General features: G+C 36.4%; 1 pseudogene; it reads right to left on the minus strand.

Moving 5' to 3' along the window:
• Positions 1-24,627: 24,627 nt before the first annotated feature.
• Positions 24,628-32,476, minus strand: LOC114033135 (annotated as a pseudogene).
• Positions 32,477-72,089: the final 39,613 nt, after the last annotated feature.

Raw genomic sequence — 72,089 nt, forward strand, 5'->3', positions numbered from 1 at the left:
GCCTAGGGCCTCAGGGAAGTAGATACTAATATTATTCACATTTTACAGATAAGGAAACTGAGGCAGACAGAGATTTTTTTTTTTGTGACTTGTTTAGGGTCCAAAATCTAATAAGTATGAGGCAGTATTAACACTCAGCTTTTCTTGAGTTCAAGTCCAACATTCTATCTATTGGGCTACCTAAAGCAGAAGACTGGATTAGTTCCTCTATCTAGTTTATCTGAGGCTGAAGTACTACTGAATATTTCTGGAGGAAGTTGCACAACTCTACTGATTGAGTCACTTGAACATATACGTTATCTAATCTTATCTGAGTCCTCTTTTGCTCCATGCTAATCCTTTGACTCTTCCTGGATCAATTTTCTTTCTTACTCATGAAAACTGCCATTTGAATCCCTGTTTCTTTTGTTCGTCTCATCAACTCCCATAGATTCAAATATCATTTCTATGCATTTGACTACCTAATTTAAATATCCAGACAGCTTTCCCCTGAACTCTAGTTTCACACTAATAATTGTTTGCTTAACATCTCTACCTGCATATTTTGAAGGCCTCTGAGGATCAGCATACCACAAAAATAACATCATTATTCTTCTAAATCTGCCTCTCCTTATAACTTTCTTATTTCTGAGAAGGGATACTATCATTCTTTTAGCCACCTTGGCTTGTAACCAAGGATTCTACACTCTTACTAATTGTCAGTATCCAATCACTTGCTGATCTTGTTGATTTCATCTCATCAATAATTATTATATCACTTCTCTGATCATTTCTATGGTCAGGGGTGGGGAACCTGTGGCCTCAAGGGGACCTGTGCTTCTCTACGTCATCAAATTGGCCTTTTGACTGAATCCAAACTTCACAGGACAAATCCTTCTATTAAGGAGATTTTTTTCTATGAAGTTTGGATTCAGTCAAAGGGCCACACTTGAGGACCCAGAGGGCCACATGTGGCCTTAAAGCCATAGGTTCACCACCCCTGATCCAGACACTCTCCTTACTTCATGCCTAAATTATTGCAATCACTTCCTAATCAGTCATTTTGTATCTGGTCTCTCTGAATTTCAATCTATCTTCCCCATAGCTGTCAAATTGATATTATTTTCAGATTTCTCCTTTTTATCTCCCTTTCTTAAGAAGTTTCAGATGTTCCTCATTGCTCTTTGAATGAAACCCAAACTTCTCTGTTTGGCATTTAAAGTTCTTCATTAGACACAAAGAAAGTCCTTTGACAAAATATAGTACTCATGTGGTCTAGTTGTGGCTCCTACTCTCTGGACTGGCTTGTGCCACTATTATCCTCATCTTGCAAGTGAACAAACTGAAGATGGGAGTTTTAGTGATTTGCCCAAGGTGAAATAGCTGATCAATGTCGACACAGAATAGTAGGAGTAATATTCTAACTCCTTCCTCTAAGCAAATTAAACTCATTTTGTTTTTTTTTTTTTTAACCTTATAAGCTACTGAGACTTTTCTTGGGGATTGGTTGTTTGAGGACTTTTGACATCACTTCCTCAACACCTGAGTACAAAGCAGCCATGAGGAGCTGGAGCAGACCTCTGATCCTTGACTGGATAATTACTATAAATAACTCAGACAAGGAAGCTATTCTTAGTTGAATTAACTTGAGGTGTCCTCAATGCCTACACTTGTTGAGTAGCCTTTTCCTACTATGGCTAAGAAAATTTATTTTGGGTTAATTGCTAAATAACTTTTCAAATACTTCATTGTTTTCCAATATTGAACCAGACTATTAGAAAATTAGTTCAAGTCAAGTTCAGGCAGGATTTGAACTCTGGTATTCTTGACTCCAAGGCCAGTGCTCTAGACACTATGCTACCTGTATTCATTTCTGTACATCAATAATAAACTCCAAGAGGAAATAATGGAAAGAGAAATGTCATTCAAAGTAAACACAAAATGTATAAAGTATCTGGGCGTCAATCTACCAAAGTATTATTAATGCCTATAGGAGTTAGGAATTATCTCTTTTAATTTCTGGCTATTTCAGATGAAAAAATTCCCTCTTCCAATATGAGTTGGCACTTCTTTAGTCTTAGAAACTTGCCTAGGACAGTGAGAGATTAAATAAATTGTCCAGGATGACAAAACTGGTGTGTGTTAGAGGTGGGACTTGTACAGATACAATTGTGAAATACTCCTTGATAAAATAAAGATTACCTAAAATAATTAGAGGGATGCTCAGTGTGTTATTCTTAGAGGATGAAGTAGCTTTTGTTCATCAGAACTAACCCCATACACTTCTGTCCTTGATCCTATCCCCTCCCGTCTCATCTTGGACCTTACTCCATCAAATATTCCTTCTTCCTGTCTCATCTTCAAACTTTCTTTCTTTTTAACAGCTCATGCCCTTTGCCTACATATATATTCAGTTCTATTTGTCCTAAAAAAAAATTCTCTTAATCCTGCTGTCCTTTAGCATTATCATTTCATGTGTCTCCTCCTCTTCATTACTAACCATTTAGGAAGAATAGTATTCTTATTGTGTCATTTTCTTCTCAACCCCTATACTTCAACCCTTTGTGAACTGGCACTGATTGCCATTACTTTTCTGATATTCTCTGTATTACTTTTTATTGCCAAACTCAATTGCCTTTTCTGGTTGCTAATCCTCTCTGATCTCTCTGCATCATTTGACACTGTTAATCACCTATTTTGTTTTGTTTTGTTTTCCAAACACTATCATCTTATGTAACAACAATTTCCCTGTTTCACCATTCCCACTAAATATGGGTGTCCTTAAAGGCTCCATACTTATATATTTGTTGGGGTCTTTTTACATCCATATCTTCCTTTACTTCTACATTTAATATTTTCATATATACATATGTATATACACATATAGACAAAGACATATACAGACATACAAAGATACATGTATATATATAGATATACATGAACATGTGCTTGCATGTACATATAAGTAAAGATACTCCTAATCTCTCTCAATAGTATGTTTCCAATTTATTGCATGTATCATCATCCAGAAGTTCTACTAGTACTTCAAATTTGTGTGCCCAAATATAACTTATTTCCTCTGCCCTTCACAAGCCTGTCTTTTCTTAAGAATTCTAGTTTCTCATGATAATAAGCCAGTTCTTTCAGTCAACTAGGATCAAAGCATTAGAGTAGTATTTGTGTCTTCCTTATCCCTTTTGTGCAATGAAGTCAGTTGCCAAATCTTTGAATTTCAACATCATGCCATTTCTTTCATCTTTTCCCTTTGTACCAATTCCATTGTCACTACCAAAGTTCAGAAGGAGGAAAAGGAGGAGAAAGGAAAAAAAGAAGAGGAGGAGGAAGAAGGAAAAAAAAAAGAACAGGAAGGAGGAGAAGGACTTCACACAACAATCCAACCTGTCGTGTTTCCCTGCTTAATCACATAACAACATTTAGGAAATATTCATGCTGTTTGGCAAAAAAATGACTTGCTATAATGCAATTATGGAAATTTGCATTTTTATAAGGACTTTTATTACATAAGAAAGCATGGGAAGTACTGTATAAACCATTTGCAGTTCACAGCCAACACAGAATTACTGAGCATAGCAGCTCCCTCATGAGCAAGAAGAAGATATGTCCCACATAATAAAAAAGAAATTACTTTTTCATAAAGTGATGATCTTATGTTTAAGCTTATATGAACCTTAGTTATTGAAAACATTCTTGGTAAAGCAAGAACCCCAGGACCACTTAAGAAGTGTTCTTGGGGTTTTGTTTTTTCAACTGGTGTACACAATTTTAGCTTTGCAGGTGTGAGCAAAGCACACATCCATTATACATCGTAACATAGGAGGTAAGGGAGAGCATTCATAAAAAGGACAGATTTATCTATATTGGGGTAGGAAACCTGTGGCCTTGAGGCCTCAAGTGGCTTTCCAGGTCCTTGTATGCAGGCCTTTGGACTGAGTCCAAACTTCACAGAACAAAGTCTCATATTAAAGGGATTTGTTCTGTGAAGTTTGGATTCAGTCTAAAGGCCTACACTTGAGGACTTAGAGGGCCACATGTAGCCTTGGGGCTGCAGGTTCCCCACCCCTAATCTATGTCATATTACTAAGCCAAATATTTATTCCTAAAACCTCTGCTTAAGATAGTAATAAGATGATTAACAAATAACTAGAAGTAGTTGGATGATAATCAAGAGAATTAAAGATAAAGAGATAATAATCCAAAATGCTCATTGGTGACTTTTATTGAGTCAAAATTGATTCAGGGCTCAGAAATTATTTTCATATCAAAATATTTTAAGACAAGAATAAAGTTGATCAGCATAGCAAAAATTTATAATATTTTGAAATTTTTTGAAAATATCTTTTGAATAAAATATTTTGGAAAATATTTTAAATATTTATTAGTGAAAAAAGTTCAAAACTATTTTGTATACAAAAATCATTTCTGAATAGTAGGATTTTTTTTTAAATATCATGGTTATCTATTTCCAGGGCCAGACTTTAAAAAAAAATGTTAATTAGGCCAAATTTATATTTGACTCTCACTTTTTCTTTCAATTCTTGTTCCTAATATCCTTGATTGCCTTTGTCCCAGTTGCCTTTCCTGTATCCCTTTCCCTAAAATTTTTTTTTTCTCACCTTGGGGAAACACTTTTATTTCTCTAGACCTTAGTTTCCTCATCTGTCAAATGAGCCAGGTAGATCAGGTAATCTTTAAAATTCCTTCCACCTTTATACCTATATGATCCTAAGATCTAGCTATCAACAAAGTCCCACTAAGATTGGAAATACCTTAAGGTTTAAAGCATTATCTTCAATTTTATTTGTATTTTGGGAGAATATAGTGCTCAGCTCCAAAACTCTCAAAAAACAAAATTAACCCATTTCAAAAATAAAATTTGATGTGTTTAAAAAAAAAACATTTTTCCTAAGTATTCCTTCCCTTCCTCCTCTCCCTGCTGACCAACACAGTTTAAAAAAAAATCTGAAAATATATGCAGCATCTAACCTTATAGACCTCTTACCTCTGACAAAGGCTTTGATAGAAGTATCTTCTGATATCACTTCTTTTTATCCATACTTGTTCTTTATACTTTCTTCTATATCCACATTTGATTGAGTGTGTGTGTGTGTGTGGATGGGTTGTTTTCTGTTTACACTGTTGTAGTCATTGTGTATATCATTTTCTTGTTTCTTCTTACTTCACTTTTGCCTCAATTCATGTAGAGCTTTCCATGCTTCTTTATATTCATTATATTTGTAATTTCTTAGAACACAATAATATTTCATTACATACATGCATCACAATTTGTTTAGCCAGTCCCCAATTGGTAGGCATCTATTTTGTTTTCATTTCTTTGTTATCAAAAAAAGTGCTTCTATAAATATTTTGGTGTATATGGGGACTTTCTTCTTATCAATGACTTCTTTAGGATTTAAGTCCATTAGCAGAATCTCTAAGTCAAAGGGTATGGATGTTTTAGCCTTTTTTTCTTTTTTTCTTTTTGCATAATTTCAAATTGCTTTCCAAAATGGTTGTACTAATCCACAGTTCCCCAATGGTGCATTAATGTACCTATCTTCCCACAAAACCTCCAACATTATCAATTGTCATCTTTCATAATGTTTTCCAATCTGCAGGATTTGAGGTAAAACCTCAGGATATTTTTTATTTGACTTTCTCTTATTATCAGTAATTTGAAACGTTTTCTTGTGGTTGTCAATATTTTATAATTCTTCTTTTGAGAATTGTTTTTCTTTTGATCACTTACTGTATTGGGGAATAGATTTTGGTTTCCTTTATATACGTGGTTATTGTTTATGTATCTTGGATATCAAATTCTTGTTGGAGCACTTTGTTACATATATAGCTTTCTTTCTGAAATTGTTTTATCTCTTGTTCATAATTCCTCTTTTGGAGAAGTTCAGGAGGTTAGGAGAATCGGAGAAAATGTCTAGTCCTCTGTCTTGTTGGTTATCAGACACAAAGTACATTTCTAATGGTATCATTTCTTAAAAAAAAAATAAGGAGGGTAAAAACTTCAAAGAGCAGGTCCTGCATTGTACACCTCAAAGTATAATACATAGTTCCATATCTTAGAAAGTGAGGACTACCTATTTTCTTATTTCACTGGATTTGAGAGTGCTGCTTTTACCATTTTCCTCTGATAAAAGAAGGGAAAAATTGTGGGCTGGCATAGTGTCTCAACAAAGTAATGGAAGTGTAAGAAAGAACATCCACATGAGCCTCATTTCAACATAGAGAAGTATAGAGATATAAAATATAGGAGAGATGGTGAGGAATTTATTAAAATTCCAATAAAAACAATGTAAAATTGAAATTAGATGGTTTGGGGAAGAAATTCCCCCTTAATTTTCTACCATGCTACTGTCATTATATATCTTGATCATGATCCCTGCTTCCTGGTGCTGACTGGGCAAGGGACAGGGTTATCAAATATTGTGATTTGTGAGAATTAAGCATTACTGGTTTATCTTGAGGTTTGTTGGGAATTTCAGGAAAATTAACTGTTTCTTGGAAACATGGATTTAATGGAAAAAAAGAAGGAAGGGGAAATATTTAACACTATTCTATATTCCTCACAACACATATCACAGGGCTAGAGATAGATATTCATTATTTTTATAGATTTTATATTTTGGTGAAGTTCAAAATAATTTCCAGAGGAAATAATATTTAGATCTTGCAAATAATCATTTCATTATATTCTGCATGAGTGAGACCATAACTGACAGATTGTGTTCAGTTCTGGGTGTTTCATTTTAAAGATGCTGACAGATTAGGGACAAATTAGGTCGCTAGAACAAGGCAAGCAGAATCATTAAGAGATTGGAAACTATGTCATATTTTTGAAGAAAATAGGAGTTTTCAGTCCAAAGAAGATAAACAAGGAATAATGGGCATGATTTTCAAACATTTGAAGATACATACACAAATATTTAAAGATAACAATTATGTTTCCTTTATTATTTTCTCTTTTCCAAATACCTTTATCATCTCAAACATTCCTGGTTTGTTCCAGAAGACAGAGCCAGTGACATAGGCCAAAAATTATAGGAAGAGGGATTACAGTTCAGTTAAAGAAAGAAATTTCTAACAATTAAGAAAGCATAATAGTGGAATTGGCTGCCTCATTGAATAGGGAATTTTCTGTTACTTGGAGATATGCAAGAAGAGGTTGAAAGGCTAGAAGCAAAATGTTTTAAGAAAGACTACTGGACCACAGACTGACACCTGGATTATAATCTGTCTCTATCACTAACTAAATGTAAAATTTTAGGCAGTCTTTAAATACTTTAGGTCAACATGTCTTTATCTGTAAAATTAGAGGATTGGATTAATGTCAAATTCTTCCTATATTCTATTCATCTAAAGAAGATTCCAAAATTCCTAGAGTTTTTTTTTTTAATTATTCATTTCTTGCCCATACTTTTATTACTTCTATCCCTTCCTAAAATCTGGATTTCCATAGATCAAGTTCTTCCCTTCCTGCTTACTTTTCTAAAGGAAGTTCCTTTTTCACCGTGGCATCTTTCCCTGTGTATTCTCTATTCCTGTTTTCTACTGCCTGTCTATGTACTTGCAGCCATTTACTTGCCTATCCACGTGTAAATGAAAATGGAAGGTAGTCAGACTAATGTTTATGTATTCCTGCCTTCTCATAAAAAGTTTCTATCATCATATACCTCTGCTCCTTTTTCTAGCTAAACTCCTTGAAAAGGTCATCTAAAATTCTTGTATCTACTTCATCTATTCTCCCTCTTCTAAATCCTTTAGGCTTCTGACATCAATCAATTGAAATTCCTCCCTCCAAATCTATCTTTGACACTGTTGATCATTATCTTTTCCTCGACCTTCTCTTCTTTCTTGGTTTTCTTCCTATCTGACAAAAGCTTCTTAATTTCCTCTGTTGGATCTTCATCCAGGAAGTACTGGGGATAAAAAGAAAGGTAAAAAAAAAAGTCCTATTCTCAAGGGGCTCACTTTCTAAGTGAGGAGGCAACATGTAATAAACTACATGTAAACAGGATAAATTAGAGATCATTTTGGAGGGGAGGCACTCTTATTAAGGGGGATCAGTGAAGACTTCTAGCAGATGATGAGATTTTGAGGTGATATTTGAATGAAGCCAGGGAAACCAGGAGGCAGAGATGAAGAGGAAGAAAATTCTGGGCTTGAGAGACAGGCAGTCCTCCAAGGTCCTGGGCCCCTCTTCTCTTCTTCCTTTATACTATTTTGCTTAGTGATTTTTAGTAATTCCCACTGATTCAATTATCACCTCTATGCAGATGATTTTCAGATTTATTTACTGAGTCCTAACCTTTCTCTTGACCACCAATCTCATATCTCCAACTGCCTAGTGGACATCTCAACATGAATGGCTCCTAGACATCATAAACACATCTTGTCAAAACTGACCTTATTATCTTCATCCTCTCCCCAATGTTTGCCTCTTCCTAACTTTCTTATTACTATTAAGTTATCCATCACCCTCCCAGTTACCCAGGTTCGCAAAATACTTGGCATACTTGACTCCACTCTCACATTCCTGTATCTATATAGTTGCCAAGTCCTGTTGATTCTATCTTGGTAACACCTCTCATGTATGTTACCTTCTTTCCTCTGACATTGACATTAACCTGGTACAGACCTCATTACCTGGGTATTATCACCTGAGTCACCCTGGACTATTGCAATAGCCTTCTAATTGATTTCCCGATTTCATATCAGTCCACTGAAGTCCCTCTATGCAGCTATTAAAATGATCTTACTACAATGCAGATCTGTCCATGTCAGCTCCCATTCAACCAACTCCTGTGTCTTACTGTTACCCCCAGGATAAAATATGAAATACGCCATTAAGCTTTCAAAATCCTTTATAACCTGGCCCTTTCCTACTTCACCAATGTTCTTACACCTTATTCCCCTTCATGTACTCTACAATATAATGATGCTGCCCACTTTGCTGTTTGTAAAACAGTGACAGTGACACTTCAGTTATCAGATGTTGTCTTTTTTTTTCATTTTTTTTGTTTGTTTTTTTTGTTTTTAGGCAATTGGGGTTAAGTGACTTGCCCAGGGTCACACGGCTAGCGAGTGTCAAGTGTTTGGTCTGAGGCTGGATTTGAACCCAGGTCCTCCTGACTTCAGGTCCTCCTGACTTCAGGGACAGTGCTCTATCCACTGTGCCACCTAGCTGCCCCAGATATTGTCTTCTTGAAGTCCATGCCAACAGGGTGTAAATTCTGGATGAAACAATCTAGCTCTAAAAACATGGATTATTGGCCCTGTGACAATTAAAAAGGTTTGAGAGACTTCATTTCTGAACAATTTAATCATTTTATTAATAAGGCAAGTTTGCCATTAATAAAAGAATGGTCATTTGGCCTTCTCTCTTAGACCAAAGGCAATTGTGACTACTGGCTCAGAGCTAATATCTTCTTTAGGAAGAGGAGTAGCAATCAACTCTGACTGGTTAACACAATAGGAGGTGGGCATCAAGTCACCCTCAAGGAGAAACTAGCTGGATACACACCCTCAGTGTTTGGCTATTTATTCAAAAAATGTATGCTCCACCCAAGCCTGAGCAGACACTCTAGCTGCCTCACTCACTAGGGTGGGGTTCTGTTCCAAGCTCATTATCAGCAATGTACTTCAAGAGACTGAGCTTTTAAAATCAGGACTTTAGAAAAAAGTGGAGAACTCTGGAACTCCCCAAATCATTGGTTAGTAATAATCCTTTCAGCCCAATGACAGACCCTATATTTGAGTTTAGTGGAAAATGAGTTAATACTAAGTTAGCTACAAGCTGAGGAATTTTTCACCCACAGCTATTGTACAAGAATCATCCACTGAATGAGTGGACCTCCTAACAGCGAAAATCTATCTCTTGAATTTTCTTCTTCCTCATCTCTGCCTCCTGGTTTGTCTGACTTCATTCAAGTCTCACCTAACATTTCATCATCTGCTAGAAGCCTTTCCTGATCCCCTTTAATGTGAGTGTCTTCCCTTCAAGATAATCTCCAATTTTCCTTCTTTGCATATAATTTATTATGTGTTGTCTCTCCAATTAGATGAGTTTCTTGAAAATGGGCCTTTTTTTCCATATTTGCCTTTCTTTATATCTCAGAATTGAGTACAGTTCCTGGGATATAGTAACTACTTAATAAAATACTGTTTGACATGTTGACTTTGGTGATGTTAGTTTCTTTTATAAAACCAAAAGTCACAGTATCTTTTTTTTCATTCATTTTTACTTGTCTTAAATCTTATATTTACAGTTATCAGTCCTCAAAGTAGTCTAGTTTGCTCTCTCACTTCAACAGTTCAAGATTCTGTGATTCCATTGGTAAGTGTATGTCATTCACCCATGAAGGTTACAACTCCTCTGTGACTCAGTGGATGATTCTTGTAGAATAGTTATGTGTGAAAAATTCCTCACCTTGTAGCCAACCTAATATTGACCCATTTTGTACTTCTCTTAGTGTAGAATCTGTCACTGGGTCAACACTCAATGATTTCTAGTTTGATTGGGCCATCAAGAATTTATAGCTTCTTTCCTGGTCACTCAAGAATGAAATGTGCATCATGTTCCAAATATGTCACTCTTCTAAGCAACATGGCAACATGAAATGTTTTCCTTTGGAAATTAATCTACTTTACTAACTGGAGTTGAGGCATGGTTCATAATACTAATTCTAGTTTCTCTTTGACTTCAATTTAAAATTCAGACTCTTTGGGGACCCTTAAATTAAAATTTATAAGGAAAGTATTAAGAAATGAAGTACATTCCAAGAATGATTTTTAGATGAAAAAACAACAACAGAATAGAATCAAGCTTGTTCCTGCCCACTGAAATCCCCAGTGACAGCCTGGCTACTCTTCTCCAAAAAGAAAGATTGATGGGGCAGCTAGGTGGCACAGTGGATAGAGCATTGGCCCTGGATTCAGGAGGATCTGAGTTCAAATCTGACTTCAGATACATAACACTTACTCGCTGGGTGACCCCGGGCAAGTCACTTAACCCCATTGTCTAACTCTGCCCCCCCCAAAAAAAGATTGGTTTTCAGTTAATTGTCCTAACTATCAGTGAGATCATTATCATTTGAGTTGGTCAAATACCAGTCTTTTGGATTATATCTGTATATAAACTCAAAACAATCACCATCATAGGTTCCTCTTCAAATACAAAAGACCTTGATAGGTGCGTCACAAGATCCAGGGTCAGTTTTCAGCCTGTGGTAGACTGAGTTGAATTACATTCTATTTAAATTGTGAGGTTTTATTTTCTCAATAGGCTCTGTAATAGCATGGCATAAGTATGGAATAAGTGGTCACTCTATAGGCATTCTTGTTTCTGCTAAATTTCTGCAAGAAGTAGCACTTCTGTTCATAATTCTCCTGAGAGCCTCTTCTTGAAGGCAGTGTCTTAACAGCTGCAAGTGTGCTTATAAAACAACAGACTAGAATCATAAAATCACATGGGGGAATGAGAGTCATTGGGGGCAATTGAAAGGAGTACCAGACTCACTTAAAAAAAAATCTTGGTTCCATTGATTACTATATAATTTCCTTTCACTTCTTGAAATTCCAACAATTAAAGGTAAAGTTGAATGCTTAAAAAAATCATTTTCCAAAGGAATAGTCCACTGGGAGAGTTATGGAGATAATATTCACTCACAATTGAGTGTGAATTAGTTTAGTTGAATTTTTCCCTCTCTTATAACACCTGGGTTCATGAGATCTTCTATTCTAGAGGATTGAGAGTTATCAGTAAAAGAGATAAAACTAAGTCTTCCAACTTCTCTCCTAGTCTATGAAATGAAGATAATGATTAGTCAACCAGTAAACAATTGATTATTACAGGCTTACTATGTGCCAAATGCTATGCTAGGTACTGGGCATAGACATTTTAAAAAATGAGACAGTCACTGACCTTAAGGAGCTTACATTCTACTAGCTGGATAAAAAAAAAAATGTTCACAGCTAGATAAATAAAGAAAATATGCAAAATACACAGTCATGGGAGGGAGAGTAAAAATTGGGACTTTTTCTGCTTAATGGTACCCAAATAATGTTTGATGTCATTTTAAAATTATTATTCATAATATGTCTTTCTCAGAATGTAAATGAACTCTTTTTTGTTGCTATGCTTTATTAAAATTGGTTTTAAAGGGAGTCTACTTAAAATCACATCCTACCTGAATGAGTTATGAGAAATTTAAAATAGTTTTCAAAATGGAAACTTTTCCAGAGTAAGCTGATCAGTGTGAGTGCAATGGGAAAACCAGTGATCTCCCTATTGATTAGAGGAGAAATTTTATTACAGCAAAGAGGCAGTTCACCTGGCAAGGGCACTGTGATAGATGTGCTGGTGTTTCTTATCTGATCTTTGTAGGTAGTGATGCTTTGTATCGGAAGACTAGGGCAAATAACCATACTATTTTCAATCATTTACCTTGGATAAAGTGAAAGCAGAATTTATATTGGTATGGGCCCGCAGAAATGTATTTAGTATTATTTCAAAATGGTTTTCCAAATCTAAATGTCCACTGGGGTCAATGTTATTTTGTGCCTTTTCAGAAATATTTGTGACAATTAAATTTCATATATTCATTTATTTGCTCATTCACTTAATAAACATTTGTTAAATACCTTATATGTGCAAGGCACTGTGCCAGGAAGTAAAGAGATGAAAAAGATACAGTGTCTACCCTCAAGGAATTTAGTCTAATAGAGAAAGATAAAACCTTTACACAGACAAGTCTTATGCAAATTAGAATTTGATAAGTGCATAATAACAGGAATTTATAAATTAATATATTGTCTTATTTGAGTGTCAAAAAACTCTGTGAGGTAGGTACTATAAGTGTTATCTGCCTTTTACAAATGAGGAAAGTGAGATGCAGCAAAGTTAAATGTCTTAACCATGATTCTATAGTGAATAAGCTTCAGAGGCAGGATCTGAACCCAGATCTTCAATTCAATTCCAGAATTTTAACTACTATGTTAAACAGCTCCCAGAAGAGAAGTATAGATTGTAGCGGTATAATATGGGGAATAATCATTTCTAGCTTAGGACTATGGGAGAGATGGGGCTTGAGGTCAAGCAAAAGCTTCATAATTATAGACATATACATGTGTATTTGTATGTATGAATGGATGTGAGCACATGAATTTAGGAAATCTCTGAAGGATAATTGATACCTTATATAAAAGGTCAATAAGCAATTCCTCCTTACCGTGGATGACTTTTAGCACCCCTACTGACTTCATATGCATAAATTAAGAAAGTAAGATTCCCTGAGAAATCTGATCAGGGAAAAAGAATTTGAAGCAGGTTTGCTTACCAGTCAACAAATGTTGAGTGGCAACTGAGTACAGACTGAAAGATATAGAAGATTTGAGCCCTACTCTCAAGGTACTTGGAATATAATTGATGGTGAGAAGGCAGAGAATGTGTAAAAGTGAAAGGTATAGCATGTACACAGAAAATAATTTAAAAGTGCAAATTGATTTCATGGAAAACTATTCAATTGTAATCCAGTGTTGAACTTATAGATAAAGTAGTCTATGGCCCATATGATGTGATTTCAAAGGCCTTAAAGGGAACATATGACAATCCTTTGATTTGTTTTCCATAATGCCTGACCTTCTTTGCTTCTCTTTTTGAAATATCAATGATTAAAGGTAAGTTTAAATTCATAAGGGTTATTTTGTCAAAGAAATGTTCCATTGGGAGAGTTATGGAAATATAATTCACCCACAGATTAGTGTGAATTAGTTTTATCAGATTTTTTTTCTTCTCACAATACTGAACCTCATGAGATCACTGATCCTAGGAGACTCAGCATTATTAGTGAAAAAAGTATGGGTAATTTGGGGTCATGGGGCATGTCAGAGGGAGTGCAGGTCTCATAGGGGACCTACTGTGAAATAGAGCTGACTATTATGTAATAGTTGCAGGCAGCCTCAAAGTGGAAGTGGTTCATGCTTCAGAGGTATTGACTGAATCTGCTGCATTCTTGTCTTCACGGTTCAGTTACCTTGTCTTCCTATCTGGGCTGACAGAGATAAGAGTATAGACTGGGACATTAGAAGGCACCAAAGACCCACTTTGTCTACTAGGGAATTGTGCTTAAGAGCAATGATTAGGGATCAACAAGTAACAGAGGGGTCAGAGCCAGTCCTATTTTTCACAACAATGAGGTTAGGTTTAGGGCCCAAGTATGATGTCTGCTTCTATTTTCTTTCAGCAGTCTTCTCTCCCTTAGAGAGTTGCTCATTAAGTATTTCTTCTCCTGACTATCTTGAAATAAGTACTGACACGCAGATTTATCACTCTAATCCTCGCAACAGTCTCCTTCTGGGAGTCATGCTCTTTGGCCACTGAAATATTTTTGTTAATTGAGTGCAGTAACTCCTCACCTCTAACAGACTGTCATTTTGAATTCTATTACTTCTCTATCATTTGGGGTTTAACTCAAGAAAGGTTCTTTGGTTTTCTAAGTCTTCTTTCTTTGGAGAAGCATGTGTGTTTAAGAATTAAACCGTTGAAGAAGTCAGCTTGCACCAGCTGAACTGTCTTCACTAGTGTGGAATTCAGTAGTGCCACACCTCTCAATTGTCACCATCCTAGTTTCATATGATTTCTACTATACATGTTACTGCATCATCACATTCAATTTAGACAAGCTCCTGAATTTCAATGATCACCTATCTCTTTGGCTGTTTGCTAAAAGCAAACACTCAGCAGATTGAAGTCTTGCCATTTTCAAATTTTTTCTTTCTGACTAGACACCCTAGAGATAAACAATAGACCTGTGGTTTGGTGTCTTTTTGCTATTAAAAACTACATATAACACCCAATCTCCTGCTAAGGAGGAGCAGTGCACACTTGGAGACCTTAGAGAATTGTTCTATTTAAATGCAGATTACAGTTTTGCTCAGACTTACATGCAGGCCATTAATCCTTAAACTATGGTGAAACGAGGACAGAAAGTTAGGCCTGGAAGGATTTACATGTAGTACTTTTTGTTGTTACTGTTTCCAACAGAACTATTTCTCTAGGACATACTAGCAATCGAAAGGTATAATCTTTGAGTGGTGGCTACCTGCTTGGTGCAGACCAGGGTGGGAACCATGTCTTGCAAGGAATGGAAAAGAAGTTGTAAACAAGGAACTGAGTCAGCATGCACCCAAGATGGATGATGACCTTGCCTCAATCAGGTATATTTAAAGACACTGCTAGTTCCAGGTATGTAGCAAAATAAATAGGCTACTTTTACCTACATGATAGGTCAAAACCTTATGTGTTCTCCCAGAGGTAGGACCCTGACATATCCCAAGCAAGTGCCTCTATGTCAGGTGATCTGGGCATGTGCCGAAGCATCATTACACAAGAAAAGAAAAATTAGGCCGAACAGTTTCACAGGTGTCTAAAGCAGTTAAGCTTTTATCAGTTTAATTCAGTGTGGTAAAATAGATGTTGGAATTTCTTTTGGAGGGAAGAGGGATATTGCAGCCTTTTGTAAATGACATTGGTTGTTCTACTTCCTTTTACTCTTCTACCCAAGTTCCACATAATATCTAGAAGCCAACTAGCAACTGAAGGGCTCAGTAAGCACGGTTTCTGCCTTGACCCCAGGATATAACTAGTTTCTACCAGAAGCTGAATGCCACCTCCAGGGAATGTTGCTCTCCCTGATCCTTACCCCAACTTGAAGCAACCTGTGTCTCTGCTCTACTAGAACTTTTGGGCCTACTATCATCTTACCAGTAGGGATTGGCCTTTTGCTCCCCAAAGTCCACTTGGTCTTACTGCCTGCCCTGACAATTTGCCTGAGACTGCTGGGCATTTCAAACTTCCCTGAACCTGACCTTCCTAAATGTATTCTCTCCCCTAAATAGAATATGATTGTCTTGAGAACAGGGACTGTCTGGATTTTCTAGCACACTCAGAGCTGAACCAGACCTTAGTGTGACAGCAGAGGTTGGTGTAAGGCAGAGGTGGGGAACCTGAGGCCTCGATGCCATATGCTGCCTTCTGACTGAATCCAAGTTTTACAGAACAAATCCTTTTATTAAAGGGATTTGTTCTGTGAAGTTTGGATTCAGTCAAAAGGTCATACCCAAGGACCTAGAGGGCCACATGTGGCATCGAGGTTGCAGGTTCCCAAAACTGGTATAAGGTAAGGAAGTTCCTGCCTAGTTGAGCTAATGATAGGCCAACATAGAGAGCCAGAAGGCAGTACAGGGTCAAAATGTCTGCAGCCAATCAGCTTCCAGTTGTTGATAACTATAGTAAGTGTCACAATTATCCTTACGTGTTCCTGGCAGAAGTCCTAAGGTTTATGTTAAGCACATTAATTTTATGTCTCATTTATTATGCAGCATGAGAAAGGGAGAACTAGATTCTGACCTGAGGATGGTACTGCTTTTGAGATACATATATCTATTACTTACATTTTAACTTTCCTTTAACTAAGTAATTAAACAGCTTACTAAAGTGTTGACACTTTGCTCAGAGGCTTCATTGACTTAGCACATAGGAAGGAAAAGGATGCATGATTCAGATATTGAAAGAGTCATTCCTAAGTAAAATAGTGATGAAGGAGTAGGGTCCAAGTGCTGGTTGACTGACAAGCACATGTCTCAGTGTCTTCACCACTAATAAGATCCAACTACTAATCTTTGTACTCCTTGATACATATTACACAGTCATATTTATTCATTGGATGCCTCTTATTTATATACTTTACATGCAGGAGACATCTCATATGTTTGTGTAACACTTTATAATACATTCCTATATGCCTTATTTAATTCAATCATCACAACCATTCCCTGATGCACTCAGTAAAGATATTAAGAAAGGCAAGGGTTTTAATAACTCACTAAAATTCAGAATTCTAGGTAATGATAGAACAAGGGCTTGGACACAGGTTTTTGTCTCCAAACCTAAGGACCATTCTTTTTATTTCATTAGGCTTCCTATTGAAGTGAATGGCTCTTCATTAGCTGTGAGTTTAGGGGAGAGTTTATGCCTCCATTAATACTGTAGACTACTTTTGAGAGAATCAAATGTCCTTTTTGTTTAAGGTGCACACTGATTTATGCCAGGTCAATAAGGACTCTGGTATCCCACTCTACTATCAGTGTAGATAAAATGGTTTAATAATACACACTTTATGCAAGGTATAAAATGACTGTTTGGTCATTTAAAAATTATACCTCTCTGACCAAGCACCCTTAGAGATCTACCCTAGAGGTGAGTCAGCTCCTAATCAGTACTTAAGGGATTCCTGCTGTGCAGTGTCTTTGTTAACTATTTGTGATGGATATGTGTTAGGTTCTGTGTTCATAAGAATGTGCATTAATTCAGAAACTTTAAAAGCTCTAAGCCTGAGGCAGGAGCAGAAGGTGGGGGCAGCCGAAAGAATGTTTGGTGAGAAGAGAAAAATACATAAAAACTTCTAAATTATATCTCTAATAGACTATCAACAAGTATTTGATAGCACCTTCATCATCATCATCATCACCACCCCCATTGTTAACACTAAGCATTTTTTGATTGCCTAGTCATTCCTGAGTCATTGAGATGGGTGTTAGGGATCAAAAGAAGTATACTACAAGGTCTCTGCCTTCATGGGGCTTACATTTACATTTTCAACATTGTTCACAAATAAAATAGGTTCTTATGTGCATAATTGTGCTGAGATAAACATAATTATTATCCAAAGGAGCTGTCAAATTCATGGCCTAGGACCTAGGCATAGCAAAACTCTCCAATGTGACTAGAACCAGATTAAATGTTAACAGAGTAAATAAATATGTAACATGGCTAATGTTAATTTGTGCTTTTTGTTTGTTTGTTTGTTTGTTTTTAGGCAATTGGGATTAAGTGACATGCCCAGGGTCACACAGCTAGTAAGTGTCAAGCGTTTGGTCTGAGGCTAGATTTGAACTCAGGTCCTCCTGACTTCTGGGCCAGTGCTCTATACACTGTGCTACCTACCTGTCCCTAATTTGTGCTTTTCTAAATTAATATATGGCCCGTGAGGATCTATTTCATTTGTGTTTGATACCACTGATGTAACACATAAGGTGGCATCATAGAATTTTAAAGTTGAAAAGAACATTTCCAAACATTTAGTTTTATTCTCTCCTTACACCAATGAGAAAAGTGAGGTACACAGAATTGTTACTGGTTCAAATTCATATGGACAATTAATTAATGGCAAAGTCACACACTAGAATTGAGGTTTTTTTTTTTTTTTTTTAACTCCAACATTCCTTATAGTACTGCCTTGTTATGGCTGTCTTTGGAAATGAAACTGTATGGCAGGAAGGTGGGGGCAGCCTCTCTTATAAGGCTTTGCATTCATGTGGATGGTATTCTGTTTCTATGGGGGAGCCTGAACTCCAAATAGAAAAGTAAGCCTTTTTTTTTCCCCTATTTGGCCCTGTTTCATTATATCCCCACATTAAAGCCTCAAAGAATCTTTGAAGATTAGTTTTGAATGATGTGTAGGGTCTCTTCCATTGGGGTTATCTGGGTCCATTTTAGAAAAGTATTCAACATGCAAAGTAGATTGAGTATATGAAAGAGTAATGCATAATTCCTGTTATATTCTCTTGGAAAGTTGGTATTAAAATAAAAAAAAGAAACAATTTGTGGGTTTTCTGATTAGTCATTTTACCTTATCCTCAGCTCTGAACTGTCCAGGCAAATCCCTCAAAGTCCAAATCTTTTCAAAAGCCAGAGTGACTTGGACTCATTTTACTATTAGTGATAATTTTCTTTGAGAAATATTGTAGTAGTTACAGGGAATATTTCCTCTTGCACACCACCCAGACCTTTAAGTGACTACAGACATGTCTAGTGCATAGTTAAGCTTCCTAGGTCAAAAAAGCCCATCTCAGGATAATGGTTTTGTCACTTGTGCTTAAGGAAAGAAATACAGAACATAAAAAAAAAAAAAAGATCTTGAGATTCAGTTTTAGAGGCTCAACTAGGTGAACACCTGCTCTCATTGCCATATGCAAGCATCTACCATAGCTTGGGGGTGGGATATGGAAGAAAGAAATAAGAAACTTCTTCATACCAGGGTAGATCTGTCTGAACCCCAAGCTACATGTTCAGAAGATAGGAAGAAGAGAATAAGAATGGAAGTTGTTCATTTTTATTTTTTCTATGAATAATGTGGAAATGTTTTACATGGTTTCACATGTATAATTCATATTTTATTTGCTTGCCTTCTGAGTGGATGGTGGAGGGGGAGGGAAGGAGGTAAAGAATTTAGCGCTCAAAATTTTAAAAGAAAACAATGTTAGAAATAAATGCATAATAATTTAAAAAGAAATATGCCTGGGCTCTTTCTTTGATTCTGGCTTTTAGGTAATCCAAGAATTTTTAAATTATATCTTCTTGATCTATATTCCAAGTCAGTAATTTTCTTTTTTCTTTTTTTTATTCTTTTGACTTTGTGTTGTTTTTGTTTCTTGATGAATGTCTCATGGAATTTTTAGCTTCTAATTGCCCAGTTTTAATTTAAATTTCTTTTTTTCTTCAGCAGGCTTTTGTACCTCTTTTTCATTTGGCCAATTTAATTTTTGAACAATATTATTTTCATCAGTGAAGTTTTGTACCTCTTTTTCCATTTGAACAATTTTCTCTTTTTTTAATGTTACTTTCTTTGATTTTTTTGTTTCTCTTTTACCAAGCTGTTATTGATCTTTTCATATTTTTCTTACATTGGCCTCTTTTTCCTCATTTTTCTCCTACTACTCTTATTTGATTTTTAAGTCATTTTTAGCTCTTCCAGGAATTATTGTGGCACATATCTAATTCACATATTCTTTGATACTTTGCTTATATTTGTTTTACTATTTCTTTGTCTCAGTTTGTTTCTTGACATTCCTTGTCACCAGAGTAGCTTTTTATGGTAAAGTTCTATTTTTTTTTGTTTTCTCATTTTTCAGCCTATCTCTTGAATTCTAAGCTTTATGTTAAAGTTCAGCTCTGTTAGTAGGGTTGGGGTGGGCATTGTCCCAAATTTCAGGTTCTGAATGCTTCTCTTTTCAGGGTTAGTTCTGGGAACTTTAAAGTTTTCATTGCTTGAAGTTGGTGTGATCTGGGTAGAGTTGTGTGTGGTTGCTCTTCTCCCAATCTGCGTTCTGGTCCTTACCACTTCAGACTGAAAACAATACTGTTCCTTAGGGCTCCTGATCCTATGTGATCGCAAACAGTTTTCTCTGCCCTGGAACTGTGACCCAGAAATGTCTATGGGCAAATGAGTTGTCAAATAATGTCGTGCTGCCAGCGGTAGCGTAGGGTTCCCCTATAAACGTCTTCTGACCATTTGCCAGATCATCTCACCATCCCCGTGTTGAGAACTCCTGGAGCTTTTGCCGCTATACTTGCTCCTCACAGCTGGTATTGCCATCATGCAGTTTCTGGGTCAGCTCCCAACCAAGTATCACAGACTTCTCCTTCCACCCTCCTAAGTTGTCTTAGGAAAGAAAAATGTCTTACTCTGATACTGTTAATGTTGGTTCTCCTACTTCAGAACTGTGAATTGAGGTTTTATTTTAAAGATGTTTAGAGGGGACTACTAGGAAAGCTTAGATGTTTCCTCTACTCCATCATTTTGACTACATCCCCAGAAGTTCCTATATTATAATTATATAAATTAATAGTTATTATAATACATTATAAAGGAAGAATGACAAGATTTGGTGAGTATTTGGAAGTGGCAGGCAAGGGTCAGGGGAAGTCAAAGAAGTTTCAAAGATTTGAAGCCTAGATGACTCTGAAAATGATAGTATTATTTAAAGATTAGAAATATCTCGTGGAGAAGATGATAGGGAGGAAAAGGAGATGTTGTGAGGCAAATTGTGTTTGTTGTGCTATAAGGACATCCAGAAGGCCAAAAGAAATGTAGAACTAGAACATGGACATAAAGTTACAGCTGGAAAGATAAATTTTGCCCTTTTTCATATCCTTCGCTTTTAGCATTATGCTAGGCACAGATCATAAATGCTTGTTGACTGACTAAGTTAGTCATAGATAATACATATGAAGATGAGAGATGAAGCTATGAAAGTAGCATCCCCAAAGGCATGAATTTAAAGGGTGAAAGAGGAAATTGAGAATGTAATTTTGAAGAAAATATGAATTTAGTAAGCTAAGGAGAGACAATAAAAATAATGGAGAAGAGATAAGAGAGAAACCAGGATAGTCTTTGAAGTGTCATTGAAGCCTGGGCAGCAGATCATGCCAAGAAGGAAGAGCTGGTCAGTAGTTTTAATGCCACTGATAACTCAAAAAAAATGAAGCCTCAGAAAGTAACATTTTATTTGTTGATTAAGAAATTATTTGTAACTTTGTGGAGCAGGGATAGTATGAAGGGCTTGAGTAGACATCAGAAAGAGTGGGATACTCTGATGATTAAAAAAGTCATTAAAAAGACAGAAGAACAAAAAGAGATAGACAAAGGAGAGCAGAGAGAGATAGCATGAAAAATATAGAGTCAGGGAGAGAAAGAGAAGGAGTTCAAAGTTTATTATCTTTGACGTGAAATCATCCTGATAAATTATGAGGTCCAAAATATGTCAACGCTTGAAGTAGTTGATGCCTACAGAATGTGGAAAGCCTTATTTAGTGTAGAGCATATCTATAGTGTCTGTGAATGTCTTACTGGTATTTTATACTGTACATAAAAGGAGGCTAGACTGTATAATCTCTAGGCTCCATTCAATTTTAAGATTCTATGAGGTGGGCATTAAGAAAGAATTCATTGGTAACTGTTTATCTACGCATTTGAGGTAAATAATATAAGCCAAATGTCAGAAATCAATTTGCTTGACTTAAGCCTGAGTTTCAGTGACAAAGAATCCTTTACGTATTTAATATCACCCCATGCAGAGCTCATTTAACTGAAACAAATCAAATTCTATAAGTAATATCAACATTGCACTGTATTCCCTTCCTTCTTAGTGATAGGAAAACTCTTTGCATCTTGGGTTTGTCTCAATCACTGTAACACCTGGCATCAGAAATCATTAGATCTTTTAGAACAAATGAATATCAGCAGATAATTATCAAGTGACAAAAGTTCCTTTGATGAGGTGGCAGCTTCTCATTTCCTGAGACACAGGAAAGCAAACTAATATTTGAAAATAAGTCCAAAGATGTGGATTCTTGTGAGCTCTTTGGGGAGATGTTTTTGAAACCACATAAACCATAAAGAAAGCAGAATTCAGTGAACCATTATTGAAGTTTATTTCACTGGAGCTTCTTCCAACCGGTTGATTATTGTAGATGTAAATACAATAGGTTTTAACAAAAAAACGAAAAAAAAGAAGTGAATAGTCAAAAAGGTGGAAAAATAAGGGCCTAGAAGTAGTATGGAATAGTGAAACACATAATGGGATTGAGGGGATTTATTTGGTTTTGGTTCTGATTCTGCCACTAATCAGTGACATCAATTTAGACAAGGAAATTAACCTCACTAGTCCTTAGTTTCCTCACTGATAAAATGGTACATTTTATGAAAGTCCCTTCCTCCCCCCCCCAAAAAAAACAACAGCAATCAGAAGTTTGTGCATATCCCCTAGACTAACAATATTTAATGGAGCAAATAGATAGAATTTTAATGTAATACACTCTCACTATGAGAAGAACATGGTGGCCAGCCCCTTCCCTCCACATCCTGCTACCTGTCCTGGCAGGAGTTAAAGTCTCCCTTGAAGAATGATTGGGGGAAAAAAGCTAGAAATGTCTATTCTGCCTCCTTTTGAGCTACACAACAATGCCCCCATGCTACATGTAAACATTGTTCCTCATTACATACAGTGGTCCCTCACCACATTTATTTTATGTACTTAAAATCATTATTATGAAAAAGGGTCCAGAGGCCTCACCAGACTAACAAAGGGGTCCATGACAAGAAAAGTGAAACAGTCAATCACACATGATTTATATAGTAATCACCAAATCATTCAGATTTGGCTTGTGTGTTGGACCTATGTGTTGGAAATGATTCAAACCTGGTCTTCTCCAAAATTCATGCCATCTCCCATGCTGAATGTATGTTAATGGAAGGGAGGCTTAAAGAATGCTGGAGGAATTGAAGTGGCTCTGCCACAACTTGTGGCATTTCTCTATATGGGTATACTGCTAAGTAAGTTTTGGTAGATCTGTAACTACTTCTACTTGAGCTAGTATCTCCAGAAGGAGTGGGAAAGACCTAATACATATACATGTTGCATGTTCATGCAACACATGCACACACACATACACACACACACTCCAGACAGGTCAATGCAAAAATAAATTCTGCCTTATGGTTCTAACAGACCCAAAATTCTCTGCCATATTTCCATGTTACTGCCTGAACCCACAAACTGTGTAACCATTTGTTCCAGTTCCCACAGATTCAGCTGGATTCTGCCTGATCTCATAAAGGAATCTTTCCATATTATGCATTAGGGGGCTATTGCCAGGGAAGTAAATCTTATATCACCAGTGAGCTTGTTCCATCAGATATGATACTACAAAGGCTACCTGGTCCTGGGCTGTTAGAAGTTCTTATTGGTGAAAATATGTGAACAACTTCATTTTTTAAGAAACTCTTGGAAGTTCTCTATCCATCCCATTAACTGATCTTGGAGTTGGAGTTTTCTACTGGTGGGTCTTTCATTTGCCTTTACTTGCTTCTAAAACTATTCTTCCACTCCTTATAAGGGCCTAATATATCTCTATTGAATAGTAGACTCTCCTGAATTTTCACCCTTTCATTTTTCTTTGCAAGTGTAATATTATGCCCCAGAATCCCAAGTTCCAGACTTCTTTAGATGGATTGTTAATTTACAGGGAAATTTTCAGAAAAAATAACATTAGATTCTCCCTTTATATTTTTTCCCTCATACCCAGAGTTCATTTTAGTATACTCAGAACACAGACTCACAGAAGTGGATCTGAAAAGGTATTTCTGAGATCTTAGGCATCTCAGGCTGATAGTCCAGCTCTGTCATGTTATAGATGGGGAAATTAAGGCCCAAAAGGCTGAATGATTTTTATAAGCTTATAATATTTGAAAAGTCAGAATTTTGAACCCAGCTCCTCTAACTCAAGATTGAGAACTTTTTTGTCCCACCACATCAAATTACCTTTAAGATTCCTCTGATATAAATAAAAGGGTCCCCAAATTTCATGAAAAGTCAATGCATAAAGAATAGAGAACACCCTATGTTTCTCCCCACAGAAAATATAAAACACCAACACACACAGGGATACATGTACCCATGTAGAGAATTCAAAGGATTTTATACAGTTGATAATAATCTACATATTTTTCTAGTAGATATAATATACACCATTGTTGGTAATGTTTGTATGGATATAAAACAGGTTATCTTGTTATGGTGGAAGGAATGCTATATTTGGAGTCAAAAGACATGAGTTCAACTCTTGACTACGTGACTCACACTCACTCTCTCTCTCTCTCCCCCCCTCTCTCTTTCTGTCTTTGTCTCTGTCTCTCTCTGTCTCTTTTTTTGAAAATAATTTCAGCTTATTGAAAATCCACTGGCTCAAAATTTGTCTGGAAACATTAGGCAGCTTCTTTAGCAACAGGATCTTTTTTTTAGTGGTCCCATGAAAGTTTTCTTTTCCTTCACAGTCTGGAACTGGCCAATAGCAAATTTAGAGATAGTGTCAATAAACTTCAACTCAATCTTCTCCATAAGGTGATGGTTAACCTTCCAGCAGAGACTTTCACAGAGTGAGGACATGCTTCTTGGTTCCAACAACACAGCCCTTCAGCATGATAAAGTCATTGGTCACTTCACCATAGTAGACAAAGCTTCCCAGAGGATTAATGCTCTTATTACCCAGGTCACAATTGGGTGATGTGTTGTTTTTGATCCATTTTCCACTCTTGATCTTGTAGCCTTGGCTGTCTTGTAGATTTTTTTTCATTGATCTCTGTGATAATGGTAGCCAATCTGACCAGCCTAAGCCACAGAGAAGGCCACAAGTGAGCAGGATACCAAGCTCCATACAAGCTATTTTATACAAGCCATGGTGGGTTTTGGGGGAGGGGGCAGATTTTTTGTGTACTAGCAGATGATAACACCTTTTTAACCCTTGCCCTTGGTCACTCCAGTGATGTCAATCATCTGATCTTTCCCAAACACTGTGGATACAGATACCTGATGTTCCAACTTCTTGCAGGCCTAGTCCACTTTCTCAGACATGCTGCCACCATTTACTTGTATCTCCATCAGGTGAAACTTCTTTTGCTTTAGAGGAGCAAGCCCATCTAGGTGTAGGCAATGACTTGGGTCACCTGGCAGTATTTCTTCAAGCTGTTGAAGTCTATCTCCAACTGCTTTCTTATAGTTATCATTCTTGCCACTTCTTGCAATACTTAGTGAAGGCCTTCCTTTTGGACTTATGCCAGTTCTTGTAGAATCACCTCTTACACTCATTGCTGATGTGCTCAGCAAAGATGGTTTTGAAAGTGTGGAGACCTGAGGGAGTTCACACACAGCCCATGATGCCTACAGTGACCATAGGTAGCTTCTCCACAATGACAATAGCCTTGACAACTTCCTTTTTCTTCACTTTTGAGCCTGGCCTGTCTACCTCTCAAACAATGTGGGTCATGCCTGTCCTATAATCCAGAAGGGCTGTCAGGTAGTTGCTCTTGGTAAGGTCAACTTGGAGAAAGCTCTTTACCTTTTCTCAGTGCCTACTGCTTTGCTTTCAAAGTAGGAAGTCTAGAGACCCATGCTTAGGGGTAAAGAACTTCCAGTGGGATATACTGCTGTTGCTACCAAAGTGACCTGAGAGAAGTGAGACTTGATCTCTTTGTGAGCATATATACCTCTACAGACATATACATACATCAGTATTTACAGGAATATCTCAGGGTCTGGACTTTTATGGGAAGGGAAATGAACTTAGGCTTTAGAAGGCCCTATATTTTCTGATTAACTCTTAGTAGAAGAGGGTAAAATTCATGTTTTTTGCTTCTTCATATCCTGGTGGAGACCTTTTGCTCTTTTAACTCTGAAACTTTATTCAACATTTCTTTCCTCCAAGATATTGCTATTGTCAGTCTCTAAGACTAAATATCTGAAGTCTCAACACTATTCCACAAGGCTGTGGATCGGAATTCTAATCAATTGGCTATATAGGTCACTCTTCTGGGGCCATTGTTTGAAAACATGTAAAACTTCAACATACCAGTAATATTGTTTTTCCATGTCTGGGTCCAGTAACTCTAATCCCCTCTTGTGACATGGAAGAGGTTGCTCAGTAGTTTTACAGTGATGTCTGACTCTTCATGACCCCATTTGGTGTTTTCTTGGCAAAAATTATTGCAGTAATTTACCATTTCTTTCTCCCTCTCATTTTACAGATAAATAAACTAGTGTAAACATGGTTTAATGACTTGTCCAGGGGTGCACAGCTGGTAAGTGTCTGAGGCCAGATTTGAAGTAACAAAGTTGAGTCTTCCTGACTCCAGGACCAACACTAGTCTACCCACTGTACCACCTACTTGCTTCTGACATGAGAGACAGAATATGCACAATTGCATTATGCCTCTGCCATAAAATTTCCAATACTACCCTGGCATATGTATGTATGTTAGGGAGGACAGATCTTTTGATGCTAAAACTTACCATTCCCTCAAGGTCTGCTCTTGGTGCTCATCTGTGTTTAGGTCTTTCTCACTGAATCTCAGGGAAGAAGAATGGTTGCTTTCGCAATTACAATTCTTATTTATAGTCTTAGCATAAGCCAATCAATATGTCACTAAGACTTATTGATTCATCATCCTTGAAATGTTAAGAGGGTCAACAAGGTCTCAAAGTATAGTGTATGTCTTTAATTTTCTCAAGGAGGAACCAATGGACATATTCATGCCCTTGAATATGGGTTGGACTATATGGACAATGGTACCTTGCAAATTCTAAAATTCCCTGATTCCAAGATGCCATAGAGAAAATGAAAGTCCAAAAGAAAAGGTACCTCATCAAGTTGATTGTGATGTTACTCTGATCAGTCTCTAAGCCTGGACTATGATGTCTGTGGTAATTGTGTTTTTTTTTCTCTTTGTTTTCATTTTCTGTACCTGGAGCCATTGTTTCTTGCAAAGGGTAGTAAATAGTTAACACCATTGTTGAGAGAAAGGATGTGTGTGTTTGTGTGAATGTAAAGCAAATCATCTTGCTATGTTGGAAAGAATGTTAGATTTAGAATCAGAAGACATGAATTCAAATCTTGACTCTGTGACTTACTCTCATTGTGACCTTGGACAAGGCATATAATTTCTCTGGGACTTGGTTTCCTCATCTGTAAAATGAAGGATTTGAGAAAGGAAACTTTTAAGCTCTTCTACAGCTCTGAATCTATGATCCTATGATATGACTGTATCTTCTTCTTTTCTGATGGGGAAACAGCTAGTACGAGAGTGTAGAATCAATGGTAAGAACTGATGTCCTGTTCTAGGGATCAAAGAGAATAACAAATCAAAATCAGAAATCCATAAAGTAAGGGATCTATGAAGCTAATTAGGAATAGATTCATTTACTAAGAACAAGTTCAAAGCCAAGGAAAATTCTGCACGATGAATGGTCAAAAAAAAAAAAAAAATGGAAGGGGGCATATTTTATGGTAACCGTTCATCCTCATCTTCATCCTTTTTTCCTCTTTAACTCTACATTGGTTTTGGATAGTGTTAAATTAAACAATTATTTCATTGTTTGTGAAAAAAAATTAATTCTTGTACTGTTCAAATGTAAGCCATTATTATTCACTTAATCATATCACAATATAAATATAATACACTTAAGGACAGTGATCAGAGCTCCAGTCGTATTGCATAATGGAGCATAATCATGCCTTCGTAGGAGGGAATAGAATCAGAATACCTTTCTACACACTTTTTAGAACTGGTCCAACAAATATTATTATAAAGGCTGGGTAAATTACCCTAGACTTTTACTATTATCAGCTAATAAATTATTAGAATTAGAATGAATTTTAGAATCCGTAGTCCATCCTGTTCATTGTACAGGTGAAGAAACTGAGGCTCAGAACTGTTAAGTGGATTACACAAGGCCATATTGCCAAATTAATGGCAGAACTGAATGTAAGACATTGGTTTTCCTGACTCTTCAATTTCCATTAAATTGTACTGAAACCTTTATGATTGCCATTGGTCAGAATGGTTGCAGTTGCTTCTTTCAATTTATGAAAAAGGACTAGAGATTGCAGTGTTGGCACTTGCCTGTTTTGCTGAGAGGAGTTTTCTGTCCCCATTACATGTGAAGAAAAGCTCTGTCAATGAATATTGTCTATTAGCAGCCAAAAAATGTGAGTGGTACAGATGTTCAGAACAGCAGCAACTACAGTGTTTTCTGGATGGTTTCACTTCTACTAATATAACTTGGAGAAAGGTACAGAGTAGAAGTGAAAAACAAATGATTGAAAAACTTACAAGGACAAGGGGAGGATATTTTCTTATCTTGACCAAAACTTTATTTACTATATTTTCTGTAAGTCCCGTGCCATTAACTATCAGCCTTCATGATGATGTTGTTGTTTTTTTTTTTTGTTTTGTTTTGTTTTTTGTTTTTCTGTCTGTCAAGATTACTGGATAAACAAGATCTGATCAATTATAGAACAATGTTTCTTTCATCTTTTCCTTCCTTTCACCACATCTCAGAAGATGTGTACATGTGTCTATATCTTGCATGTTGTGGAAGGGGGACAAGGGTCATCAGAAGAGGTGAAAATATTTGAGAGCAGAAAACTAAACAAAATAAAACTCCAACTTGAAGAAATATCATTCTTCAGCATATGTGTGTGTGTGCATGTGTGTATGTACCCTCTCTTCAACTTGTATGCCTTTGTAGATGTCTGTGGCATAAAGATGACTTTAATAAACTCATGCAATTTTGGAGAAATAAAACACCCTTATCTTTTGACTAGTCTAGTTAATTCATATGCTTTCAGCTATAACATCCTCATGTTTCAAAATAAATTAAAGCAACAGCTAGTGTCCTGAAGATGCATATCTGATGGATTGTGATTTTAATGGACTTTTTCTGGTGAAGTTGTCATAATTTTCTCCCTCGTGATTTTTTCAATTATTTTGCTCATGTACATTTTTTTCTCTCTTCGCCTACCAATTGTTTCCCCAATGTCAGTTGCTATAAACTTATAAAAACATTTTTTTCTTTCATATTTTTCTTGATTCTCTTTCTAGCTCTAATTATCTAAATATTATATGCACTGTCTAGATTTATGTCTTAATTCACAAATAGATTTCTTTAAACCATTGTATCTAATGATAGGAAGAGGGAGGATGGGAGTCTAACCTCAAGCTTTTAAACCGTAACTAGTTTTCTGAGGCTAAACTTTTCCCTCTTCTTTGATGTAAAAGTCTTGAATTTTTTTTTTCATAAGGAATGCTTGAAACCTTGTACCGGGATTTAGAAAACCTTAGTACTATGCTCAACTCTGCTATGAGCTAGATGTATGACACTGAAGATAAAAGTCTTTGGTGAGTAAGACACACTTATTACAGTTTTCTAATAATAGTAAAGGAAATAGATTGGAAATCCATCTGAATTCTTTTGCCACAAGTCACAGGGATCAATTCCCCAAATTGGTGATGAATAGACTGGCTCAGTTCAGTCTATAGCTATAAAAAAAAGTATTTTGTCTACATGGGTATTAAATCTGATGTTGCACAAAAAAAAGCAAGATGGATGATCCCCAGGCAAACAGGGATAAATGACTTGCCCAGGGTCACACAACTCATAAGTGTCTGAGGCCAGATTTGAACTCAGAAAGATAAATCTAGGTCCACAGCTCTATCTACTGTGCAACTTAGCTGCCCCTATGAGTGATACAGGTAGTCCATAAGCATTTATTAAGCTCCTTCTATGTGCTGGACACTCTCCTAAATTCTTGGGAGGCAAAAAGAAGCAAAAGAAAGTCCTTGTCATCAAAGAGCTTACATTCTAATTGGAGGAGACAACAAGTAAATAAAATATGTACAAAAAAAGTATACACATGATAAATAAGAAGTAATTAGCACAAAAAAATAACTAGAATTAAGAGGTGTTGAGAAAGGCTTCCTGTATAAAGTGGGAATTTTGTTGAGACCTGAAGAAATCCAGGGAAGGAGGGACAACATTTTAGGAACGGAGGCCATCCAGAGAAAATGCCCAGGGTTACAAGATGGAATACCTTGTTTGTGGAAGAGCTTTGGATCTTAATCATTGGATTGAGGATTGGAGGGCAGGCTGTGTAAAGCATAAGAAGATTAGAAAATTATAGAGAGGTAGATTTAGGGTTTTACACTGCAAACAGAAGATTTTTGTGTTTGATCCTGGATGTGATGATGAGTCACCTAATTTTATTGAGTAGGGGAGTGATATGGCCTGATATACTTATGATTTAGGAAAATCTCTTTCCTGGCCAAATGTGTGATGCATTGGAGCAGGGAAAGACTTGTGGCAGGTAGATCCACAAGCAAGGTCTTGCAATAGTCCAAACATGAGGTAATGAGGGGAAACAGAATTTGATATAGATGGGTGAAATATATGAGGAGTTAAAGATGACACCTAGGTTATGAGCTTGAGGGACTGGGAGGAGGTGATGCCTTTCACAGTAATAGAGACATCTAGAAAAAAAGCAGGGTTAAGGGGAAAGACAATGACCTCAATTTTTGACATGTTGACTTTAAGGTGAACTCTAAGATGTCTTTTTAAGATGTCTACGAGATATTCATTTCAAGATATCTGAAAAGTCATTTGGAGATGTGAGACTGGACATAAAAAGAAAAGTTAGGATAAGCTATGTATATTTGATAATTATCAGCATAGAGATGTTAATTAAATCCATGGGAACTGATGAGATGACTAAGTGAAGTACTATAGTGGGAGAAGAGAAGAATGCCCAGGAGAGAGAATTATGGGACACCTACAATCAATGGATTAAACTTGGATAAGAATCTGACCAAGAGACTATGAAGAAGCAGTTTGATAGTTACGGGGAGAACCGGGAGAGAAGAGTGTTCAGAAAATATAGAGAAAAGAGTATCAGGGAGAGGAGGTTGATCATTAGTGTCAAAAGCTGCAGAGATGTCAATAAAAATGAGGACTGAGAAAAGGCCAGTGGATTTGGCAATTAGGAGGTGGTTGGTAACTTTGGACAGAACAATTTGAAGGGAATAATAAGGTCAAAAGTCAGACTATAGGAGGTTAAAAAGAGAATGAGAGGAAAAGAAGTAGAGGCATTGATTGTAGATGACTTTCTCAAACAATTTAACCAAAAAGGGCAGAAGAACTATAGCATGATAGTGGAGATGGAAAGATCAAGGGAGTGTTTCTCAGGTTTGGGGAGACATAGAAAAGTTTGTAGGCAATAGGAAAGCAAACAATAGGAAGGGAGAAATCAAATAGAGTAGAAATGACAGAAGGGAAAATCTTTTGAAGGAGACAAGATTAAATTGGATTACCTGTATGGGTAAAATGATTTGCCTTGCTAAGGAGTAGAGCTTCCCACGAACTCCAATTCTAGTGGTGGGTGATAAGAGTTAGTCTATTTGGCTGATATTCACTGGGAACAAAACTTCCACTTGGATTAAATAGATATCCTTACTGCCCTCTTAGCTTCCTGGACCCTTCTATCTCCAGTGGCACTTATACACGCACAGATACATACTCATCCACAGATATACTTCCCTCCTTATTCCCAACTTTGTACTATTGTTCACTCAATTCTCTTCCTGTTGGTGAATTAGGGGGGTGTCTACCCCAAGTATGTGAAGATTTCCCCTAGTAGAATGGGTGGATGAGAACAATTTGTTCCAGTGGCTATGAAGGCAGCTGAAGCAGGAGCTATGGAGTGCTTAGAGCTTGGTTAGACATCGAAGACACTAGGTCATCCACTGAATCTTGAGCCATCACCAGTCATCTTGATTCTGTCCTGCCATTAGACTGTGATAACTCTGGAGAAGAGATTGAGGTTGACAACTTCGTGCGACTCTGCCTCACTTAAATCCAATTTATGCATGAATCAAGATATCACCCATCATTTTACCTATCTCAAAGTCCTGTGGTAACAGGCAAGTAATGAAGCAGTAGGTGTGGATACACTGGGAGCTGTAGTCACAATCCTGAACACAAGAGGCCCAGACCATAAGATTGTTTTCCCACAGGAAGCAGCAGTGGGGTTTGGCAGCCCCTTGGGGGTCTGAGCAGCCTTTTAAGGATAACACTGCTCACCTCCTGGTGTGAGGAAGGAGCTAGAAAAGGTGCTCTAAAAATTGTCTGCTTACCCAACCTGGCAGGTGGGGAATGCCACTCTGTCATCAAAACACAAAAAAGGTACAAAAATGTCTGCAAAGATGATTCTACTCACCATTGACACATGAAAGGCGCACATGCTTATAGACAGCACAAAATCCAATAGACTTGAAAGACAAACAGGTCTTGTTGGAGGACTCAGCAGGTATCACATCCAAATAGCAGCCCTGAGTGAAACAAGGCTGGCAAATGAAGGCCAGCTAACTGAAGATGGAGATGGATACACATTTTTCTCAAGTGGCCACAGTGAAGGGGAGCCGCATGAAGTTGGTGTAGGTTTTGCAATTAAAACTAATCTAGTCAACAAACTTATATGCCTACCAAAAGGAATGAATGACAAGCTCATGATAATGTGATTGCCATTTACAGGAAAACATCATGCCACCATCACTAATGTCTATGCTCCCTCCGTGACTAACCCAGATAAGTTTAAACAAAAATTTTATAAAGACCTGGAGACTCTTTTCATCAATGTGCCAAAAAAGGACAAGTTTATAATTATGAGTGACTTTAATGTTAGCCTAGGCTCAGACTACCAGACTTGGCAGGGAGTCCTAGGGAGGAATTGAGTTGGAAACAGCAATAGCAATGGTCACTTATTACTGAAGACTTGTGCATCTCATGACCTTCTCATCAACAACATTGTCTTCCATTGCATTTCCAATGCATTCTAAATGCATTATAACTTTGTGGATGCACTCTTGCAGCAAACATTGGCATTTAATAGACTATGTGACTGTAAGGAGAAGAGACAGGCAGGATGTGACAGTGATGAAGGCAATGTGTGGGGCAGAGTGCTGGGTTGATCATAGACTTATCCTCTCCGTTCTAAATATTTTGTATTTAACAAAGGCAGTGTCCCCACAGCAAAATGACTACCAGAAGAATTCAATAGATTAGAGCTCTTCTCTGAGAGGTTACCATTTGTTGCTATCTTGGAGGGAAAGTTGAGCCAACACACAGTTGGCAACAGTGGAGCAGAAAAGGATTGGGCAGCTTTCAGTGAGCTGGTATATAACACTGCATTTATTCATCTGGGTCAGAACACTTGCAAACATCAAGACTGGTTTAACGTAAATGATGGGGAAATTCAGAAGCTGCTACGTGAAAAACAAGAATTCCACAGGGTTTACCAGCAGTTCATCCATCTCTAAGAAGGTAGCATTTAATTCATCAAAAGTAAAATACAAGCAAAGCTTAGAGAGGTGCAGGATTCTTGGCTCAGTGAGAAGGCAGATGAAATTCAGTTTTATGGTGATAGTAACAATTCAAAGTGCTTTTATGATCCCCTAAGGGCTATTTATGGGCCAAAGATCTATGGTGTACCTCAACTATTCAGTGCTGATAGAACCATACTGATTAGTCATAAGGATATGATCCTAGAAAGATGGGCTGAACCCTTCCATAGTGTTCTCAACAGACCATCATCAATCAGTGCTGAGGCTACTGCCTGTTTAATTCAGATTGAAGTCAATCCCCCCCTAGCTGAAGTTCCAATTAAAGAAGAGGTTTTGAATGCCATTAGGCTCCTTTTGTGTGGCAAAGCACTTGGTGCTGATTCTATTCTAGATGAGATTTACAAAGTAGGGGGTCTGTTGCTCATCTAAAAGCTGAAAGAAATTTTCAAGGTTATATGGCAAGAAGAGGTTATCCTCTCAGGAGTTCAAGGATGCCTCCATTGTCCATCTCTATAAAGGTAAAGGAAATAGATTGCCCTGTGACAATCATGGGTGAGTCTCTCTCTTAGTCATTGCTGGTAAGATTCTTGCTAAAGTCCTCCTTAATAGGCTGGTCCTTCACCTGGAAGATGGTCATCTACTTGACAGCCAGTGTGGCTTCAGAAAGAGCCAAAGAACAGTTGATATGGTGTTGACTGCATGAAAACTCCAGAAGCAGAACAGAGGTGCATGCACAATGTTTGTAGATCTGATCAAGGCTTTTAATACTGTCAGTTATGTGGGTTTATGGAAAATTATTTCAAAATTTTGTTGCCCAGAAAGTTCATAAGCATTGTACATCAATTTCATGATGGCATGCTTACCTGGCTTCTGGATAATGTAGAATGCTCTTGTGTTTTCCCAGTCACCAATGAAGTGAAACAAGGCTGTCTGCTTGCTCCCATGCTTATTAGCATGATGTTTTCAGCCATGTTATCAAGTGCTTTCAATGAGGATGAGCACAGCGTCAAGGTTAGCTACTACACTAATGGTAAATTCTTCAACTTGAAAATGCTATAAGCCAAGACCAAAGTGAAGGGAGTGTTGGTGCATAATTTTCTGTTTGCAGATGACTGTGCACTCAATGTAGCCTCTGAAACTGAGATGTAACAAAGTATAGATGGATTCTCTGCTTCTAGTGCTAATTTTGGCCTAACACCACCAAGAAAACACAGGTGCTCCATCAGCCACCACCATACCATCAATATGTGAAACCTTTGGTTACAGCAAATGGAGAAATTTTGAATGCTGTGGATAAGTTCACTTACCTTGGTAGCGTACTTTCCAGGGATATACACATTGATAATGAGATTGGCACACACAATTCCAGAGCTACTTCAGTTTTGGGAGGCTCTGAAGGAAAGTATGAAAGAGAAGATATTAGGTTGCCTACCAAACTGAAGGTCTACAGAGCCATTGTTCTAACCTCGTTGTTGTACGCCTGCAAAACCTGGACAATATACCAGCAACATGCCGGGAAACTGAATTGCTTCCATTTGAATTGGGATTATGAAGATTCTGAAGATCATCTGGCGGAATATGATACCAGACACTGTGGTCCTTTCTTGAACTAAAATGCCAAGCATTCAGACTCTGCGAGAGCACAACTCCTATGGGCTGGCCATGTTGTTCGAATGCAAAATGTATGTTTGTCAAAAAGACTACTTTATGAAGAACTCACACAGGGCAAGCATTCATATGGTGGTCAGAAGGAGAGATATAAGGACACTTTCAAGATTTCTCTTAAAAACTTTGGAATTGATTGTGTAACATGGAAGACACTGCCACAGGACCTCTCAGCATGATGTGTCCACATCAGAGAAGGTGCTGTGCTCTGAGCAAAGCAGAATTCACTCAAAAGAAATGCAAGATGCACAAATTTAGAGAACCCATCCCAAATGTTCACATGGACTATTTGTGCCCGACCTGTGGTAGAACATTCTGAGCTCGTATTGGTCTGATTAGCCACAGTCAGACACACTGAAACTTGCATTGTGGTGTCACTTTGGTCCTCTTCTAGAACGAAGGACAACAACCAACCAGCCTGAGATGTTCAAAAATTCATCAGTCAATAAAGCATCTAATTTCTGCCCCTTCTTCATTTCCAGTGCCACTACTCTGGTTTAGGTCCTTATATTAGCTCTCACCTGTATTATCACATTAGCCTCCTTCCTAATGTCATTCTTTATTCCCTTGAACGTATACTACAAACCACTGTCAATGGCCTTAATATACATTAATGCACATATCTATGCCAAAAAAGCACTAGGTTATGAGCCAAGGATTTAACTGGAACAGGTAGAATATATTTCTTGTTCTATTTCTTAGAATGATGGTTTATTTTGGATAAATTAAAAAAAAACTTTATTGAAAACCACATTTCTTCAAAACTGTATGGAGTGCTAGATGGCTCAGGGGAGAGAGGGCTAAGCCAAGAGTCATAAAGAATCATTTTTAATTCCAGCCTCAGACATTTACTAGCTATGTGACCCTGGACAAGTTGCTTAAATGTCTGTTTGCTTCAATTACCTCATCTGTAAAATGGGAATAATTATAGTACCTACCTCACAGGACCATTGTGAGGATCAAATGAGATAATTATTGTAACGTGTTTAGTACAGCGCCTGGCACACAGTAAGTGCCATATACATGTTAGCTATTGTTATTATTAAGTGTTTGCACCATTGCCAACCCCAAAGACAAACTTAGTACTTCCCCCACTTAAACAATATTGCATCACTGAAAACTAAAAACCATGAAAGGGTAAACACTAACCATAAAGGCAAAAAAAAAAAATGATTGTATAATTAAAATGTATTAAAAATGAAATCTATTAGGCAGTAATATTCTAATGCAGAGGCTTTTAAAATGGATCAACTGAGATTCTTATGCATAATTTTAAAGTGCTTTGTGTATTTAAAGCTCTGAGACCCAACTCATCTTAAATTTCATAGAGAAAAGTTTTAGAAAATGTGTCAATTAATATTCTTTGTTACTAAGTAAAATGTCCTTGGGAATCATTTGCAAGAGAGAGTCATTTTTTTCTTTTGTGAGGCAATTGGGGTTAAGTGACTTGGCCAGAGTTACACAGCTAGTGAGTGTTATATGTCTGAGGTCACATTTGAACTCAGGTCCTCCAAACTCCAGGGCCACTGCTCTATCTACTGCACCACCAAGCTGCCCCTAGTCTCTTTTTTAATGTCTATTTTAATGTCAAGTTTATTTCCATCTCATATCTTTAGTGATATTATTTATATATGTATATATATACACAAATATGTGTAAATAAATGTATGTAAGATATATAGGATACATATATACTCATATGTGCATATTTATACATATTTATGTGTGTAGTTCTGACTCAAACAAGAGTTAATTTTAAAAACATCAGGACAATGGGGACGGTTGTGGACATTCCCAACTTTTGAAGCTGTTGTGGTATTCAGGGTCATAAGGTCTATGAAAAGCTAGAAATGTAGGTCTACATCTCAAAAGAAAGGTCAATAAATGGAGAACTACATTTGGGAGCCATTAGAATAGCAATCTTAGCATAATGGGAAAAAGTATTAGATCTAGAGCCAAGAGATCTAGATTTGAATTCTGCTTCAAAAACGTAATGGGTATCTAACATCTAATCAGTAAATCATTTAAGTTTTGGGTAAATCACTTAACTTTTTTATTTCTTTTAATTTATTTAATACTTCATTTTTTAGCAAATTACATATAAGACAATTTTTAACATTCATTTTTAAAACTTTAGTTTCCAAATTCTCTTCCTTCCTGCCTTCTCACCCCCACCCCCTCCATTGAGAAGGCAAACATATCAATATAGGTTATTCATGTGTAGTCATGAAAAAAAAACACTTCCATAATAGTCATGTTTTGAAAGAAAACATAGACAAAAAACCCTTCAAATATCAAGAAAGTAAAAAAAAATATGCTTTAATCTTCATTCAGACACCGTCAGTTCTTTGTCTGGGGGTGGATAGCATTTTTCATAAGTGCATCAGAGTTGTCTTGGATGGTTGTATTGCTGAGAATAGCTAAGTCATTCACAGCTGATCATCCTATAATATTGCTGCTACTTTGTACATAGTATATTTCACTTTCCATCAGCTCATACAAGTCTTTCCAGGTTTCTTTGTGAGCATCCTGCTCATCATTTCCTAGAGTAAATAGTATTCGATCATAATCACACAACACAATTTGTTCAGCCATTCACCAATTAATGGGCATCCCTTCAATTTCTAATTCTTTGCCCCTAGAAAAGAGCTACTATAAAAATGTACATATAGGTCCTTTTCCTTTTTTTAAATCTCTTTTGGGATACAGACCTAGTAGTGATATTGTTAGCTCAAAGGGTATGCATGGTTTTATAGCTCTTTGGCCATATTCCCAAATAGTGCTATAGAATGATTGAATCAGTTCCCAATTCCACCAATAGTGCATTAATGTCTCATTTTCCCACATCCACTCCAACATTTGTCATTTTTCTTTGCTGTCCTATTAACCAATCTAATAGATATGAATTAGTATCTCAGAATTATTTTAATTTGCATTTCTCTAATCAACAGTGAATTAGAGTATTTTTTCATATGGCTATAGATAGCTTCGATTACTTCATCAAAAAACTGATCATATCTTTTGATTATTTGTCAGTTGGGGAATGGCTCTCATTTTTATAAATTGACTCAGTTCTCTATATGTTTGAGAAATGAGGCCTTTATCAGAGAAACTTGCTTCAAAATTTTTTTCACAGTTACTGTTGCCAACTGTATTCCCCTCCATCCTGTTGCCCCCTGTTTATTCTATTTCTCTCTCTCCTTTCACCCTGTCCCTCCTCAAAAGTATTTTGCATCTGACTGCCCCCTCCCCCAATCTGCCCTGCCCATTCTTGTATCCCCTTCCCCCCTACTTTCCTGTAGGGTAAAATATATTTCTATACCCATTTGAGTGTGAATGTTATTACCTCTTTGAGCCAATGCTGATGAGAGTAAAGTTCACTCACTCTCCCTCATCTGCCCCCTTTCCTCCCCTATAAAGCTTTTTCCTTGCCTCTTTTATGTAAGACAATTTACCTCATTCTACCTCTCCCTTTCTGTTTCTCCCAGTATATTCCTCTCTCACCCCTTAATTTTGCTTTATAGATATGATCCCTTCATACTCAGCTCACACCTGTGCCCTCTGTCTATATATACTCTGTATGTATGTATGTATGTATGTATGCGTGTATATCTTCCCTAATAATGAGAAAAGTTCATGAGTTACAAATCTCATCTTCCCATGTAGGAATGTAAACAATTTAACTTTAATAAGCCCCTTATGATTTCTCTCTCCTGTTTATAATTTTTATGCTTCTCTTGAGTCATATTTGAAAGTCAAATTTTCTATTCAGCTATGGTCTTCTCATTAAGAACACTTGAAATCTCTGTCTCATTGAATATCCATTTTTTGCTCTCATGGACTATGCTCAGTTTTGCTGGGTAGGTAATTATTGGTTGTAATACTAGCTCCTTTTCCCTCTATTGAATCATATTCCAAGCCCTCCAGTTCCTTAACGTAAAAGCTGCTAAATCTTACATTATCCTGATTTTGGCTCCACAATACTTGAATTGTTTCTTTCTGGTTTCTTGTGATATCTTCTCCTTGAACTGGGAATTCTGGAATTTGGCTATAATATTTTTGGGAGTTTTCATCTTTGGATATCTTTCAGGAGGTGATTACTGGATTCTTTCAATTTCCGTTTTACCCTCTGGTTCTAGAATGTCAGGGCAATTTTCCTTGATAATTCCTTTAAATATGGCAGCTAGGTTCTTTTTTATCATGGCTTTCAGGTAGTCCAATAATTTTTAAATCTCTCCTGGATCTATTTTACAGGTTAGTTGTTTCTCCAATGAGATACTTCACATTCTCTTCTATTTTTTCATTCTTTTGGCTTTGTTTTATTGTTTCTTGATTTTTTCACAAAGTCATTAGCTTCTGTTTACTCCATTCTAATTTTTAAGCAATTATTTTCTTTAGTCAGCTTTTGGACCTCCTTTTCCATTTAGTCAATTCTTCTTTTTAAGGCATTGTTCTCCTCATTGGCTGTTTGTCCTTTTTTTTTTTTTTTACCATTTGGTCTAGTCTGTTTTTAAGGTATTATTTTCTTCAGTATATATTTTTTTGTTTCTCCTTTACCAAGATATTGACTCATTTTTCATGATTTTCTTGCATCACTCTCATTTCTCTTCCCAATTTTTCCTCTGCTTCTCTTACTTGATTTTTAAAATCCTTTTTGAACTCTTCCATGGCCTGAGACTAATCCATATTTTTCTTGGAGGCTTTGGATATAGCAGCTTTGATTTTGTTTTTTTCTCTTGAGTGTGCGTTTTGATCTTCCTTTTTGCCATAGGAACTTTCTATAGTCAGAGGTTGTTTTTTTTTTCCCTCATCTTCCCAGCCTATTATTTGAATTTTTAACTCTTACTTAGGGTAGGACTCTGTTTCCAAGTGGAGGGTAAGCTGTCCTAAGTTGCAGAGGTTTTGTGGCTGTTTTCAGAGATTATTCTAGGGACCTGTAAATTTTCAGTTCTTCCAAGGTGGTATGATCTAAGGATAGGTGTTTACTACTCTCCTGGCCTATGCTCTGGTCTGTAATTGACCAAAAGCACTATTTTCTGCCCTGAACTATGAGGAGTGTCCTCTCCCCCTCCACTGTGGCCACCAGTTCTGCTGTGCCAATGATCCTTCTCATCCTAGGATGACCACCCAGGACTGCCACCTGGATCCAAATATGGGCAAAGCATCAGAGTCCTGCCCTAGTGCTACGAAAAAGACCTCTGTAATCTCCTTCTGACCAGTTGTTTAACCCCCTTATCATCTGTGGGTTGAAAGTTCCAAAAGTAGCAGCTGCTGCTGCCACTGCTGATTCATTCTCTCCCAAGGCCTGGTCCAGGTTTGCTAGGACCTGTGCTCCTCTTTCACCTTGGTGTAACAGACCTTTCCTGCCAACCTTCCAAGTTGTCTTGGGAAATTTGTTTTACTCTGTCTTTTTATAGGTGCTGCTGCTCTAGAATTTGTTTAGAGTCACTTTTAAAAGATATTTAGAGGGGTTTGGGGAACAATTCCCTTCTTTTGCCATCTTGGCTCTGCCCCAATCACTTAACTTTTTGAGTCCTAGTTTCCTCATTTGGAAAATTGGAATAATGATCTTTCCCTCCTATTTCATAAGGTGAGATATATACTTTGAAAAATTTAAAGGACCATAGAAATGTGAGTTATTTTCATAGATGTGAAAACTGAAGATATAGGAGTGAATACAGTTGCTAAAGGGGGATACGTAGAGAGAAGCAGAGGATATAAAGGACTGATCTTTAAGTAACACCACTTAGAGTCTTTAGCAAATAGATGGGAAGTCATCAAACTTAGAGGAAAGATTGGATAGTTAGATTACACACTAATGAATATAGTATTTCTGAAGCCTAAGAAGAAGCTATCAAGTTGAAAGTGTGTATGTGTGTGTATGTGTGTGTGTGTGTAAATATATATGTTTATTTATAGAAGGGTAGCTTACAGAGTCAGAACCTGTAGAGTTCAACAAAGATGAGAAATGAAAAGGAGTTGTTGAATCTGGCAGTAATAATATTTAGTAGCATTTGTATAGTGCTTTAAGGTTTACAAAACATTTTGTAAATTACATCTCTCAGTCAGGTAGGTGCTATTATTATCTCTACTTTATGGACAAGAAAACTGAGGCAGAGAGAGGTTGAATGATTTATTGAGGGTCAAACAGCCAATAAGTGTCTGAAGCACTCTTCCTGACTTTAGTTCTAGCATTCTGTACCCTGTACAGCTTAGCAGCCTAGTTGTAGTTAAAAGAAATCAAGAGGGGATCAAGAATATAAGAAGAATTAGTTTTACGCAGCAGCAGGGACATCTCTTACTCTGAGACTCAAGGGAAGGAGAAACAAATGGCTAAAAATACTTAGAAGTTTAACTGAACAGGGGGGTGAGTGGTAGGTGACCAGACCTTTCATAAACAAAACTTATGACTTGTAATTGATCTCTTTAAAAGGCAAATACAGTATTTCATTTACAGAAAGTTTGGGTTCTAAGCTTGATTCTCAGTGCCCTTGATTACCATCTGACAGAGTGTTAATATTCTGTGTGCTGCTTACATTTCCCAACATTGACTAGATGTAAATTGCTCCAGGGAGTCCTTTGATTTGCATCCTCTTATTAATGCTACCATTAGCCTTGATAGCTAAATTAAGAAGGTTACTGAATCTAAACATGCATCTATCTCTTCTTTTCTTAGACCTTCTCACCTCAACGTTAACTCTTTTCATTGAACAGTAACTTTGGTTCTCACTTTGATTTGTGATCTTTTCTCCTTGGCTGTCATTCTCATCTTACAAGCTGTAGGTGCTGTGAGTGGACCAATGGATCAAGGCCACCTCACTTTTTCTAATAACAATTAAAATTCACATAACATTTTAGAGTTTGCAAAGTGCTTTGCATACATTATTTCATTTGATCCTCAAGACAAACCTGGGAGGTGGGTATTATAGGTCTTATGATCACCATTTTATAGAGAACAAATCTGAAGTTTAAAGACATTGTGACCACATTCCCATGGTCATATATTAAGTAGCAGAGGCAAGGTTTGGAACCAGGCTCAGCATGTGTTTTCCACTAGCTATGCCTCTACTCTTTTCAGTAAAGCCTGAAGCCAACCTCTGTTTCTGTGCCTACAATAAAACTGTTTCATGAACAAACCATCCATTTCTCCAAATATAATCAAATCATTCCATTTCCTCTCTCCTCCTCACACTTCTCACAGAGTTCTTCTGTTTATTTCATCATAGGTCAGGCTTTATGGGTGAATAAACTACTTGCTACTTCTTAAGTGTAAGTAGGCTATGTTTGCAGAAGTACATTAACTTTTCCAGGATAGGGGGAAAAAAGGTTTCATTTAGTTCACTGAAAGAAGTATTCAAAAAATTATTCCCAAGGTACAGATCAGCTCTCCAACTCCCTGTTTTTATTCTACTCACTATGAGCATCTGATAGACATGAACTCCCTGCTGCCTCTACTGCCAGCCACTAAAAAAGTAGAAGAGCTTGCCTCCACCAATATTCTGTACATGGTTCTCTGCTTTCCCAAAATGAGCCCACAGATGATACTTATATCCCCAGGGCAATATAGTGTTGTTCCAATTAACCCCTCGCATCTCCTTAGATATATAATGACATTTTAGTGTGGTCATGACATATTGCTAAAAATTTAACACTAATGTCCTGCATCCACAATTTTACCAAGGTTAGTGGTATAAAAGAGGAGCTGACTTTTTTTCTTCTCTAAATGCTAACACATATGGATAGTAGAACACAAAATTATGCCACGCTTTGTTTTTTTTTCTTAATTGTGTCTTATAACATTTCATGTTGCATAGGTTAGTTTGTAGGTTGTAGAGATAAAGGTTTGGGAATGACCATACTACTTCTAAGGAACCTGATTTGATGAAACTTGTCTCAGCAGGCTTGGATTTTATCCTTACTAGTTCTGATTTTCCCTATATGAGATATTGTTTTCTTTTCTAACTACTCTTTTCCATTCTCCTTCCTCCCAATCTCCCTTTCTTTCAGAGATTCTCTCATAATACGAAGAGATCAATATACTTTTAAGGATATCCTCACTCTCCTATATCACAGTCCTTACCCTCTCAATAAAAATGAGGAAATGAGAGCATGGTAACCCCTTATGCAGTGAGATCAGCTTCTGGTTCATAAACATATTAGTCACAAATTTATGTGGTAAATTATTCCTCAAAGTAAAATAAAGTAGAAATCTTAGAAAGAACAGACAATTTTTCCCAAATTGTTCAAAGATTAATTCACTCTGAATATGAAGATCACTTTGATGAAGGTCCTATATTAGAAGTGCTGTCTTGACATTTCTACTCTCTGGCTGTTTCCTACTTCCTCAAAAGGAGGGCTTTCTTTCCCTCTCTCCTTCCTGACATTCATCATGATTTTTTTCTACAACTCCTCAGTCCTCCAGTTTCTGGGCCTTAGATGGGCTGCCTTTTCTTGAGTACTCTACTGTTTTAGTGGCATATCACCAGGCCAAAATAAGAGAAAAACAAAACAAAACAAAACAAAACAAAAACCCAATAACAACAAAATTCCAAGTCCTCTTCTTCTGATTGTCATGACTCTCTCCCATAGGCCCTTATTCCTGAATAACTTATTCAGTCTCTCTCAATTAGATGCCTCACCAGTATCCTTGGTGGTAGGCCTATAGGGTATACTCTTTATTATAAGTACTGTGTGCTTTTTCTTCCCAAACAGATTCTGCTGGCTCCACATCACTGTGCTCTGGGTGCCTCTCTGGCAGCTTCTGGCAGGTGCTGAGATTTGTTCTGTAAATGTTAACAGAAGCTGCAGAAGAATTTTCAACATTTGCTAGCAAATGCCCTCGAACATCAGCAGTAGCAAAAATCCCAACTAAAAACTCCTGCCAGAGACTATTTGATCATAAACCTCTCAAGCAGAAAATTGGCAATCACTGTAGAAACAATTCCTCAGGAAGGTATTCAACTTTCAAATAACCCTGGAACAATGCAACCTGATGGCATTTTATTTCCAGAAAGAGAACTTAAGAAGCCCCTCTATGAGCTGGAGCTCCTCTGACACTGAGTTAGCGGACAGAGTCATCCATGCAGGATGCTACTACTGGAGTTTTATAAAATTTCTGACATGAATTTGAGAAACAGAATTATGTCCCTTTTCCCTTCACTCTCAAATAAAATTGTTCAATTCTAGGTTGTTAGGGAATCTTAAAGCTAAGATTAATAGCTAACATTTATTTTGAGCTTTAAGGTTTACAAAACACTTCCCTCACAGTCAATCTGTATAATAAGTAATGAAAATAGTATTATTGTTTGTTTATAGGTGATGAAACTGAGCCTCAGAGAGTCGAAGTGCCATATAGATAGTAAATAGCAGAGCTGGTATACACAGTCAGGTTGTCCATTTCCCAAACCAGTGATTTTTCCACTAAGCCATAACTCCTGGTGGGGGGTGGGGGGGATAAGGAGGTAAAGAAAGACTCCTGATTGTTCCCTGCTATCCTCAGCCAGTTTTAGTACTGAATGGTGCAAAGGATAACAGAGAATGAAAGATGAATAGAGCTTTATGGATTCTCCTTTGATCTATTTTCAGAGACTACGCATAGAATGTAAGTGCTAAGTTTGAAGAGGAGTTCTAAAACTCTGACCTTAAGAAGGTTGTCATGGTATAGTCGAAGAGAAGCTGAATGTGGCAATGATAAGGAGGGCAACAATAGATACTTCCCTCTGATTAACTAATTACACCGTAGGAAACTTTGTTTTACCATAGAAGTGAACAATTGCTTATATTGCCTGGTTTCAAGGCCTGTACAAAGGCCCCAACACCTGGAAAAAATACCTTCCTTTCAACTTCTGTGTCAGGTCGGAAGTCCCTATAAGGGTCACAATCTTAGACTCCACAATTAGAGCTAAAGTTGATTATTCAAATGCCCTTGAGAGAAATAACACATTCACTACTCAGCAATTAGCATCTCTATGCAAGTAATATAGGCATAAGTATACATGTGGCCCTAAATACAGGAATTTCTATCCTGAGTTCCAATTTTGCATTACCAACTGCCTATTGGATCTTTTGAACTGGATGTCTGATAGATATCTAAAGTAAAACATGTCTAAGAATCTTTCCCTCCCAAACCTATCCCTGCTGAAATTTCCTATTTCTATCTTCTCTGAAACTAACATCTTTCTAGTCATCCAGTTATGCAACCTTAGAGTTATACTTGATTTTTTGCTCTCCTTCATATAACATATGACATCATTTGCCAGCTTTTGTAGATTCTCCACTTCTTTTGCACAATTCCCACTAATATCACCATTACCCTATTTTAAGTCCCCATTACCTTTCACCTGAACTATTACAATTATTGTCTAAATGGTTTCTTGGCCTCATCTCTCTCCTCTCTAATCCATCCATCACCTAGAACCTCAAATGATATTCCTAAAACACAAAGGTGACCATGCTATTTCCCTTCTCTATTTCCCCCAGTAGCTTCCTCTTGTCACTAGAATAAAATACAAATTTCTCTGGTATTTAAAATTACATGAGTCAAGATATATGTGTCAGTATGTATGTGTGCATGCATGTGTGTATATATATGTATATATGTATGTATGCATGGATTTGCAAAACACAAACAAAGGTGATCCAAGGTAATCTTGGAAGTAAAGGTACTTATACTAGGGGAAGAGTGGGGGACAAGGAACAACACTCTTATCTCAGATGATGCTTGAGCTGAGTCTTGAAGGAAACAAGAATTAAATGAAGGGTAGGCTGTGCAAAGGCAGAGATATGAGCTCAAAGGTCATGTGTAGGGAATATCAAAGACAGTGAATCTATTACATAGAGAACATCAATGAGAATAATAAAGTTTGAGAGGTAGGGAAGTTCCAGGGTATGAATAGCTTTTAATGCAAAATAGAAAAAGTTTATGTTTGAACCTATAGGTGATAAGGAAACATTGGAGTTTATTGAGTGGGAGGTAGATTGAGGGAATGCATAATGAATTAACAAGACCTGAGTTTTAGGGAAATCATTGGCAAAGTAAATATGCATTGTAAATTTCTGAGAAGTACGCAAGAAGGAAATCTATAGTGCAAGGAATTCCAAAATTAATGACTTCTAGAATGAATTTTAATTTGCTCTTAGAAAAACCTTTCAAAATTATTTTAATATATTGTTGTGATTGAACAGTAATGGTAGATTTTTAATACTTTCTCTTTGTCTTAAATGATAACAACTCAGTTATCCACCAATCTTAACTATCCAGAACAAGTCCAAAACCCAAAACTTAAGCAAAAAAAGGCCTCTGAGGAGCTTGTGTATATGTGTGTGTATGTATAACATGTATGTGTACATGTGTTTATATGTATGTATATATGCATGTATGTACATATATATATAGTCAAAGCATGAAGGATAATATTATAATACACATTGTGTTAAAAGTAAAATATTTCAAACTCTCTCGGGCTATATTTGCTCTTATTTTACACACATTTTCTAAATTGAACTGATTTCTAATACACTCCAAGGTTGCAAAGGGGTAGAACTGATAAAGTCTTACATCTAGAAGTAAGAAGTGGCAAATTACAATGGGGGAAAAAGAAATAAAGAAGATGGGGAGAAAAAAACCTACCTAGAGAAGACACAGTGGGTTAAAAAAAGGCACCTATAAGTATAGAGTACAAATGGTGTTGCACCCCGCAATAACCCCAGAGGACATCATTGTCTTAAAGCCCAATACAATTATTATTGCTTCATTATGAGGACATTGAGTCATTAAGCAGTGAACAAAATACTTAGATTCAATATCATCTTGTTTAAGAATAAAATGAAGTGCAGAGTATCCTTTATATAATTTAATATTTTTTAAGCATTGGAATGAGTTAATGGGATTGGTTCTGTTTATTTGGAAAACTTACATATATGGAACAATTCATCCTCTAGCAATACTGCATTGATGAGGTCTTACTATTTCATCTCAAACTTAAAAGGGGGAAAGTAAGGCTGCATTACTTGGCTGTAGGTGATTTACTCTAATATGAAAGAAGATTTTATAACCACAGATATTGTGAGTTTGAATTGGAATAAATGAGTACTCTGGGAATCCCCACATAATCATAAAATGTAAATAAGACAAAGTTACTCAGGGATGCCAGCAGAGACTGCAGTCAGCATCAGCTGAACAGGTAAGCAAGGAGACTAATGTACTTTGTACCCAGCTGAGCAAAGTCATTGCACAGAATGACTCAATTGTCTCATGAATCTAAATTTAGATGCTTTTTTCCCCCAGCAGCTGTCATTCCATTGGTAAAATGGGAGCTTTCAATACAAAAGTAGAAGTAGTTGCCAATGCGAGACAACTGATTTGAATGCAAACATCCCAGGGACACTTTTGAAATCCCTATTTAGAAGGATTCCTGAATCTATGGGATACATTTCAGGGAAAGGTGGAGGCAGCTGACAAATATCTGGATACCTAGGTTCTAATCTGAACTCTGCCATCACCTGGCCTCATAACCAGGCAGATGTTACTTAACACACTTCAACTCACCTTGTTAGCTTCTATTACCTCTTCTGTAAAATAAAGCGCTTGCTTTGGATGATTTTTATGGGGCTTCCCAGCGATTACATTTTATGAGTCTAATGGGAAAGCCAGGCTGGATAATATAGCCAGAAGAAAACATCTGGAGTTAGATTTGTCTCCTTCTCAAAATTAGAACTTCTTGACCCTCCATTAGTTATGCCCCAACAATCCCTCCTCCAAAGTTCTCTTCCTCTTTCCTGCTCTTTACCTTCTCAACTCCTAACTCCCCACTTCCTCCCATGATTTCTCATTCCACCTAAATATACCTCTATTCCTGACCCTTTCCCCAATTCCTGATGAATACAAATGGTTTCTTTGTTTTGATTTTGTTCTCAGAAGCAGAACAAATTATAGGTACTAGACTAACCCAAATCAAGCGAAAAGTACAAATATTAATGCATTTGTTTCTTTGGAATATAATTATGTTTTTGATATGCATGTGTTTCAATGCATGATGAGAAAATATCACAAACCTGGAGTATTTGACTCATGTAGCCAACTTAATGAAAATTTTGTTCAGGTTTCTGGCATGACAAAGTAATGATTTAGGGGTTTGTGGTGGGCGGTAGGAGGAACAGTTTGTCTTGGATATCTGTTTTGCTCCTATGACTGTTTAGTTATGTGCTAGGGTTGCTTTTGTTTTCTTGTTGCTGAATTTGTAGTCAAAAGTGGTGACTATCTGCTTGCTGGTGGTTTTACTCTGTGTAACTTGTGAACTAAATGCAATCACCTTGAGCACTATCTAAATTAAAAAAAAAAGGTCAGAAAACTGCTTCTTGGCACAAGACCAAGGCTACTCACCTCGATAAGCCAAATGTCCTTGAGACAAATGGAGAAAAAATTTCTCTTTTTTCTTTAAAGGAGAAAACAAAAACATGCACCCTCTCCTTCATACACAATTTATAGCAGCATAAAGGTGAAAAGGACATGAGTTTTAAATGTGGACACAAGATGAAAAGTTTGACAGGAGTTAGCATTGAGAGTTAGTTTGTAATAATAATACTAGGGGTGAGGAGAGAAAAGCAAGCCTAGAATAAGCACCTAGAATATTAACTGAACTTATTAGACAAGTTACCAATTCAGTTACGTGAATTAAGTAAAACAGCTAAACCAACCCGGCCTATATACTACAATTTAATGAGCAACTACTCAGGAAAGCATTTGAAAAAAAAGGTTGTTGGACTATCCGTGTGTTTATTCCAACTATTGGAATTGAATATCAACCCAATGACAGTAGAGTTTGGTGAATTTACAACTGGTTAAATTCCTAAACCCTAAAATAGTTTTCAATAGGTCAAGGTCAACATAGAGGAGGATTCTAACAGTGTCACAGGGATTTGTCCTCACCTCTGTGTTATTCAACATTCTTATAAAGGCATGGATGGCATTCGTTTAAAAAGTGTTGGTAAAATGAGGTTGGGAGAGATAGATACCACACTACATGACTGAGTCACAATCCCCAAACAACCTGATTTGCTAGAACACTGGGTTCAATCTAGTAAAACTCAGTTCTTTACTTGGATTCAAAAACCTCAACTTCATATGTACAAGATAGGGGTCAGCTAGGTGGTGCAGTGGACAGAGCACTAGGCCTGGAATCAAGAAGACTTAGTCAAAATCTGAACTCAGATACTACCTGTGTGACCCTGGGCAAGTCACCGAAGCCTGTTTACCTCAATATCCTTATCTATAAAATGAGCTGGATAAGGAAATGTAAAACCACTCCAGTATCTTTGCCAAGAAAATCCCAAATAGAGTCACAAAGAGTTGAATATGACTAAAAAAACAAAAAACAAAAACAAAACAAAACAAAAGACTGTGCAACAACAACAAAAGCAGTAATTCCTAAGGGGGAAAAACAATTTAGGCATTTTAGTAAACTACATGCTCAACATTGTCATATGTCAGTAAAAATGATGTGATATGTCAGTAAAAAAAATGGTAAAGATCTACTTGAGTCATTTTTTCAGTCATTGATCATCATTAATTATATTGTAGAGGAGACTTCATCAAAGTATAGATTCAGCTAGATGGCTTCAGATGTCTTTTACAATTCTTAGATTCTGAGGTTTAATGAGGAAGGCAAGGCAAGAATTATCCAATTCTGTGAACCCCATTTAAGAAGGTTAATTAATAAACTACAGTACCTGAAGAGAAATGTGACAAAGCTGGTAACAAGATTAAGAACCAAATCATTCTCAAGTTGGTTGAAGGACCTGGTGATATTAATCTTAAGAATTTGGTGTGCAAAGAAAATAATCATTGGGGGCAGCTAGGTGGCGCAGTAGATGGAACATCAGCCCTGAAGTCAGGAGGACCTGAGTTCAAATCCAGCCTCAGACCAAACACTTAACACTAGCTCTGTGACCCTGGGCAAGACTCTTAACCCCAATTGCCTAAAGATAAATAAAAAAAAATCATGACCTTCAAATGAAGGGTGGTCACATGTATAAAGAGTAGACTTGTGCTGTTTGAACCTAAAGGGCAGAACTCAAAACAAATGAGTAAAATTATAGGGACTTAAATAATAATTACATATGTGGGAAAAGGTTTTCTAAAATTTAAACTTTTCAGAAATGCAATAGTTGACTTAGAAATTAGCAAATGTCTTATCACTGGAAATCTGCAAGCAGGGTCTTGATGGCAAATTGCCATCTAGAGATGTTTTGTACTGGATCTTTATTTTGAAAAAAAGCATTGGATTAGAATTCAGGGTTGGGGAATCTGCAGCCTTGAGGCCACATGTGGCCCTCTAGGTCCTCAAGTGTGGCCCTTTGAGTGAATCTAAACTTCACAGAATAAACCCCCTTAATAAAAGGATTTGTTCTGCAAGGATTGGATTCAATCAAAGGGCTGCATTTGTGGACCTAGAAGGTCACATGTGGCCTCAAAGTTGTAGGTTCCCCAGGCCTGGATTAGATAGTTCTTCTAATTCTGAAATTGTATTATTTTATGATTCTAGACATGAAAAAAAATTCTCACCTATTAGCCTAATACAAAATCATAAAATTCACAGCAGCAGTGTTCTATAATAAAAAAGATTGCTTAATTTGAAATTAGAAGATCTTGGTTTAAATCTTAATGCTGTTATTCCCTACGAGAACTTCAAATCATTCAACACTTCTAGACTATTTCTTTATCTGGAAAATGAAGAAACCAGAACACAAATCCTCTATGGTTTTTCACAGGTCTAAATCAGTTTAATTTAGAGCACCTTAATTAATCAATTAAATGTAATATTTAAATAAAATATTTAATATATTATATTAAATGAAATAATAAATTTTAATTTATTTAAGTTAAATTAAAAATAAATAATAAATAAAATTAATTAGTTAAATTTAAATATTTAAATAAAATTACAATAAATCTTAATTAATAGATTAAATCAGTTTAATTTAAGCATCTAGTATTTATCAGAACTATGTTAGATGCTAGAGATACAAAGGAAACTCTTCCACCCTAAAGGATACTAGCATCTATGACACTCCATTAGTATTTTTCATTCCTAAGGATTTTTTTTCCCCAGATAAAATGCATATAATCTTAAAATAGGTGAACCAGGAGTTTCTCTTCTTCCTCCTCCTCCTCTTCCTCTTCTTCTTCTTCTTCTTCCTGTTTTTTTTCTTTTCTGAACCAATGCTTTCAATAAACACCTATTGAAGAAATCAAAGACCTTGAACCCCCAAGTTACCTTAACTCATGAAGTCTTGTAGACATTATTTACAATAATTTCCATTGGATTTTGCATTTGTATCAGTGTCCCACTCTGATCTTCTAGCAGGCACTTCAGGAGAAACTCATGTCTACCTATCTCAAAGCCTCCATCTCTTCACTGGATATTCTTTTTTCAAAGGTTGGTGTTTTTCATTTTGTATTCAACCAGCTCCATCTGTATTGGAAGTTTATCCAGCTCCATGATGATTTGGTCATGCTTGCTCATGATGAGCTGATTCTAATTAAAGCCTGAGTTCTACTCCTCCTTTTACTTGTATCAGTTAATAATATTTTAGCATGGATGAATTTATTAGATACTAATAATAATCCTTAAAAAGGGCAACCCATAATTTGGGGGACAGAAGAGGAAGAACAATAGAAAATAAGGGAATGCCAGCCAAGGTGATGCCTAATGAGGATTTTGTATGTGCTCAGACTGTTATCATAGCTTTAAAAGCTTGGCAGGAACCCTAAAACACTAACCAATTGAGCTTAGTGAGTACCACCAAATTGGGTAGCACTCTTGTTAGTGTGATGCAATTTCTTTAAGAATAAAAGAAATAGAGGGAGTAGCATAAAGATTCAGGATGGAGTTACTTCAAATTGTAATGATCAGTCTCTCACAAAGGACAGTGACATAAATGGTGCTCTTTTCTTTCTTTTTTTGGTACTACTAAAAGACAATATATACCATATGAAATTAGAAAGACCACTATCCCTCTAGCTATAAATATTTCAATGCAAATGGCACTGGCCACTAAAAAAGTGAAATCAATATGTTCATAAAATTTTTTAAAAAAAGATGAAATCTTTCATTATGTTTCAGTACAATATCATAATAAAACTGGAAACAGATTTTTATCAATTACAATCAAGGGTATCATATTTTTTTGTCATTGGAACCCTCAACAATGAAATGTTGACTACTACACAATCACAGAAAATAACCTCATTGATAAACTCAGAGTAGTTGAAATAAAGAACAGGAATTGAAAAGCTACTACAATCTCTAAAGAAAAAAATTGAAAATCCTGAAGTCATTGAACATATTTACTTACTACAAACTCAAGAAATTCTACCCATTAAAATGAATTGAAAAAACAAACAAACAAGATGGATTAATTTATGAATTTGAATAGGATATGTGTGGGCATATTCATTTATTTTTTAAATAGTATTTTTTTAGTTACATGTTAAGACAGTTTTTAGCATTCATTTAAAAAATTGAGTTCCAAATTTTTCTCCCTTTTTCCCCTCCCTCCTCTCTAAAATGTTAAGCAATTTGATAAAAGGTTATATATGCAAAATCATGTAACACATATTTCCTTATTACTCATGTTGTAAAATAAAAAAACTGACCAAAAGGAACAACAAAAAAAATGAGAAAATAAAGTTAAAATAGTGTCCTTTGATCTTTATTCTGAATACATCAGTTCTTTCTCTGGATGTGGATAACATTTTACATCATGAGTGCTTTGGAATTGTCTTAGATCATTATATTGCTGAGAAGAGTTAAGTCATTCATAGATGATCATCATGCAATGTAGCTATGGCTACATACAATATTCTCCTGGTTCTTTTCATTTCACTTTATATTAGTTCATGTAAGTCTTTTCAGGTTTTTCTGGAATTCACCTACTCATCATTGCTTATAGCACAATAGTATTCCATTAATTCATATACTACAACTTGTTCAGCCATTCCTCAATTGATGTGCAACCTCACAATTTCCAATTCTTTGCCACTACAAAAGAGTTGTAAAAACATTTTTGTGGATGTGGGTCCTTTTCCCTTTTTTATTATCTCTTTGGGCTACAGATTTGGTAGTGGTATTGAGGGATTGAAAGGAATGCTCATTTGGATTGCCCTTTGGGCATAATTCCAAATTGCTCTCCAGAATGGTTTGATCAGTTCATAACTCTACCAACAGTGCATTAGTGTCCCAATTTTTCCACATTTTCTCCAACATTTATCATTTTTCTTTTCTGTCATATTAGCTGATCTGATATGGGTAAGAGAGTACCTCAGAGTTGTTTTAATTTGACTTTCTTTAATCAATAGTTATTCAGAGCATTTTTCCCCATTTGACTATACATAGCTTTGATTTCTTCATCTGAAAACTTCCTCTTCATTTCCTATGCGAATTTATGAATTGGGAAATGACTTATATCCTTATAAATTTGATTCAGTTTCCTATATATTTGAGAAATGAGGCCTTCATCAGAAACACTGGTTGGAAAAATTATTTCCCAGCTTTCTGCTTTCCTTCTAATCTTGGCTGCATCAGTTTTATTTTTGCAAAAACTTTTTTTTAATTTAATATAATCAAAATTACCCATTTTATGTCTTGTAATGCTCTCTATGTTTAGTTTGCTTAAAAAATTCTCCCCTTCTCCATAGATCTGATAGATAAACTATTCCTTCCTCTCCTATTTTGCTTATGGTATTACCCTTTATACCTAAATCATGCTTAAAGTAGAATTTGAAAAATGTCATCTTTAAGTCTGATGGAGTGAATCCAAATAGCAGACCAGTTATCAACAAAACAGAGTAATTTTTAAAGATCTGCCTTTTTATGACCAATCTGAATGAACAATTGTTTTTCCCACCAAATTGGGAAATTCCCACAAAATTTCCCACTTTTTTTGGTGGATGGCATTAAGAAATTTCAGGACTTTAGGGGGTGGAGCCAAGATGACAGAGTAAAAGTAGTGACTTGCTTGAGCTCTCCCCCAAACCCCTCCAAATACCTGTAAAAAATGGCTCTAAACAAATTCTAAAGCAGCAGTACCCACAAAAAGACAGAGTGAAACAAATTTCCAGCCCAAGACAACCTGGATGGTTGATCAGAAAGGCATATCACGCTGGGCTGGGAGAGGATCACAGCATGACTTGGGCATGTACGCCACAGCAAACCTGGAGCAGGCCTTAGAGGAATGAATTGTGGGCAGCTGTGGCTGTTTCCTGACATCTCAACCCATGAACACTAAAGACAACTTAGAAGGTCAGTGGAAAAAGTCTGTTTCTGCTGTAAGAGAGAGGAGCACAGTGGGGTTCTAGCCCCATTCTCTGAGCTCAGCCCCAGAGTGGTGGCTGCCTCCTGAGCTTCTGGCCCATAGACTGAAGGGAAATCCAGTGGCTGATTAGAGAGGGATTGCAGGGATCTCTCTGCTGGTGCCGGAATCTCTTGCTTTGCCTGTGCTTGGATCTGGGTCACAGTTCTGGGTGGTGGTCCTGGGGTGAGGAGGAGCACTGGTATGGTGGATCTTGTAGTGGCTGTGGAGAGGACATCCTCCTCACAGTTTCAAGACAGAAAAGAGTGCTTATGGTCACTCATAGACCAAAGCACAGGCCAGGAAAGGAGTAAACACCTCACCCTTGATCATAGCACTTTGGAAGAACTGTACATTTACAGGTCCCTAGAAGTATCTCTGAAAACAGCTGCACATAAACCTCGAAGCTTGGGACAGTACATTCTCCACACTGGAAACAGACTCCTACCTTAACAAAGAGTTTATAACTCACGTAATTGGCTGGGATCATGAGCAAGCAGAGCAAAAAGAGTCAGACTATATTATCTTACTTTGGTGACAAAGAAGATCAAATTATACAACCAGAAGACAACAAAGCCAAAGCTTCTACATCCAAAGCCTCCAAGAAAAATGTGAATTGGTGCCAGGCCTTGGAAAAGCTCAAAAAGAATTTTGAGAAGTAAGTAAGAGAAGTAGAGGAAAAACTGAGAGTGATGTAAGAAAAACATGAAAAACAAGTCAACAGCTTGCCAAAGGAGACCCCAAAAAATACTGAAGAAAATAACACCTTAAAAAACAGCCTAACTCAAATGGCAAAAGAGTTCAAAAAAAGCCAATGAGGAGAAGAATGCCTTAAAAAGCAAAATTGGCCAAATGGAAAAGGAAGTCCAAAAACTTACTGAAGAAAATACTTCCCTAAAAATTAGAATAGAGCAATTGGAAGTTAGTGACTTTATGAGAAATCAAGACACTGTAAAACAAATCCAAAAGAATGAAAAATTAGAAAACAATGTGAAATATCTCATTGGAAAAACAACTGACCTGGAAAATAGATCCAGGAGAGAGAATTTAAAAAGTATTGGACTATCTGAAAGCCATGATCAAAAAAAGAGCCTAGACATCATCTTTCAAAAAATTATCAAGGAAAACTGCTCTGATATTTCAGAACAAGAGGGCAAAATAGAAATTGAAAGAATCCACTGATCACTTCCTGAAAGAGATCCCCAAAGGAAACCTTCTAGAAGTATTGTAGCCAAATTCCAGAGGTCAAGGAGAAAACACTGCAAGCAGCCAGAAAGAAACAATTCAAGTATTGTGGAAACACAATGAGGGTAACACAAGATTTAGCAGCTTCTACATTAAGGGTCTGGAGGGCATGGAGTATGACATTCTGGAGGGCAAAGGAGATAGGACTACAACCAAGAATCACCTACTCAGCAAAACTGAGTATAATCCTTCAGGGTAAAAGATGGTCATTCAATGAAATAGGGGACATTCAATCATTCCTGAGGAAAAGACTAGAGCTGAATAGAAAATTTGACTTTCAAATACAAGACTCAAGTGAAACATGGAAGAGGTAAACAGGAAAGAGAAATCATAAGAGACTTATTAAGGTTGAACTGTTTACATTCCTGTAGGGAAAGATGATATTTGTAACTCATGAGTCCTTTGTCAGTATTAGGGTAGTGGGAAGGAAAAAAATATATGTATGTATAGATAGATAGATAAAGGGCACAGAATGAGTTGAAGATGAAGAGGTGATATCTGGAAAATAAAATTAAGGGGTGAGAGAGGATTATACTGGGAGAAGGAGAAAGGGAGAAGTAGAATGGGGTAAAATATCTCACATGAAACAGACAAGAAAATGCTTTTACAGTGGAGGGGAAATGGGGGAAGGTGAGAGGGAATGAGTGAATCTTATTCTCATAGGATTTGGCTTAAGCAGGGAATAACATACACAGTGGGGTATGGAAATCTATCTTACCCTACAGGAAAATAAAGGGGGTAGGGGACAAGAGAGAAGGGAGTTGATAGAGAGGAGGGCAGATTGGGATAGGGGATAATCTAAAGCAAACACTTTTGAGGAGGGACAGGGTCAAAAGACAGAATAAAATAATTGGGGGGTAGGATAGGATGAAGGGAAATATACTTAGCTTTTCACAACATGACTACTATGGAAATGTTTTGCATGAGTACAGATGAATAACCTGTATTGAGTTGCTTGCCTTCTCAATGAGGGTGGGTGGGGAGAGAGGAAGTGAGAAAATTTGGAACCCAGAATTTTAAAAACAAAAGTTAAAAAAAAGTTTTCACATGCAACTGGGAAATAAGATATACAGGAAATGGAGCATAGAAATCTATCCTGCCCTACAGAAAAATTGAAGGGGAAGGGGGTAAGGGTAGGGAGAGACAGAAGGGAGGGCAGATTAGGGGAAGGGGTATTCAGAATGAATGATATCTTGGAGTGGGGAGAGGGACAAGATGGGGAGGAAATTTGGAACTCAAAATCTTGTGGAAGTGAATGTTGAAAACTAAAAATAAATTAATTAATTAAAAAATTCAGTACGTGCATACAAAAATGTGTGACCAATACTGTGGTAAAATCCAGCAAAGGAAAATGATAGAAGTTATTTGAAAATCTTTTGGTGACTTATAGAAATTGATTGGATGATTATATTATATCTACCTAGTATATCCAATAAAAACTTAAACTTCATTATCACATAAAAGGAAAGAAAGAAAAAGAAAGAAAGGAAGGAAGGAAGGAAGGAAGGAAGGAAGGAAGGAGAGAAGAAAGGCTGAGAGAGATGGAGGGAGGAAGAAACATGTGGAATAGAATTCAGAAAGAAATATGCAATAAATTCTATATTCCCTTAATCAAAAATTGAAAGCAAAGATCAAAACTTTTTAGTGATTTACATAGTCAAAATACCAGAAAACAAATAAATAAGTAACAACATCAATTAAAAAAATGTTATTATAGGGGCTTGAGAAACAACAAAATTGAGGAGACAAAGCCAAAAAAAAAGAGGATATGGATAATTTCTATATACTTATCTATATGCTTCTCTTATCTATATGCTTAAATGCAGTCCTGTACAATAAAAATGCTTCTTGTGTGTCATGAATATAATTAATGACAGAATCATTATGCACAGGGAAGTAATAATAGCTTTACTTTCTCTGAAAAACTGGAAGGTAGCAGGGCTGAGTAAGAACAATACTTTTTGGTTCAGATATTTCCCAGTGGCATATGAACCACTGGTAAAAATGCTTTACCAACTTCTTTTTACATGCAAAGACAATCCTACATTTATTAACAAAGGACATTATATATCTAAGACAAAAAAAAAGAAAATACCAATGATTCTTCCAAATACAAGCCAATTATATATTCATGTACTTTATAGTGCACAAAACTTTCATAGTTTGTATTGTAAAAACATGTAATCTCTTATAAGAAAATAATATACTGCCAAAAGAGCACATAAAGGGCTCCAAAAAGTCCCATGGGTGTAGAGGGCAACTCATAGATTCAGTGATTATTGAATACTGAGAAAGTGCTGTAACATTTATACTGCCTTTATTGATCAATGCAAAGCCTTTGCTTCAACTCCGCACTTCTGTCTCAACCATGCACTGCAAATACATAAAACAGATATAAGCTGGAAAAGAATATTAGTGCATTTTATGCCCACATGGAAAACTTACCTGTAACTAAAATGTGCCAGGAACACACTGATTCAAGATTTTTTAAAAATTAATTTGGCAACCTTTAGGAAGACAATTTAAATCCCTTATGATTCTGCCCAGATTTAAACCCATTCTGATCTCTTCTCAGTGGAACTGAGAATGATTTCCACGGAAAAGATGATATGATACCAAAATATTTTATTAATCACTTAATGGTACATGGATGATATCATGCTACATGGCTTCCATGAAAAACAAATTAAACTGCTTCTCAATTTATGAGATCTTTCTCCAATGATATCACAATACAATTTTAACTCAATAAGTCTAATTTCATTATGAAATTTGTGTCAAGGGTATCAAGGAAATTTAGAAATCAAAGGTTTTGAGCTTAAATCCAGAAGCCATGTAGAACAAATGGACAAAAGGACACTTAAAAATAGCCTTATCTCTTCCAGACAAAATCCATCATTCATCAATTTTTAAAGGATAAAGTTGTCACTATTTATATCAGAAGATTCCTTGCATCTTGAAATCAAAACTCAATAAAAAGAACACATTTAAAGCAATTAACACTTAATATAAGTCTTAACATTCACTGATAGAACTATGAAATAGACCATAACCCAAATAGAATGTAACCTAACAAAAATTCATACAATATTAATGAAATATTTGGCCCATTATTGTCATACAGCTATGAAAAGATTAATGCTTCCTCATCAAAAATGAGAAAGAGGATTGATAATGTTCTCTGAACACATGTAAAATAGGTTTAATACATTACAGAAATACTTTTAAAACAAGTTAATATCACTTAATAGAGCAATAGTGTAGTAACCATTGAAAATGGTTGACCACATTTGGATGTGCCAAACACTGCTGAAATTGGTTTACTGCTGGACAGAATGTATGAAACTGAAAATTCAAGTGTTGAGGTACAAGGCTTTACCTTTACATCTCATGGGTGTGCAACATCCATGGGATCCCAGCCAACAATATGTTGACAAAGACACATTAAACAAATCTCTGATTCATATGGAATTATTTGTAAAAGTGGAGGGATTTATGATTGCAATTCAGGAAAGGTCATTTCCACTAGAAATTATAGAAGGATTATTCTTTTTTTTTTCCTTTTTTTTTTTTTGGCCAGGCAATGGGGTTAAGTGGCTTGCCTAAGGTCATACAGCTAGTAAGTGTCAAGTGTCTGAGGCCATATTTGAACTCAGGTCCTCCTGACTCCAAAGCCAGAGCTCCATCCGCTGCACCACCTAGTTGCCCCTAGAAGGATTGTTCTTAAAGAATCTGGACTTCATGATCACTGATAATTATGTAAAGAAATGGCAAAAAAATTGCAACACTTGTCTTCAAGCTTCATAAATTTAGCACTTACTTAATAACTAGAAAACAATGATTTAGTGTCTAGAATTATACATTAGTAACCCACTATCTTTTCTTAACTGTCAGATGACAAATCCTCTCACAACATATTCAGACCACAAAATATCCTGGAAAAATCAACCAAGAAACTCTATTAAAATCTAGTGCTTATTACAAACTGCACTATTGCCCACAATCACCTAGATACGCCATTGGTCCAAAAAAAACCCTAATTTAAAAATATCATTAGATATTTTATTTTTATAATATATATATTTATAGACTACTCCCACTTTATAGGAAATCTCTTATAACACAGTACAAAAGTTCAGTAAAACTAATATTACAATGACTTCAGTTGAAAACACAATCTTTTATATCTGTAACACTCTACCTCTCTATTTTTAAAAATTGACAGAAAACGATTTTCTTTCAATCCCCACCTCATTGAAAAAAATGAGAAAAAAATCTATTGTAACAAATATGCATAATAAAGCAAAACACATTTCTTTAATAGAGATAGATATTTCCTTTTTCAAAGGGGTAAGTATTGAAAGAAACTAGATTTCTAGTTTTTTTAAAAGTGAGAGGTGTGGGATAGATCTATGCATGTAAAGCTATGGATATATGTATATGTATATATCTTTGGATATAGGTAGCTAGCTATATCCATTTGCATGCACATCTATATCGATCTACATCATCTCTATGTCTACCTCTGTCACTCAAAATCTGTCACATCTCTGAATGATAGCATGTTTCATCATTGAAATGGAATCATCTGGAATAATGAGTAGTCATTGTCTTGATTATACTTACAGCATTTAAAATTTTTAAAATGTGGTTGCTATACAAATTATTCTTCTATTTCTGATCATCTCATTCTTTATCAATTCATAAAAATCCTCAATATTGTTCATTTTTATATTATTGATGGCATAAATTATTCATCTAGCTTAATTGCTTTAATACATATTGCTATGCTAAATACTCATAATCTAAAGCTATGTGGAACAACATGTCTCCTGAAATATAGGAACTTGGCAGAATGAATAAAAATCACATGGGAACAGGATGAGGTATATATGATCTTTGTTCTCCTGTCTGCTACTGGAATTCTGACAATATTTTCATTGAGTATGAGGTTACAAATTATTTTATTCATTGCAAAAAGGAGTTATTTTATCTACTTGCACCCTAGTCTGCATAACACTAAATTTTATAAGAATAATAGCAAGATAGTGACTTATCCCAGAACCATTTCTATCTGAACATCACCAAAACTGATGAGGTGACTGAGGTAATAATAACATATTTTAGAAAGGGCATTCTTCTGACACCTTCCCTTTCCTACTAGGGTGGAGATTTCTTCAACATAAATCATCCTCCCTTGAATAAAAGTTATGAATGAGAACAGGAACCTTTTCATGGGAAAATTCAGTGAAAGGAAAACAGGGAAAGACCTAAAGTAAAGGTACTATCCTGGAGGATTAGAACTGAGTAAAGGCACAGAGCAGACAGAGAGCAGAATTATGGCATTGAGTACTTAACCAGAGAAAGTAAAATGCCATGAGGAGGGAAAGGTCATAGAAATAGGAAAAGAAACTTAAAAGCAAATAACATAATTTGAAAATTTTCCTAGAGAGTCCTGACTAAGAGCAGGATCAAGATGTAGAACTGGAGGGGACCTTGGAAATCATGGAATCCAATCCCTCATCTTATAAAAGTGGAAATGGAGGCCCAGATATGTTAAGTTAATTGCCTATGGTCAGACTAGTGTCTAAAGTAGCATTTGAATCAATGTTTCCCTAAGTACAAGTCTAAGATTCTCTTTATTATACCATAAGAGACCACACAATATAATGAAAAGAACAGTGGTCTTTTTTTTGTGAGGCAATTGGGGTTAAGTGATTTGCCCAAGGTCAAACAACTAGTATGTGTCAAGTGTTTGGTCTGAGGCCAGATTTGAACTCAGGTCCTCCTGACTTCAGGGCTGGTGCTCTATGCACTGCACCACCTAGCTGCCCCTAAGAACAGTAGTCTTTACTCATACTACTCATGGTTACTAGGGCTCAATAAATGTTTGCCAAATTGAATTAAATTGATCTTAAATATTTTACTTAGGAAATAAGTATTCTAGTTCTATCCTTAACAGCTCAGAGTTGTGTGACTTTTTTGCAAGCCACCTTACTTTTCTGAACTGAAGTTTCTCCCTCTGTAAAATGGAAATACTCATACTTGTATTACTAACTTCACAGGTTTATTGTGAGGAAAACATTTCACAAACCTGTAATCAATATATAAATCTAAGCTTTGATTGGGAGATTTAGGATTCCATCCAATGAGAAATGAGATCATAGTGGGTGCTTATCATGGGATCATAAAATTTTTAATGAATGCTTTTTTAGGCATGCCTAAGCTAACTTTTATATCCAAGAGTCAATAATAACGCTCTCTTGGAGTGTGTGCAAATAGACCTGGCCCACACCATTCACAACTATGGTAAGAACCAATGCAGAACAAGGTCTCCTCTTGCTCTTTCCATTGAACTCAAAGTATTTCAGTTAGTCTACTGTCTCCTCCTACCTTGATACTTGTGTTTCTCTCCAAAGCAAAAAAAAAAAATTCCATTTTAATTTTAAAAATGTATGCACATAACTTTAAAAATATTTTGATGGTGTGATGAAGGATATAAAATTTTCCTCCATGTTAGCATATTACTGTAAAAAAAGGAAAAAAATTGGAAACTTTTTGTTGGCCTATGATAATTAATGAAAATTTGACCAAAAATAAAGACTACTCAGAAGGAAAATTGAGAAGGAAGCAAACCAGTAATCATTATCTCAGTAAAGCAAAAGAATATCATTACCCTAGGATTTTTAAAAATAGAAAAAAACCCAAATTCAAATTCCATGTGACATATGTGATAAATGATAACAGCATCTGTGAGTATAGAAATCAGAAAGAAGTGCAAGAATAATGGAAAGCCCTAGTAGGATTCCTGATGTATTATAAAGACATTAAATACTGAATAGTGACACCTGACATTAATAAAGCATTTTCCCTTATACAAAGAACTTGCCTCATAGCAGCCTTGTGAGGAAAGTAGTACAGGTGTTATATTCCATATTTGAAAGGGGGTCTGAAGCTGATGGAAGGGGGTACCTATAATTCATGCTACTAGAGGATCTCCAAGCTAATGGATTGCTAGAGTTCAGGAATTCTGGGCTACAGTGAGCCTAAAGCCAATGATCAAATGTCAGCATATAGTAAATTAGTGGGAGGAGAGGGACACTAGGCTGCTTAAAGAGAAGAGCACTGACCAAGGCTGGAGAACATGGATTTCCATCAAGATCAGCAGTGGGATCTGACTTCTGAGTAGTTTCCCCATTTCTAGTCCAGACAATAGGATTATTGTATATAAAAATAAATGTGGAAGAAGGCAAGAACAAGTAAATTGCTCATATCAGACTCACAACATATCTTCATCTTTTGAATTCTAAGTCTAACACTCTTTATACCACCACCTACTTTTGCCATCATACTGAAACTAAATTTAAAAAGTATAGTTATAATTAATATAGTTATAATTATATAATTAATATACAATATTATATGCAATATAATTATACTTTATAGTATATAAATATTTCATATAATTACATATAATATACATTATATAAGTGCCTCCATCCCTTCTTCAAAAAGACCTACATTTTTTTATCCCTTTCCTGGGTTCCTAATGGAATAAGAATCTCAGGGCTAGGACCCATATCAGAAATTTGAGGTGGGAAACTATTGCAGCCACAATGTTTTGTAGTATGTAAGTACTAAAAACTATGTAAATGCAGTGTGTTGGTTAATATATAAACAAGATTCATGACAAACATTATGGACTATTGCTGAGTTGTAAAAAAGATGAATATGATAATTACAGAGAAGCATGGGAAGACATAGGAACTGATACAAAATGAAGTAAATTACAGCAATGTAAACAAAAAGAATAGCAAAAACAAAATATTAGTAACTGAATTCTGTTAAATGTTAAGGTCTTAACTCAGTCACAAAGAAGAGACATGAGAACAAAATTTTGTTATTGTTCAGTCATTTTCAGTGATGTCCAACTCTTTATGATCCCATTTGTGGTTTACTTGACAAAGATACCAGAATGGTTTGCCATTTCCTTCTCCAGCTCATTTTACAGATGAGGCAAACAGGGTTAAGTGAGTTGCCCTGGATCACACAGTTAATAAGTATCTGAGGCCAGATTTCAACTGAAAAAGATAAGGCTTCATGATTCTAGGCCTGGCATTCTATCCACTCTAGCACCCAGTAAGAGAAAGAAACAGAGAGAGAGAGAGAGAGAGAGAGAGAAAGAGAAGCTGGAAAATGTGAAAGATGAGAAGAACAGTATTAGTAAACTTTTTTTTAAAGTCAGGCAATCAACAAGCATTTATTATGAGCGCTTACAATGAGCAAGGCAATATGAAAACAACTATATGTAATGAAACTATAGACAAAATAAATTGGAGATAATCAACAGAGGGAAGGCACTAGCATTAAGGGAAATTGTGAGATTTGAAGGAAGAATGAAAAGCCAAGAGGCTGAGATGAGAAGAGAGCTTCAGGCATGAGAAACAGTCTGTGAAAATGCCTGAAGTCTGGAGATGGAGGGTTTAGTATGAGGAGTAGTAAGGTGGCCAGTGTTAGTGGATCTCAGTACTCAGGGGTCTTGCTGGAACTAAAACAATCCATCCCCTTCATTTTCTGGTGGGGTGAGTTTTCCACACTTAGCCAGTCTGGGCCTTAGATGAAACTGTTGTGGTTTGGGGTGTTAGGAACCTTGAAATGAAAGGATGCAGTGAGGATCTGCCTCAAAAGAATTTGGCCATTTAAACCTTCTTTCAGTCAGAGTAGTGAGGTTTTATTATACACTGACTGGGTGGGTGAGATTCTAAGAATCTGCACAATTTAAAGGGGGTAAGATTGGTGCTTTTATATAGAAAAAGATTGTGAGAAAATCTGGATGGGATCAAGGAGTGGCAAGTAGCCTGGGGTGGGCCAGGTGCAGACAGTGAAAGACTGGACTGGGTTGGAGGGCCACAATGAAAGAACAGTTGAAAGGATTATACTGGAATGGGCCAGATGCCTCAGGGAAACACCAGGGCTGAAATGTGTGAGAAAGTTCAAGGACTGAGGGTCTTTCTCTTTTTGAAGAGGTTCAAGTCTCATACCCAATGATACTCCCCTCAAACAAATGGGACTCAAAATCTTTTGGCGTAATGGGTAAAGGTCTTGCTTTCTGAAACTGCTTCCTGCTGGCAAGGCCATAGAGCTGTCCCTGCCTGGAGGGGACACGTTTGGTTGTGAACTGTGACTCTTACCTGAAATTAAACAGAGCTAAGGATGATTTATCCACTTATATGCATTGAGTCATTAAGGACCAGTTTGATGCTGTTATAATCATGTCCATGCTTTTCCTTTTATAGCAAATTTCCATAATCTGATTGATTGGTCAATGCAAGACATGGACACAATGAAAGTATGTGAGATTGTAATCTTTTCATTCTGAATGTGTAGTCATTCCAAAAGCCAAACAACTTAGCAAGTTAATATTTAGCCTTCTCATTTACCTGTTACATATGTATGTATGTATGTGTGTATTTTATATATTTATATATCTATATCTATATATCTATATGAAATAAGTCCCTTAAATGTTTCAAAATGATGTAATAATAATTGAGTATTGATATAAATGTTTGTGAGATTTAGCTGTTATTTTGTCAATTATTGAAACTAAATCAGGAACATCTTCAGTTTGGTTTGAGGAAGAGAATTTCAGTGTAGTGATATAACTCAGGGAATATTTTGTGTTACATTAATGGAAAAGTCAATATCATTTGTAAATTTTGAGGGTCTATTTTGTATTGAGATCTATTTTGTAAGAGATTTTAGCAGAAACATCTGAGAAGACTCTACAAGTAACTTGGAACCAGAAAAAAAACATTTTTACTGAAAAGTTCCTCTTGAGGACAAGACATTTTCCAGATTGTCCCAAGAATAGATGTTCCAGAGACCAGACAACTTCATGGGATACTTGAGTTACAAGATGAAATTTGATGATTAAATCAACATTGAGAGAGGGTTGATGGTCATTATTGTACCACTTTTTGTTGTTTTTGTTTATTTCCCTATATCTGAATACTGAATTCACTCAGTTATCTTGATGTCATGTAAACTTCCACTCTAAAATTAGTCCATGGCTTTGAATAGTCTTGCCATGGCTTGTGCTAGGATTGGTTAAGTTTGTTGTCCTTATGTTAACTTGTCAGGAAAAAAAATATCATGTCTCCCATCGGAAAGGGAAATTGAGACCCATTTCATGATTGATTCTATTCTCCATCACCCTCAATATATTGTAAAATTGCCCAAGTCATGTTTATTTGTCTCTGAACTTAGTTCAGAAACTAAGCTGCTCTGTACGGAGTTAAGTTCAGAAATTGAACTCACCAAATGCAATTGATTCTTCCTTCACCAGCCACAAATTGTAGAAATTGTGGCAATTTTCTAATTGGTCATATTGTTTTCCTGTCTGTGCTCATATTGCTTTTGCAGTTTATGCCTACAAATGGGACCACAACTTCTGGCTATACCCAAAAAGGCCCCAAAAGCTCCAGTATAAAGCTGCCCCAGGGACCTTGAGGAAGATATTCAGAAAGTATGTATGGGTGACTTTTAGGGGAGGAATGTGTGGTCCCAGTTGGTGAAAGCTATAACATGGCAGAAGTGACCAGTACACAATCTTGTGTGTCTGGACATCTACCTAGCAGCACTGTCCTTGATGCCAGGGGTTCTGGACTCAAGTCCAGCACTAAGCAGTAAATCAAAACATTAGCTAAACCACAATGACATATGTAATGATGCTCTAATGCTCCTCCTCCCTTTTATTTCTATAATTACCACTTTTTGAGGGCTTTTTGAGGGTCTTTGCAGGAATCCACTGAATTGTCTGGCCACTACCCCAGACTGAAGACTGATAAACTTTTGTTAGGGATCCATCATTCTACCCCTATGTAAGTAATGCTTTACGATCACTAAACTTCTTTTATAATCATATTGGAGCTCCTTACCTTTTTCTTTGGAATCGAGCTTGCCCCACTATTTGGGAGCACAGTCCCTAGGATTTTTTTTTGTTTGTTTGTGTTTTTTTTTGTTTTTTTTAGCAAAGCTACTGGAGTGGTTTGCTATTTCTTTTTCCAGTGGATTAAGTCAAACAGAGGCTAAATGACTTGCCCAGGGTCACACAGCTAATTAAAGTTTGAAGTTGGATTTGAATCCAGGTTTTCCTAATTCTAGGCCCAACACACTATCTATTGATCCACCTACCTGCCTCCATAATGCATATTTGATGCTAATACAAGGCTTAGTACACAACAGATGTTCCACAAGTGTATACTGACTGACTGGTGCACCTGAATTATTCATTTGTCCCAGACTATAAAGAAAAAAAAAAAGGAAGGACAGGGCCAAAATGTTGCATTGAAATCAAAGGAGAGATGGAAAGATGGGTGATCACAGAGAGAATATGGAAGAGGTAGTGGAGAAGTGACCCTTTCAAGTCTCAGGATCATTCTCATGTATAGAAAAGATGGCAGAAAAAAATAGAGTCAAATAATCTAGTTTTCTTTCTGGTTAATTTATATTATGAGTTACCAAAAATAGGCTTAGTTCTTTCTTGATCTTTATGTTCTTATCATTCCATTGAAAAAATAATAAAAATAGAAATGAGTGTGGGGGAGGAAATATTTACATATCACGACAATGGATAAGTAGCTGATTGAAGTATTATCATGATTTGCACACAATTACTTACAATAAATATTAACTTTTTCTAAACTATTTCAAAGGCAAGGAAACTGTAGCTATTTAGCTTGAAAAGGAAGTATTTAGTATGAAAAGATGATTTCTATTAATACATTTAATGAAAATTTATTGGACAAATTGCTTTTTATTGCATTAAGTATTTTCACATTTTAAGGATTCATATCTCATTCTGGGCTTTCTGGACACTATCCCAAACAGTCTGTGGCAGTTTGTTTTTAATCATTGTTTTCCATAGTATTGTATACCTCCTTACATCTTTTATAATACAGCTTTTAGTTCTAACCTTCTTACAATTCCCTGTACAATTAAATTGGTTTCCTTACATGCCTATACTTTTTCCTCAGCAGAATCATTAAAAAATTGTCAAAGTTTCATTTGTTTTTGTCAGTCAATAAGCATTTATTTTTTTTTAATTAAAAAATTTTTTTTTGTTTTCAACATTCACTTCCACAAGATTTTGAGTTCCAAATTTTCACCTCATCTTGCCTCTCCCCCCACCCCAAGATGGCACGCATTCTAAATACCCCTTCCCCTAGTCTGCCTTCCCTTCTATCTCTCTTCACCTTCTCTTATCACCTTTCCCTTCAATTTTCCTGTAGTGCAGGATGGATTTCTGTACCCCATTTCTTGTATTTCTTATTTCCCAGTTGCATGTGAAAACTTTTTTTTAAACATGTGTTTTTAAAACTTTGGGTTCCAAATTTTCTCCCTTCCTCCCTCCCCACCCTCCCTCATTGATAAGGCAAGCAACTAAATATAGGATATATATGTACAGTTATGGAAAACACTTCCATAGTAGACATGCTGTGAAAAACTAACTCTATTTCCCTTAATCCTATCCCGTCCATCCATTTATTCTATTCTTTCTTTTGACCCTGTCTTTCCTCAGAAGTATTTGCTTCTGATTACTCCCTTCCCAATCTGCCCTCCTCTCTATCATTCCACTACTCTCTTGTCCCCTTCCCCGTCTATTTTCCTGTAGGGCAAGACAGATTTCCACACCCAATTGAGTGTGTATGTTATTCCCTCCTTAAGTCAAATCCTATGAGAATAAGATTCACTCATTCCCTCTCACCTTCCCCTGTTTCCCCTACACTGTTACAGCCTTTTCTTTTCTGTGTTTGTGTGGGATAATTTACCCCATTCTACCTCTCCCTTTCTCCTTCTCCTAGTATATTCCTCTCTCACCCCTTAATTTTATTCTCCAAATATGACCCCTTCATTTTCAACTCACCCTGTGCCCTCTATCTATATCTATATATACGTACATATAATTTTTTCCCCTCCAACTACCCTAATAGTGACAAAGGTCTCATGAGTTACAAATATCATCTTTCTATGCAGGAATGTAAACAGTTCAACTTAATAAGTCTCTTATGATTTTCTCTGTCCTGTTTACTTCTTCATGTTCCACTAGAGTCTTGGATTTGAAAATCAAATTTTCTATTCAACTCTGGTCTTTTCATCAAGAATACTTGAAAGTCCTCTATTTCACTGAATGACCATTTTTTCCCCTGCAGGATTATACTCAGTTTTGCTGAGTAGGTGATTATTGGTTGTAATCCTATCTCCTTTGTTCTCCAGAATATTATATTCCATGCCCTGCAGTCCCTTAAGGTAGAAGCAGCTAAATCTTGTGTTATCCTGATTGTGTTTCCACAATACTTGAATTGTTTCTTTCTGGCTGCTTGCAGTATTTTCTCCTTGACCTGGGAACTCTGGAATTTGGCTACAATACTCCTAGGAGTTTTCCTTTGGGGATCTCTTTCAGGAAGAGATCAGTGGATTCTTTCAATTTCTATTTTGCCCTCTGGTTCTAAAATATCAGGACAGTTTTCCTTGATAATTTCTTGAAAGATGATGTCTAGGCTCTTTTTTTGATCATGGCTTTCAGATAGTCCAATAATTTTTAAATTCTCTCTCCTGGATTGATTTTCCAGGTCAGTTGTTTTTCCAATGAGATATTTCACATTGTTTTCTAATTTTTCATTCTTTTGGATTTGTTTTACAGTGTCTTGGTTTCTCATAAAGTCACTAACTTCCAATTGCTCTATTCTAATTTTTAAGGAAGTATTCAGTAATCTTTTAGACTTCCTTTTCCATTTGGTCAATTTTGCTTTTTAGGGCATTCTTCTCCTCATTGGCTTTTTGGACCTCTTTTGCCATTTGGGTTAGGCTATTTATTAAGGTGTTATTTTCTTCAGTATTTTTGGGGTCTCTTTTAGCAAGCTGTTGAGTCATTTTTCATGATTTTCTTGCATCACTCTCAGTTTTTCCTTTACTTCTCTTACTTGCTTCTCAAAATCCCTTTTAAGCTCTTCCAAGGCCTGGGACTGATTCATATTTTTTTTGGAGGCTTTGGGTGTAGGAACTTTGGCTTTGTTGTCTTCTTCCAGTTCTATATTTTGATCTTCTTTGTCACCAAAGTAACATAATATAGTTTGACTCTTTTTCTGCTGCTTACTCATGATCCTGACCAATTACTTGAGTTTTAAACTCTTTGTTAAGGTAAAAGTCTGCTTCCAATGTGAATTGTGTACTGTCCCAAGCTTCAGGGGTTTGTACAGCTGTTTTTAAAGGTACTTCTAGGGACCTGTAAATTTTCAGTTCTTCCAAGGTGGTATGATAAGGGGTGAGGTGTTTCCTCTCCACCGCACCAATGTTCCTCCTCGCCCCTCAGAACTTTGACCCACATCCAAGCACCGGTAAAGCAAGAGATTCCTGCCTCAGCACTGGCAAAGAGATTCCTGTAATCCCCCTCTAATTAGCCACTCGACTCCCCCTCAGTCTGTGGGCTGGAAACTCAGGAAAAAGAAGCTGCCCTGGGTCGCACTGGAGACTTGCAGCTGAGACCTAGCTCCTCTCTCACCGCAGTCACAGACTTTTCCCATTGACCTTCCAAGTTGTCTGGTGTTCAAGGGTTGAAAAGTCTGGAAACTGCCACAGTTTCCCGAGATTCAGCCCTTTGAGGCCTGCTCCAGGGTCTCTGCGGCCTGCACAACCACACCGAACTGTGCTCCTCTCCCTGCCCGGTGTGATATACCTTTCTGATCAACCATCCAGGCTGTCTTTGGCTGGAAATTTGTTTCATTCTGTCTTTTTGTGGGTTCTGCTTCTTTAGAATTTGTTTAGAACCATATTTTTAGGTATTTGGAGGGCTTTGGGAGAGATCTCAAGACAGTCACTGCTTTCCCTCAGCCATCTTGGCTCTGCCCCGCTCAAAGTTTCATTTTTGAGAGCTTTCTTTTCTTCCCAGTCTTTCCCATTTATGGTTCAAAGTCTTAAGCTTATGTATAACATCTCTTTAAAATTGTTATAATCTGCTTTCTTATCTGACTGTATTAGTAGTCTTCCCTTGTCTGTCATGAACACTTAATGTTACATGACTTATGAATCTCTAGAAACTATAAGATCCCCCATGCTACTACAGAATGTACACTTTAAAACAACAACATCTTCATGAAAGGATGCAACTTTTAGTTTCATACATCTCAGATTGGCACATTAACTTACATGTAATAGGAAAAAAATAACTTATTTGAATTGAAGAGATTAATACAAGTTAAGTGATGAGATATGGATGTTCTTAAAATGAGTTTGACTCCTAGCCTAGATAACTTTTATCCTAGGCTACTGAACAAAATTGTAGTTACTCTCTCTACCACAACTTCTACCCCTTGGAAGGGCTAATGATAATGTGCCTACCCTCTATTTGGTATCTAAAGCCCTTCCTTGTCTGATGCCCAACCTTTCTAGTCTTCTGAGACTTTATTTCACGCCTCCTTTTCCCAGCTACATGCGATCCAGTGACATTATGCCACTTGCTGTTTCTTATACAAGACACTGCATATTCTGACTCCAGGCATTTTGTTGGCTATCCTCCATACCTTCAATGTTCTCCCTCTTTATCTTTGTCTCCTGGCCTTCCTGTCTTACATCAGATACTAGCAAAAAATTGCTCTGCTGATTCTATCCCTCTGATAATCTCCAATTATAAGTATAATATATATAATATATGTATATATTTATATGCATGCATACATATATTTGTAGATTAGATGTAAATGTAGATAGACATACATAGATATAGATAGATATATGTGTATACATATATATGTTGAACAGAGTTGTTTGCATGTTGTCTTCCCCATTATATTGTGAGCTACTTGAGAACATCAACTAATTTTGACTTAATACCTTTGGAGTTTAGTACAGTTCCTGCTACATAATAGATGTTCAATAAATGCTTTCTGATTGACTGACTTATACACAGCAAAGTCCCTCTACTTGTGGATGGCATTGTGCTGTTTGAATAAAGCCTTGGAATATTGAAAAGTTCTCCATAGTAGAACCATAATCATTTAAGGGAGTGTCTAGAAATAGAACAGGCTAAATTGCTTTTAGGAAATTGCAAAATTCTATTAATGATGGAGAGAGTCTGATAATGTTTTTTTTTAAATTAAAGGAGTCTTATAATTCATCTATTTCAATCCCCTTGATTTACAGATAAAGAAACTAAGGTTGAAAGAGTGATTTGCATAGAGTTGCAATTGTGTTTGA

This window comes from Vombatus ursinus, unplaced genomic scaffold (assembly GCF_900497805.2).
Source record: "Vombatus ursinus unplaced genomic scaffold, bare-nosed wombat genome assembly UNPS02006779.1, whole genome shotgun sequence".
Taxonomy (NCBI): Eukaryota; Metazoa; Chordata; class Mammalia; order Diprotodontia; family Vombatidae; genus Vombatus; species Vombatus ursinus.